This window comes from Camelus ferus, chromosome 15, assembly GCF_009834535.1.
Source record: "Camelus ferus isolate YT-003-E chromosome 15, BCGSAC_Cfer_1.0, whole genome shotgun sequence".
Classification (NCBI taxonomy): domain Eukaryota; kingdom Metazoa; phylum Chordata; class Mammalia; order Artiodactyla; family Camelidae; genus Camelus; species Camelus ferus.
The window spans coordinates 1,622,141-1,691,740 of NC_045710.1; the positions used below are offsets into that span (position 1 = coordinate 1,622,141).

General features: G+C 58.6%; 1 protein-coding gene and 2 long non-coding RNA genes across 4 annotated transcripts; all 3 read right to left on the reverse strand.

The window, feature by feature from the left end:
- Nucleotides 1–8,342: 8,342 nt before the first annotated feature.
- Nucleotides 8,343–38,215, reverse strand: LOC116668864. Its single transcript, XR_004326082.1, has 3 exons — nt 38,099–38,215; nt 9,527–9,879; nt 8,343–9,002 (listed from the first exon to the last, which is right to left on the reverse strand). It is a non-coding gene; the product is annotated as an uncharacterized LOC116668864 (long non-coding RNA).
- LOC116668863 lies at nt 25,525–38,141 on the reverse strand. 2 transcript variants are annotated; one of them, XR_004326081.1, is made up of 3 exons: nt 38,103–38,141; nt 28,800–32,063; nt 25,525–27,374 (listed from the first exon to the last, which is right to left on the reverse strand). XR_004326081.1 is itself a non-coding variant. In XM_032496948.1 (2 exons), the coding sequence occupies exon 2, from the start codon at nt 30,920–30,922 to the stop codon at nt 29,939–29,941; it is 984 nt and encodes a 327-aa protein (XP_032352839.1). In that variant the 5' UTR covers nt 30,923–32,063; nt 38,103–38,141; the 3' UTR covers nt 25,525–29,938. The 2 variants fall into 2 exon arrangements, 1 of the variants encoding a protein (XP_032352839.1); XM_032496948.1 differs by having other exon boundaries at nt 25,525–32,063.
- An 8,724-nt stretch (nt 38,216–46,939) lies between the features above and the next one.
- On the reverse strand, nt 46,940–55,541 carry LOC116668865. Its single transcript, XR_004326083.1, has 3 exons — nt 55,532–55,541; nt 55,010–55,020; nt 46,940–47,111 (listed from the first exon to the last, which is right to left on the reverse strand). It is a non-coding gene; the product is annotated as an uncharacterized LOC116668865 (long non-coding RNA).
- Between the last annotated feature and the right edge of the window lie 14,059 nt (nt 55,542–69,600).

The following is a 69,600-nucleotide window of genomic DNA, read 5'->3' on the forward strand; positions in this document are numbered from 1 at the left end:
GCTCCCTCCCGTGGTCCCTCCAGGCCTGACGGTGGTGACCAAGTGCCTTGACCAGCCCTGTGGTCAGTAAACCATTGTCGCTTGTATCCCTGCCCCTACCTTTCCAGATGGACCCTTGGTTAAACAGGCCTTAAGCTGTCTTAATATCTGTATGTCATCTGTTTGCCATGGGCCCCGAGGGACATAGAGAGGCAGCTGGGCCCTTGGCATCCAGGGACATGCTAAGGACTCCACCCCTCCAGGGACCTCCACGCCACCCAGAGGGCAACGGAGGGGTCGACCAGATGTCAGAGGAGAAGCAGCGCCTGGAGCCCCGCCTCCTGCATGGCCTAAGCAAACCCGTGAGCCTCTCACCTTCCTCTCTGCTTAGCCCCTTCCCAGGAGCATGTCCCATCTCATCCATCATTGCACCTCCTCGCAGGCATGTCTGCACCCCACCCCGGGCTTGCTCAGGCCAGGACAGCACGGTCAGCGCCCTGACTCCACCTCCCCCCTCCATCCGCTAACGGCTGGGCTCACAGCGGCTCTCGCAGCCCAGTCCCCTGCCACTCACTGAGCCGCAGCATCCAGCCTGCACCCCGCCGCTGCCTTCGTTAGAGGGGCTGGACGTCTCTTCCCTGAGCAGAGCCTCTGAGCCCTCCTGCCCGTCCCAGGGGGAGCAGGGCCCCGAGCCGGCAGAGAGATGCCCGCACGTGTCCGGGGGGCCCTGGTCCCTCCGCTCCATGGGGGACCTCGCTCGCTATGCTGGCGCTTCCAGTCAGGCTCAAAGCACAGAAAACGCGGTTTGCCATGGATTTCCTCTCTCTGCTGGAAGCGGCGTTTCGTTTCCCCAGAGTCTGTTTGACATATTTTAATAGAATTTGGGAGCAAGAAGAGGGAGGCTGTCGAGAGACGGTGCCTGTCCTGTGGTTTTAGTTAATGAAGACACGCTGACAGGGTCACTGAGAGAGGGAACTGGGGACGAGCTCACCCCGCCAACGTGAACGCCCAGGTCCCTAAGGCCCCACGGGCCTTGGACCCACAACAGGAGCCACATCAGAGCAGACTTCCTTTTCAGCAAATGGCCACCTGCTCCTCGGGGGAGATGGAGAGTCGGTGTCTCAGAACAATTGGGAAGAGCCACCTGGCTGCCTGCTGGAATCCCCTGAGGGGACCCCAGTCACAGACTCGGGGTGCAGGCAGCAGGAGGGTGGTGTGCGTGTGGGTGGGACCTTCCCCCGGACCGAGCTGTCCACACAGCTGAGTGACCTTGGGAGTCGCCCCAGGACTGTGCTTCTGACAGGGGACCTCGCGATGTACGAGGCCCCCGCACCATCAAACCATCCTCTCCATGAGCTCCTGACGGACATCCTGAAAGCGCGCGTCTGCCCGTCTCCTTGCACAGTCGCCATCACCTGACTTCCGAGAAACTGAGAGCATCGCCACCACCATCCTGCTGGGACGTCAGCCATCATTGTGGGCAGTCACGGTTCCTTCCTCGCCCCCGGGTGTCCGTGACTCCTCCCCAGACCAGGAGGGGAGCCCTGGGGCAGGGCCCGCACTCTGAGCCCGGCTCTGCTCACCCAGCAGACGCGGCTGCCGGCCCCTCTCAGGGTCGCACAGGAGTCAGCGCCCCGGTCTGGCTGGGCCCTGGGAGCTTCCTCACACAGCATCTCAAACACTCCAGGCCCCAAGTTTCCACAAGTGGACTCCACACTCCCCTTCCCCGATGGTGGCCTCTTCCCCGCTGCTCAGGAAGCCCCCGAGCCACATCCACATCACGGGGGGGTGGGCCACTAAAACACACCCGGCCAGCTCTCTGCTCACCGCCTGTGGGCCTCACCCCTTGTCCGAATCTCCTCACCTCGCACCTGGATGGCCACCCGGAGCTGCCGGCCGATGTCAGTCCGGCAGGCTCCGTCCTCCACGGACGGCTCCCCACGCAGTCAAGCCCCCAGAGAGCCCCATTCCCCTCTGAATGCAAGACCAAGGTTTTGCAACGGACACAGACTCCATCAGCTGCCCTGGACGGCCCTCTGACTTTGCCCTCTCCAGCCACAACGCCCCTCCTGGTCGATCTTCGACCACATGCCCCGTCCCTGCTAATGGTGTCTCCTCAACTCCTCCCCGGGGGCCCCCCTCATTTCCGAATCCCCTCTCGGGGCCCAGGTGAGGACATCACAGTGGTTCTCACTCTGACGGGCCAGCGTGTCACCGATCCAGCTGACCCCCCGCACTTCCAAACGCTGCCCCCCGCCCTCCCCCCCTCTATTTCCCTAAAGCAAAACCTCCGATGCCAGAGAACTGACTTGAGATCACGCTCACTGGCCCTCCTCTCCCTGCGCTGCGAGTGCGTGAAGAGCAGGGAGCCGTGTCCTCACCTTTGCAAACTTACGACTCCCGGCACCAGGAACCTCTCGTGAAACGCTCAGTAGCTGCTCGTTTGAACATCGAGGACACCTGGCCGGGCCCAGCCTCCCAGGAACATACGAGAACGTGAACCCTGAGTCTCTGCCTTTGGTCACTGAGTTTGGGGTGGCTCAGTGTGCAGCTGACCTCAGTGTCCAGCGTGAGGGCCCAGCGCCAGCCTGCCTCTGCGAGCACCAGGAGAAGGAGGAGCCCAGCGCAGGGAAGAGGGGGGCAGCCGGTGCGGGGGCCGGTGCGCTGCCAGAGGCCCTAGGAGGGGGGTCTGAGGACAGGTGCGCCAGCTCCTCCTGGGGGCCGGTGGCCGGGCGCAGTGGTCTCGGCACGCTGCGTGCCGGACACGCCTGCCCTCACACCGCACGTCTGTCACCACTGGACCTCTGAGGTCCTGCCATCTCAAGAACCTGGATTAAACCGAGTTACCGAACTCAGAAAAGAAAACAAATAAAAGGAGCTAGATGAACAAACCACTGCAGCCTGGTTGACCCCCTTGGCCGTAGGGGGCACCAGCAGCCCTGGCATGCTCGGGGCAGGGGGCGCAGCCTCATCCCGCAGCCTTGCAGGGAAGACGGTAACGGGGCCACGTTGCCCCTGGACCATTTCTTATTGCCCTAGAGACGGCCTGGAATTGGAGGGTTTAGAGAACGCGTCATGACGTCGTCTGTGGCTGTTGCTTGTGACCAAGGTGCTTCTCTCGGGCAGGAAACTGGACCCCAGGGGAAGGTCCGGGAAATGCCATCTGGGGGGAAACACTGACTTCCGGTTGTGCCACGCCTGAGCGGGAGGTCGGGGCGAGGCCAGCCCTGGGCCGGGGGCTGGGGAGTTACAGAGGATCTGGAAGTCACAGGGTGACGTGGGTGTCAGCACGAGGTCCCATCAGGGAGAGAGCCCGGTCTGGGTGGACTGGCCGTCGGCGGGGGCGGGCAGTGGCAGGCCGGCGTAGGCGCGGGCGCCCGCCAGAGCACACGTCCCTCGGGTGGAAACCCAGCACTTTGGGAACTTGACTATTTTTAACCTGTAATCCTTCCCTCCCAGTGTCCCTGCAGGACTTGTGAAGGGTTTTTTTTGAAGTCACTCTGTGACCTCTGTGATAAGGAGAAGCAAGAATATGGGATTTGAGGGGAGGGGGCCTCCCGGGGCACAAGCGGCGGAGCCGCTGGGGGGCCCGGCTGGGGACGGCAAGTCCACACGACAGGCCAGTAAGCTGGGAGACGAGATGGTGGGGAAGGAACAACTTCATTCAGAGAGCCGGCAGACTGAGCAGACGGGGGGCTGACGTCCTGGAGAACCGTCTTCCTCAAGTCAGAATTCAGCCTCCTTTTATACTAAAATGGGGAGGGGTGTGGTTGGTTGTTGCAAACTTCTCCGTGTCGGAATCCTTTGTTCTTGCAGCCGTCCACCTGGGGCAGGTCACGATTTCCTATAAACCTCCAGCGAGACAAATATTGTTTTCCGTTCTGCAACTTTTTATCTTTATGTGAGTGAGGAAGTGCTACACCGGTCAAGGTCAGAGCCTCGAGAAGGGGCTCTCCTGTACATTCCAGCTACGGGCGGCGTTCTTTCACAAAAGGTGCAGACCCAGCCTGACTCAGCGCAGGAAGCGGAGCACAGGGTCAGAGGTAAAGGAGCAGATCTAATGCGGAGTCGGGTCTGTCCCTCCCCGAGATGGGGGGAGGCGGGCACACAGCCCACACCCGGCTCCGTCCTTTCACTAGTTTCCTCGGCCTGCCAGCCTCCTCGTTTTGTTTTGTGCTTCAGTGCGAAAGGGGCGTCTCTCTCTGCCCTGTCACTCCGACCCTCTTCCGAGGTCAGGCCTCGCCCCACTGACACCAGCGTCCTTCCAACAGAAACGGCCCTGCCCTGAGGCGTCCCTGAGGTGCCGGACGCCAGCCCAGACCCTGCAGCTTCTCGAGGATCAGACCGTCTTCCTGGCGGGGGTGCAAGGAGCAGGAGACACACCAGACCCGAGTGACAGGGCTCAGGCCGCTGGTCACTGGTCCAGCCACCACCGCACTCCCACAGCATCTCCTTCTTCAGTGAAAACGCGGAGATGAAAGCCGAGAGGGGACGCCAGGCCCTTGGCTCTGCCGCGCTCGCTTGGGCCTCAGGAGACCCTGAGCTGAGGCAGTGTCCAGAGGCTCCCTGGAGCTCACAGTTCGCCTGAGCTGCAGGCAGAGCAGACTTGTCCTCTGAGAGGACCGGCCCGGGGACCACACGAGGCCTGGCCCCAGCGCCCTGGGCGGAGGGGGTCCACGCCGGAAGACGAGGGCGTGGGGAATTGGCTCAGCTCCCCGGGCGGGGGGCGGGGGGCTCACACCGTGATCGGTTTTGCGTCGCTGTGGTGTCACCAACAGTTGGAAGACGCTGCTTCGTCTGCAGTGACATGGGGTGTTAATCACACAGTAAACCAGCCTACAGACCAAACAAACCACAGCTCCCCGTGGCCCGCTGCCGGGATCCAGCCTCGGTCTCGGGTCTAATTCTGCGACCGCTAACGAGGAACGTGAAAACACCCGTCACACTGAGGTGGGAACCAGTGTGAGTGACTCGGACTGTCTGTGACCAGGGGTGCTCAAGGGTCAAAGGTGCTTCACTGTGGAAAGGTCAGCTCACAGAAGTACCCGTCTTCCCTGCTCCCCTACGTTTTCAACTGAGACCTGGAGACGCAGCCCCCGGGGGCCTGTCTGGAAGCCGCCCGGTGAACCGTCACTGCAGATCATCGCACTTGGGGACACCAAGTCTGTCTCTGCAGTGGGACAGGAGCCCCTGGAAGGCACACTCTGCCTCGTAGCTCATTTCCGGCCAGTCGCCCGGCTCAGGCAGAACTCAGGACGTGCTTACCCGGTGACCGAACGCAAGTCATGCCTCCCGGGTGGAGGCCAGCGGGCAGGCACCCTAAGGAGCTGGCAGGCCCGGGGGAGCCCTGGGCACCACAGAGGCTGTCCTTCCTGGCGTCTTGCTGCCTGAGGCACAGAGAAGCCTCCTGGGAAGAAGACAAGGGCGGAGGTGGGCAGGGTCGGGGCGGGCCTGGGTCTCAGGACAAGGGCTGTCTCTCAGCTGCCCTAGGGCCGTGCCCCTAGGACCCACACCTAAAAACTCGGGGGATGAAGTTAGAATTGAGTAAGAACAAAAGTGGGGAGAACCTTAAAGCGTGTCTGGGTGCCAGCAGCTGCTGCTCCAGGGCCTCCCTGGGGTCCGCATGGAGGGCGGCACCCTTGGCGGCGGCGGCAGGGAGGGGAGGCATCAGCACCCCGGGTCCCAGAGGGAGAGGAAGCCACAGGTGGCCAGGAGGGCGAACGGTGGACACGGTCCGGACACCCCGGACCTCGGGCGGAGGTGGGAGGGAGCCGTGTCTGGGAGCCGGGAGGAGAGGCGGCGGGAATCACCGGGCCTGACCACGGGGTGACTGCTTCGCCCCTGAGACGCTGGGCTCGGGCGGCCCCGTCTCCCCGCCCACCGTTGTGCGCTTCTGTCCCGTCTCCTAAAAGCCCTCACTCCATCTGACCACTCAGGGCACGGTCTGTGCAAGGTGCCTGCGGTCCACAATGCTACCTGTCCTTTGGGCTGAGAGATTAGACTCCTCTTGATAAAATAATAAAAAGAACATGCGTGTCGGATCCTGCACTTTGCACTGTTTTCGTGGGATTTAGCCTTTTTCACACTAAAAACAAAAAACGTGGGAAATAAAAATGGTTGCCTACATTTTTAAAATAAGAACATTGAAGCTAAGGGGAGGTGGGTGATTTCCTCAGTAACATATTTTGTAACTAGTGGATCCAAAGCGAATTAACCTGGTATTCCGTGAGCGCCGTGGTGCCAGCTAAATACGCTCTTAGAGAAGAAACCAGAATTAAACCGAGGGCGCGTGGAGCCCACGCACGGAGGGTGGGGTTAGAGCTACGGGGAACACTTACACATGAATCTATTTTACCTGAAGGAATTTGTAGATCCCGCTGGAAAGTTAGCGGGGCAGAAGGGCGCGGCCCCGTGACCTCAGGGTGTGTGCGACAGTGACGGTATTTCTCACCAACCCTACCTATGTTGTCATATTTCTCCTCCTCTTTGTCATTCCCTGGGGACGCGAGTCCTGTCCTGGCCAATCACCAAGCGACACACCACTTCTGGCCTGAAACAGAAATGTCAGCACAGAAGCCTCCTCGTCCGCCGCGGCCGTGACCTCAGAGGCTGTGTCCCAAGGTTCAGGGCGACCTAGTCCCGCTGGTCCAGGCCTCTGTCCTGAGCGCTACCACCCTCGGACGTGCTGGGGGCGGCCCGGGGAGCTCACCACTGTTCGCGGCACTCTTTCCTCCAAGAGGTGGGTCTGCTTCCCTCCCCTTGAACCCAGGCTGGGCGCGACCAGGGTGAGGGCAGCGGTGGTGTGTGTGGGCTCTGGATTCTGGGGCTTCTGCTCCCGATCTGCGGCCCTGGGTCTCCACGCCGCAGAGGAGCCCAGGCCAGAGGGACAGACGAGACGGAAGAGCAGCGGGTCACCCAGGCAACGCACACACAGGACCGACAGCCGGACACAGCAGTGAGGCCGCGACGTCTGCCCCAGCTCGGGGCATCCTTGAGATGAACGTCGACTCGCCACTCAGCCCAGGAGGACCCACGAGAAATCCCAGCCGTTTGAAGCCGCTGAACGTACGGAGCGGTTTGTTGAACGCGGTAGGAAAGCCGAAGAGTGCCCCATTTGGAAGGTGAGTGACCCCAAACGGCCCTTTAGCCTGCGACCCTGAGTAGCTGTGCAAAGCAGACCCTGTCCCCACCTCCACTGACCTGCAGTGGGCGTGAGTGTGCGTAAGACACACCCGCCTTTGGAAGCCACCGGCAGCGGGAGCCTGGCTCGCCCCGGACACGACACAGGGCAGTGAGACAGAGGTGTTTCCCACCAGCATCAGTGCCGGAGCTCTGAAACCCAGCTTCATGTGAAAACACTAACCTAAAGTTTGTTTCCAGTTGTTTTAAGTTATAAAAAAAAATGTTACTTGTTGATCCAAAACTCCTGATTGAGTTTCCAAAGCAAAACTAAAACACAGTAAAACTTTTCTATGTAACAGAAGGACATACCTGGACACAAAATGCTTACAGCGTCATTCCACTTCCCCGGTGACCGTGGCAGCAGGGGGCAGGGCCTCCTCCGTCGTGACACCAGCACAAGATGTCACACACTCTCCAGGGACCCTCCCAGGTGACAGAGGACCTGGTGGGCTAAGCTGTGAGGGGGGCCAGGGCCAGGAAGAAAGACCAGGACTGACCAGGAAGGGAAAGGGAGAAACAACGAGGTGTTCCAGTTCTGTTAGGAGCAGGGGAGCATCTTTAAACGAACTAAAACTGTACTTAAAATCACAAAGTATTGGATGAGATGACTGTGTATAACCCACCAAAAGCTGGAACGTACAGAAGTTATGCTGCTGAAGTCTTAAAGGCCAAGGGAAACAGCTAAAAGATTTCTCAGCTTTAGCACCGCGTGCGCCGGCCATGCTCCCGAGATTTACCACCATTACTTGAGCGCGTGGATAACGCCATCACACTCGCCGTCCTCACCGCCTTGGCGGGTCTGCAGTGGGCCTCATTGCCTGGAGCTCTGAGCCACCAGGCCCTCCCTGTCTGGCGCCCCCCCAGGGCAGGGCAGGGCAGAGCCCGCTGGCTTTGGTGGAGGAAGGTGCGACTTACCCAAGGTCAAGGGCCGAGTGGGGCGTCTGGATGGAGATTAACCTTCGAGGCTCTGAAACCCACTCTGAGCACGGCCCTGTGCCTCAATCGCATCCTCCTTCTAACAGGAATTCACCCCTGGATCCCGCACCTCTCAGCATCGCCGTCATCCTTCGAGGCCAGGACCACGCCACTCCCTCAGCCTCTGCTCCGCCACCACGTGTTTCCTGTTTCCCAGACGCCGCACTTACTTAATTTACGATATTTCCCACTAGAGAAATGCACATCACTACATATTTTTTATTTATAAAGAAAGTAAATCACGCGCACACCTACCACCCCAAACTGCCAACAGCTCGTTGTGAGGGCTGCGAGCGGGATCCCACTGCAAACTCGGAGGTCACGAGAGGTCTGGGCCGCTCCATGCGGGAGGCAGCCCGACGCAGCGCCACGGCCGCCGGCCAGAGCAGCTCGGCTCTACAGGGCGGAGTCAGCGCTGAACGGTCGAGTCACGTGCCTCCTGCTCTGGACACAAGAAAGTGCGTCATTCACCTTAGGAACGTTTTCATTTAAAATTCAAAACGGTGTGTGTGTGTGTCTAAGTTTTGCTGCTCAAATTGGTAAACTTCAGTTATCTGCAAAGTTCATTTAGTTACAGCATCTTGTTGCTCCGTGAGGCTGGACAAATGAAGCGTCCCCAGACAGCACTAAGCAGGGGACAAATAGTCATAAATAACACGTATTTAGATGCTAATGAAGTGTCAGTTTCGTCACCTTCCAGGGTTTCCATGCAGCTGACTGCAATGGTATCTAAAATAAATGCAACGCAGCGAGTGTGGACTGGCCTCGGTGGGCAAGGTGGTGACGCCTGCACGGCAAGGCTGTGAGGGGCCGGGAGGCAAACACGCTGCAGGACGTCAGGCTGGATTTGCCATCTTATTAATGATCTGGGAGGAAGAGCAAAGACGCAGTTAATGGAAAGCAGATTTCAAGATCACCCCAGACGCCAAATATTAGTGATGGACACTCATACGTGCAGAGGGTTCCCAGAGTTCCCAAGCGCATTCCCCCCTTACCTGTACCTCACTTCTGTGAAGGAGAGATACACAGGTGTTCCTGCGCCCCAGAAAGAACCCCGGGCAGGGGACTGCAGACACCTGCCAGACCTGGATCTCTGACCCTTAACCAGGGACCCCTCCCGCTCCACAGAGAGAACACCGCGGCGAGTGAGCGCCTCGGAGCCCCGGCGGGGGGTGAGGCGGGGACCACGACTTGCCACGGCGGGCGGGCACCACCCCAAGTAGCTTTACAAACGGGATTCGTTCCACATCTCACAACAGTGCTATGAATGGGTGTCACTACCTTGTTTTTAAGATGGAAAGAGGGGCTTAGAGACGTTAAACAAGTTTTCCAAGTAAAGAGCAAACGTGACGCAGTGTAACTAACCACCAACTCAGTGAAAGCCTCTTACTCTCCCGCGGGGGCTGGGCGGGCACGCTCTACGCCCTGGGCCGCAGGGAGCAGGGAGCAGGGAGAGCTGTCGGGTCGCCTCCGTCACAGGGGAGGGCCCCACACAGGCGCGGGGAGTGCAGAGTCGGGAGACCGCGCTCAGGAGGACGGACGGTGGCTGGCTCAGCGGGCTGAGAGCTCCTGGCCGCGGCTTCAGCCCAGGCTACGCGGGGCTGAGTGCAGAGCGTCCAGCCGGGCAGGCGCTGGAACCGTTTCGGTGCCTGAGCGAACCGTTCACAGTCTGATCCTCAGAGACTCGTAACCGTCCCCTCGGACTGAGCCCTCGGCTTGTGCTACAGTCGTGTGTTCATCAGCCTGTGGGAGAGAGCCTGTCATTCTAATTACATTATCAGAGAGACTCTGACCCCGTCCTGACCACGGGGGGAGAACCCAGAGAACAGGTATTAACTCCATTCCACAGCCAAAGCAACTGAGACCCATTAAGCTGTGACGACCTCCCCAAGATCACACAGCTGTTAAGGGGGAAGGTCCAGTTTCCAACACAGACACGTCAGACACGGAAATCAGTGTGGTTTCCATGAGCTCCATGCCCACACGGGGGTCCACGTGGGGCAGGTGATGAAGCAAGGGGAAGAAAGCAGAGTCCGGGGCCTGCCCTGGGTGGGGGAGTCCGGGCAGCGCAGGACGGAGGAGAAACTGTCCCGACACCTCGCCCGCCACGCCCAGTGGGAGTCGCATCTCCCCGTGGGCCAGGCTTGTCCTGCAGGGACGTGAAGCCGGCATCCTGCTTCACTGCTGGGTCCTCTGCCTGAGACCCGCGGCCTTGTTTCTTTGGGACACGATGCTCTGTCCTGCTCAGCATCTGTCTGCCCTGAGGGGAGCTGAGACTGGGCTTTGTGGGCAAGTCCCATTGTCTGCCTGCCGACGTGCCGACCGTGGACGCCCAGCAGCCCCACGCTCAGCGTCTCGTGGCCTTCCCACGCTAGGCTAGGCTCTTAATGATGCACGTAGAGGAAAAGCAGAGACCAGCACTTAGAGGAGGTCAGCGGCCACAGAAGGGAGTGTGTCTGTGTTACCCGCACTGCAGAGGACTCACCAAGCCCCTGGACGCAGAACAACTGCTCCCTGTTGGGGGAGAGGGTTGCCCGGCACTGGTGATGACGTGCAAACGTGCAGAAGGTGTCTGCACCAGCAACCAGCACGCTCCCGAGGAGCTCCTGCCACCGCAGGCCGCACGCTGGACCCTCCTGCCTGCGATGCAGGAGCCACTCATAGGGGGACACCACGCGACACCCATCCATCGCAGCGCCCGTTACCACCAAGTGGCTGCTGCTGTCCGCAGGTCACCGCGGTCTGGTGGTGAGGACACACAGAGTCCACACCCAGTAACCTCAGCTGTCCAGGACACAGCTGAGACCCAAAATGTGAGAAAGGGGGACTCAGCACTGAGGAGGGGAACGAGCTATGCAGCCTGTCGTGGGGAGGTGCCTAAGACGGCACTGAACCCCCGCTGACCCGTGGTTTCCAAGCAGCTGTCACACACTGCGCACCTGGTCCCCACGTAGACTGTACAAGACAACACACAACAATGGACAGACTGACATCAGCAAGACAGAGAACTGGCAGTGGAAGAAAAATGGGGCTGGAATGGCGGGGCGGGGACTCACCTGGATCCCGATGGTTTGGGAACAAGTTCTGAACAAGCGAATGCCCGGGGACCATCACAGATTCTCCCGACGACTAAGGCTCCCAGCGACGGCCTCGGACGGCAAAGCCGCTGAGCCCTGAGTCACGCGCCCCATCGGAGGCGCCGGGAAGGGGTGCCCACGCTTAGAAGTAACTTAGAACGGCTAAAGCAGGAAACAGTGAGGAACGGGCCACGCAGGCGGAGGAGCCGGGACCTGCGTGGTCCGGGGTGCACGACGTTCGACCTCTGTCCCCGTTTCACTTGAGAACTTCCCCCCAGGCCTCACGGTCCTGAGAAGAACCCAGGCTCCACCAGACAGTGGCTTCGTGACTGTGGGCAAACTGTGAACCTCAGTTTCCTCATTTGTAAAAAAACTAAAGCAGGAAAAAACCAGAAGCCGTCTTCCTTTGTCTGCTCAGTCCTAAGTTTGTTGGTGAATCAGGTGTATTTCATGTCGTATAAAGTGCTTTGCAAGGTAACGGCTTTTACGTCCTACACATAAACGCAGCTAAACCCCCTCTCAGGCCGTGGACGACAGCAACGTCACCTCAGTGCTGGGGGAGGAGCGCGCTGACCCCGCGGAGTCTCCCCGCCCCCGCCGCCCACCAGGATTCTATTAAGCGCATGCATAATTAACCTGGTCTGTCGCCAGCCGTTCTCCGTGAAATACAGAGGCATTATCATGATATATTGTGAGATTCTGCTGATTTGAGGTTACAAAGCACATAATTAGCTTATGTCACTCCGCGCCGTTACCTGAGAGTAAGTGGAGACATTCATCCCGTGGACAGCGAGACACCACAGAGATGCCGGGAAAGCCGGCCCCTTCCTTCATCACAGGGACAATAAGAAGCTAATTGCAAGACTCCATTTAATTCAGATCGTTGGGCAAATAAATTTTTTATGAAATAAAACCACGTGTCCTTACAGACCATCCCTTAGCCTGAGTTTCTAGACGGATGAAACTGAGATCCTGAGGGGCTAAGTCACGCGCCCAAGTCAGGTTGTAAGAGAAACCACACTACGTGGACGGGAGACACAAGGACTAGAGAGGGGCCGTGACTGGGACCCGCCACACACGTGTGCACATGCGTGGCATGAGTTCCGGGCACCGTGCTGGGCGCCGCTCACACACGACCTCACATGATTCTCGAGAGGCGCCTCCAGGCACGGCTGCGTCGTCTCCCTTCATGGATGTGTGAAGCCGTGTCCCTGCGCCAGGGCCACACAGCAGGTGCGTCTGGGGACCCCGCCGGGGGCCTTTCCCAGCACCTGCAGAGCAGAGTGGGCAGTGAGTGGCCCGCTCTGCAGCCAGGATCTCTTCTCTGCAAGAGCCCCGGTACGGCTTCCACCTTGGCCGCCACCTCCGCCCCCCGGACCCAGGAGAGAGCCGGGCTCCCTGAGGGCTGGTCTCTTTTCCAGGTCCTCCCGGAGTGCTGGCCGGCTCTGCGCGACGCGAACCCGCGGAGAGCCCACCCCCTCCTCTGAAAGCCCGGAACAGCTCTGGTCCACACACGCCGTGGACGGCACAGCCACCACGCGTCCATGTGTCCACACAGGCCTCGCAGTAACCCCGTCCAGATGGCGCCATCATGTCCGTCCTCCCCACCCCCCCGAGCGCGAGGGCTCGGCATCCCCGGGGCCAGCTCTCCGGGCTCAGCAAGCCCACGGCGTCTGGGGCAGCGGCTTGGCTGGACGGCAGGTTGCCGTTCCAGGGCTTTCTAAGCACACGCGGCGCATAATTACTGGAACGCGGTCTGCAGTCCACCCCGAGGGAGAAGCGGGTCTCTAGGTTTTGAAAGGCAGCCCCCCTGGAGGCACAAGTTCAAAGTCTCACGGTCACTACAGAGTCGCACAGAAGGGCAAGGCCTGGCGCTGGCTTGGTTTTCCTTTCCAGTCGCATTGAGCTGTTGCTGACGGGCGGCTCCACTGAAGGTTAAGGTGGCCAGCGTTGTGATTGGACTCATGTCGTGAAATGAGGGCCACGGTAAGCTGAGCGAACGCTCAGCATCTCACGCAGACACAGCAGCAAAGAAGTAGGAAAAAACGTGCTTTCCTTTGATGAGAACTTTTAGGGTTTACTCCTAACAACTGCCACATACACCGCACGGCAGCGGTGAGTGCACGTGTGGCGGTGCACGCCGCGGCCCCAGTGCTTGTCTATCTTACAGCTGCAACTTTGTGCCTCTTGCCCACGTCATCCAATTGCTGGCTATCTTCCCCACACTGCGTATGTCATCCCTGGGACTCCTTTATTTTGTAACCGGAAGTTTGTACCTTAACCTCCCTCACCTGTTTCACTCGTCCCCCGCCTCGCTCCCCTCTGGCAACCACCTGTCTGGGTCTCTGACTCTGTTTCTGTTTAGTTGCTTGTTTATTTGTTTTGTTTTTTAGATTCCACACATACGTGAAATCATATGGTATTTGTCTTTCTCTGTTGGACTTAATTCACTAAGTATAATATCATTTAGGTCCATCCGTTTGTCACAAAGGCCAAGATTTCAAAATTTTTATGGCCGAGTAATAGCCATTGCATGTGTGTGTGTGTGTTTCTATCTCACATCTTCTGTGTGCACTGATTGGTGGACACTTAGGCTGCTTCCATATCTCGGCTACTGTAAATAACGCTGCTATGAACACTGGAGGGCATATATCTCTTCTAACTAGTTTTATTTTCTTTGGATAAATACCCAGAAATAGAATTTCTGGATTGTATGAAGTTCTATTTTTAATTTTTTGAGGAATCTCCACACTGTCTCCCACAGCGGCTGCGCCAGGCTTCCTCCCGCCGACACTGTAGGACGGCTCCCTTCCCCTCACAGCCTCACCAGCGCCTGTTGTGTGTTGCATTTTGATGGCAGCCATGCTGACAGGTGTAGGTGGTACCTCGTCGTGGCTTTGATTTGCAATTCCCTGATGACCAGTGATGCTGAGTGTCTTTTCATGCACCTTTGGCCATCTGTGTGTCTTCTGCGAAGAAATGTCTGTTCAGATTCTCTGCCCGCCTTTTAATTGCATTCTTTGCTTTTTTGGTGTTGAGTTGAACGAGTTCTTTGTATATTTTGGATATTCACCCCTTATCACATAGATTGTTTGCAAATATCTTCTCCCATTCAGTAGGCTGCCTTTTTGTTTTGTTGACAGTTTCCTTCACTGTGCAAAAGCTATCTGGTTTGATTAGATCCCATTTGTTTATCTTTGCTTTTGTTTCCCTTGCCTGAGGAGATGTACCCCCTAAAATACTGCTAAGACTGATGTCAAAATCGTACTGCCTATGTCTTCTTCCAGAATTGTTATGGTTTCAGGTCTTACATTGAAGTCTTTGATTTACTTTGAGTTTATTTTTGTGCATGGTATGAGTTCTTTTGCATGAAGCTGTCCACTTTTTCCCAACACTATTTTTTGAAGACCCTGTCTTTTCCCCATTGTGTATTCTTTCCTCCTTTTCTGTAGATTAGTTGGTGATAGGCATGTGGATTCATTCCTGGGCTCTCTACTCTGTCTCTTTGATCTGTGTGTCTGCTTTTGTGCCAGTACCATACTGTTTTGATTACTGTAGCTTTGTAGTTTAGTTGTAAGTCTGGACACATGAGACTTCCAGCTTTGCTCTTTATCAAGATTGCTTTGGCAATTTGGGGGCTTTTGTGTTTCCATACAAATTTTAGGATTATTTGTTTAATTTCTGTGAAAAATCTCATTGATATTTTGATAGGAATTGTAACGAATATGTAGATTGCCTTGGGTGGTATGGACCTTTTAACCATATTACTCCTTCCAATCCACGAACATGGTATATCTTTCCATCTGTTTGTGCTGCTCCAACTTCTTTCATTGGTGTCATAGTTTTCCAAGTAGAGGTCTTACTCCTTAAGTAGGTTTATTCCTAGGTATTTTATTCTTTTTGACGTGATTGTAAATGGGATTGTTTCTTTAATTTCTCTTTCTGATAGTTCATTGTTAGTGTATAGAAATGAAACAGATTACTGTATACTAATTTTGAATCCTGCAACTTTACTAAATTCACTGATGACTTGGTGGGCAGGGCTGGGTCCTGGCATGTCTGGCAATGCCCAGGGTGTCCTAGCTGATGACAGCCCCATGTGGAGTGAGTCTAGATCCTGGGGCAGCTGGCTGAAAGGCCCAAGGTGTCCCGGAGCTTGTGTCAACTGCTCTTGGTCAGGGCTGGGTCCAGGGTGACTCAGGGTGTTGCTGGCCTGCTGGTGGGTGGGCCAGGTCTTGACATGGTTGGCTGGCAGCTGTGGTCATCCTGGGGCTGGTGTCAGCCCACTACTGAGTGAAGCTGGTTTTGGGGGCTAGTGATGGCCCACTGATGGGCAGAGCCAGGTCCTGGGGTCTCTGGCTACAGGGCCTCAGGTCCTGGTGTTGGTGTCAGTCCTCTGGTGGACAGGTCCAGAGCCTGTCACAGCTGGCTACAGGTCCTGCATGGTCCAGGGCTGATGCCCCTCTACAGGGAAACAGGGCCATGGCTCGTCAGGTCGCGGGGCTGGTGCCAGTCCCCTCGTGGATGGAGCTGGGTCATGGGTTCTCTAGCTGTAATGATGGTGGAAATATAAAATCATACAGTCACTGTGGAAAAGAGTATGAAAATTCATCAAAAAATTAAAAACAGAATTACTGGGATCCAGCCATTTCACTTCTGAATATGCATTCGAAAACCAAAAACAAGCTTTTGAATAGATATTTGCACACCCATGTATGTAGCAGCATTATTCGCAAGAGCCAAGATGTGGAAGCAACCCAAGTGTCCATGGTGGGTGAAGTGGCAAATGTGGTTTGTCCGTACAATGGAGTACGATTCAGCCACAAGAGGAAATCGGATCCTGACACACGCTCCGGCCTGAGCAAACCTCGAGGACGTTATGCCAAGTGGAATAAGTCGGTCACAGAAAGTCAACAGCAGTATGACCTCCTCACGTGACGTCCTTAGAAAAGTCAAGTCTGTGAAAAGCTGACGTAGACGAGTGGTTGCCCAGGGCTGGGAGGGGGGTGGGGAGACGTTGCTTGGTGGGGACAGAGTTCAGCGTTGCAGATGTGAAGGCTCTGGGGACCAGGTGCACAGCATCCCTGTACCTAACAGGACTCAGCTGTATGCTCGGAAATGCTTAAGGCAGTAAGCTGTGTGTTTGCATATTTTCCTGCAAGTTAAGAAAGAGACCCTAACACGGAAGGCTGGGGAGACAATTCCCTGCTAAGCTATTGTTTCAGGACGTTCCTACCACATAATACTTGCTGAAGAAATGGTCGCGTTGTGATTCGCAATAATCAGAGAGCCAGTCCGCTGGGCCGGGCCCTGCAGGGGTTAAAGGGAACGCGTGCAGACTGAGTGCTACGGACCCAACAAGGAGGAGGCTGCCAGGAGGCAGTCTGCCCTGATTTGGGAGGTGGGTACCCGGGAGGTTCCTGGCTGGAGAGAGAAACCCACAGCTGAAATGGGCAGCCTAGAGATAACCCATCATTGGGCTTTTTTTTTTTTTTTGAATATTCTGGCCCAACAATTGTGGAGAGCAGAGAATTTGTGCAGACATCTGATCTGCAGGGGCACAGGGAGCAGGGGGACCTGAGGGGTAGTGATTGGGAGAAGCTTAGAAAAAGCAGAGACCAAGACGATAGGTTCTCCTCTGCGAGGGCATTTAAAGCCCCGTGGCCCTAAAAGCACAGAGAACCGTTCATCCCTGTACGTGAAGCCCATTTTTAGAAATAAAACAGCGAAACAGCAGACCCCCAGTCAACAGGCATCAGAGCAGGACAGAATTCTGCCGCAGTGGACAGTTAGCGCTGGAGGCTCATGAGAAGAACTTCCAGGGGAGTCACGAGTGTCCTAGAGAAACAGAATTTGAGCCCTGAGGGAGAGGCGTGCAGTCAGAACCAGCTCGGACCTCACACCTCTTTGTGCTTCTGACTGGGGGGGTCGCTGCCCCCTTGCTGTGGCACCAGCACTAGAAGAGGCAGAAGACATTGGGGGGAACTCGGCTTGTCACAGAGCAACATGTCACCGCCTCTGAGCCTGACTTTCCCCAACGTGGCGCAGGTGGCCACTGGCCCCAGAGGTCCCTTTTTTCCTTTTGTTAACTATTCTTATTTTTACTTATTTTTCATTTATTTATTTTAATGGCGGCACTGGGGACTGAACCCAGGACCCCATGCACGCTGAGCACGCGCTCTACCTCTGAGCTCCACCACACCCCCATCCCCGCCACGGGTCCCTTTACATCAGGAAGAGGGAGTTGTCAGGTGGACTCGAACAACAATGACCGAAGAAGGATGATCTGAACCAAAACCAAGACGGGCAGTGGGCCGGGTCTCCAGGCCGAGGGACTCTTGCAACCAAAACACTCAGTGTATCCCCGAGAAGGGGTCTGTGCCTGAAGGAATTTATTCCTGTTCTTTTCCGCTGACCCCGGGCGTTAGTTCGGGGCCTTGGGGGCAGACTGCGGAGTCCGGCTCGGCCCAGGAGCAGCAGCCCGGGCTGCGGCCGCGTGGCTGCCCGTGCCAGGCGCCCCCTCCGCGGCCCTGCGTGGGAAACGCCGCAGGCAGCCGGCCGTGTCCTGCTGACTGACGGCTGGCCGAGCGGGCTGACCTTAAAGGTCTTTGCAGGGATCTAGCCATGCAGGACAGAGCCAGCCGACGCTAGGACGCAGACTCCCGGTTCTGACTTTACACCAAGGAGCCTGCTACGCCCGTCGGGGGTGCTTCTCTCGGCCCCGCCCAGGCTAGAGTGTGACTTTGACCCCTTCATGCTCGAAGTCTCACCCCTCGCCCCTCCCACCCTCATGGCCCGCCGTTTGCAAAGCCGACAGAAAGACGTGGGCACCGAGGGGCAGCAGAGCCTGGGCTGTGGCCATTTGTGCTGCCTGCGCTCGCGTCACAGCAGCGCCGTGGTCCCACCGCCTTTGGCACATCCGAGGGGAAGCCAAGCACACTGGGGAGGACCAGGCCAGGCGGTCCCTGACAAGGAGGCTGTCTCTCAAAGGGCAGGGGAACAAATCAGGGACAATTGTCAACAGCAGCAAATGGTGATTTGCTCCAATTTTCCCTGTAATAGTCAGTGTGCAGTGCACCGCTAACTCCAGCCATGAATATTTAACAAGCAAATGTGTCATCAGAACAAGCCCCCACAGCAAAGGAATTAATATTAATGGGACGAAAATTGAGCCTCCTTTTGAACCCTTGGAGAAGACGGTAGAGGCAGTGATTATGAAACAACTCCTCCAGTCTCAGAACTGACCTTGACCTGGGCAGGGCTCAGCAGGAGGCAGCAGAGAAGCAATTAAATATTCCGCGTGGTTCTCCCCTCAGCCCCACCGGGGGCCTGGGAGCTCCAGACATCCTGACATCCTGCAATTCAAGGCTGATCTGCATGGAGGCTGACAGGCTGGATGAGGAACGTGGAGGAGACTTGGGAAAGAGCGGGGAGCCAAGAGGCCAGTGGGGGACCCGAGTTGTCCTGGACCCTAAAGATGGATTAAGACCAGAAGGAGCTGGAGGTTCTTCCAACCCCCAGTTCTGCAGGTGGGATGTGAGGCTGGAGGAGTTACCTGGGTTCTCACGCTCTAAGGAGGAGCAGCATCCGCCTTTCTTAACAACAAGCCCAGATCTCTGTAAATGTCTAAGTCAGTCCCTGGCACAAAGCGGATGCTAAGTAAAGATGCAGTCACTTCCCCTGGACCTCTCAGCTCTTCGGCAAGAGGAGGGAAGCAGTGGAAGAGCCCTGAGCTCACACCCTGCGGTAGCATCCAGGCAGCCCCCTCCCCGGCATCGACAGTGTTCAGGGTTCTCCATCCCGCACGTGGCCATTCGGACGTTGCCCACTTACCGTTCGGGTGAAGGTATTCTCAGGCAAGGAGAATCTGACAAATTTGATTTCGAGCAGGTGCTCAGCAAATGTACATGTGGTCCTTCACTTATTTATTCATTCAATAAATAGCTGCTGAATACTTTTCAAATGTAACTACTGATCAAGAGCTCAAAATGGACCAAAAGCACTCTCCCTGTGGTGTGTGGGAGGGGAGCAAAGGGAGGCAACGAATGCAGACTTCCCTTCCTGGGGAACTGGGGAGATGGAGTGCTAGCTAGGGGGCAAAGGAAAGCAAGGGAGGTTCTTTAGAGGATAAAGAAACAAACCATGCTTATCACTCTATCGGAAATAAGCCAATGGAGGTGGGGAAATTGACAGCGCAGGAGTTAGAGTGGAGGAGGCATGGGAAATAACACCTCTGAGGAGTGAGGGATGAGGGGTCTAAAGAACAAGGGAGGAGCTGCACTTGGCTAGACGCGTACGTTCATCCTCAGTTGGCTGCATGAGTCGGTGGATGGATGGACGGGTGGATGGATGGATGAAAGAATGGATGGGTGGATGGGTGATTGGTTGGGGAAGGATGGATAGGTGGGTGGGTGGATGGTGTACTTTGATGGGTTAATAAATATTAATTCATTTTGGTGGGTTATGGGGCCTTATCTGTAGCCTCTAACTCAGAGGACCCTAGGAACTCAAGGATCTAAAATCTAGAAAGATTGATAAGATTTAGCTAACGAACATCTGAGCAGCTGACTGACACAAACGGGTCAGGCGTTGTCTCCTAGAGACACACTGGTGACGTCATGTGCTACTTAAAGAGTGAGACCCTCCTGCCACTGCTCTCTGACTGCTCAGAAATGACCCTTCTAAAACGCCAGTTCAATCATAACACTTCCCTGCTTAAAATCCTTCGCTGGCGTTCCTTTGGTCTTAGGATAAAAGGCACAGTTCTCACTGTCACCCCCAGTTCTCACTGTCCAGCTTCTCCCCGTGACGGAGCAGCCACTGCAGCCTCACAAACCATTCAAGGTTTACTAGAGTCAGAGAACAGCGCTCTCTCATCTCCACCTGAGGCTGAGAGTCGGCTGGGCCGCTCTGACGAGGGCCAGGCTCGGCTGGTCCCAGGGGGCTCAGGTGTGACTCTGTGCCAGTTGGTGGTCAGCTGGGGGCTGGCTGGTCCAGGATGGCTTTGGCTTGTATGCCTGGGCTTGTTCATGGGGCTGTGGGAGAACTAAGAGAGATGGAGAGAGATGGGAGAGACACAAAGGGACAGAGAGAGACAGAGACATAGAGAGGGAGGAGGAAACACTGCGGCCTCTTGAGTTGTGGTCACTGTCCCCACATTCGGAAGGTCAAGCAGCCCAGCCCAGATGCGGGGCAGGGGCAGGATGAAGGAGGTAGGCTCCGACTCTAGGAAGAGGTCAGAGTGAGGAGGCCATGCCTGCAGGGAGGGGTGGGAACTGGGGACGAGTCCACGATCAGCCTCCCCCCGCACTCGGCACCTGCACCAGCACGCCGGCCCCGCCGCCATCCAGCCACCTTCTCTCTGCCTCTCCTTCTGCCTGGGAACCTTGGTGCGTTGCTGCGTGTGCCTGTAAGACCCCTTCTACACCCGCCCCCGGCACACCCGCCCTTCTCACGGGGCTCGCTCCCATCGCCCCTCCCGCCGCTGAAGGACTGACTGCCTCAGGGAAGCTCCCAGGGCTGCCCTGGGTCTGGGTGGGCCCCTGCTCTTCTGCCCTGAAGAGCGAGATAGCTGGTTCCTTCCCAGAACTTCGCAGAACTCTCCTCGCTTACTTACTTGCAGAATCGCGCGTTCCCTGTCCGTCCACCAGGATGCAAGCTCCAGGGAGGGAGGGGCCCTGTGGGCCTGGGCCCCAACTCTTCAGACAATACCTGGCATATAAGAGCTCGATAAATACTTTTACTACAATTGCATGAATCCATAGAGCAAAGACACTGCTTAGCACAATAGATAATAAACTTTGTTCTTATTTTGGTTGGTGGTTCACCTGCTGTTTTTTATCTTTGCTCTTCTAAACCACTTCTCCTCAGAGCAAGTGAGACATTCCAGCATGATCTCTTTTTAAGGATTTTATTCAAAACAGCTCTATTGGTTGTTCACGATCTTACACCTGGCTGCACTGATGCCCAGGGATGTGGGCCAGGGGCGCCCGTTTAGAAGGAATGAAGGTCAGCTCAGCTTTGGGCGGCGGGTGGGAGGGCACAGACCCGGGCACATGGGCTATGATTCCAGGAGCAGGTCAGGGCCCCACGGACAGACCTCCGAGGAACCCACCCAGGTGACAGTCGGGTCAGGACTGACACCAAAGGTGGGACAAACACAGAATTTTCTGTGGCCTGATTTTCTTGGCCATAAAAGGGAGAGAAACAGGAGTGGGAAGCTCGCATGAATAAACGTCTTTGCCGTCCTCCGGGGCCAGTGTCTCTAAGGAAATTCTGGCACGTCAGGGGCTGGCTTTGAGGTCCCCTCTGTGGGCTCCGATCTCCAGGTGGGGAAGGAGTCCTGACTTTACAGACTTGGGGCTGCAGGGAGATTCCTTGACCCTGTCTGCTCTGGATGGGGGAGGGGGGCACTCCAACAGTATGGACCCAAAGGCAGCAGGGGCACACAGGGGTCGCCCAGCGAGGCCTGATGTCTGGGGAGGTCAGGCCTGTGCATGCCCGATGCTGAGAGCTGGACCAGTTGAAGAGTGAACACTCCTCCGAGGTCGGCATGGAAAGCAGGCGTCAGAACTATGACCTGTGAGCAAAGATGTACGTCCTGCATGTCGTCAGCTCCAGCATGTGACACTGATTTCTTAGAAGAATCAATGAATAAAGAAGCTGACCAGGAATTGCTACGATTTTTCAGTAAAACAGAATTTTCTGGAAATTATGACCCTGCTTTTGAGCAGCTTTGAGATTTGGTAAATCATCAGACTTCTCAAAACAATAACGCCCTCATCTTAAAACTGGGGCAGGTGTGCCTGGGTCCAAGGGGTCATGAGGAAGAAGGTGGTAGACGTGGTCCAAGCACCCAGGGTGGACTCCACATGTCGATGACACGCAATGAACGCCAGGCTGCTCCACACTTTAGATGAGCATTGAGTCAACACCACTTGCAGGAGCTAAACTCAGAGGAGTTGGAGGTGTCCGAAGAGAGCCTGGCTTTTCTTTCCATGGGTCCTGGCCTTCTGTGGGGGCCCCTGGGTTTGCCAGGGGCCCAGGCAGGCGTACTTCATCTCAGGAGGACGCAAGTCCCCATTAATTACCCCTAGGGTGGGACCTGGGGCAGTCAGCAAAGGCCCCTCTGCCCCTGGGGCCAGGCCGAGCTTCCCCCCCGACAAGCCAGGCCAGTGGGACGCCGCAGCCGGCAGCCCCGGCTCCACCTGCTCCGGCCGAGCAGCTCAGGGCAGCTTGCACAGTCTCTCTGAGCCTCCGTTTCCTCATTTGTAAAACGGAACATCAGTGGGCTTTCTGTGAAACCTGAATCCTCATGGGTCGGGCGCCTGGCAGAGAGGGGACCATGGCAACGGCAGGCCCTGTGCCTCCCTCGCCTGGGCAGGCCAGCTCCAGGGCCCTCCATCCCCTGCGGCTCAGAGACCTGTCCTGCCTCTGCCCACTGGAGGACAGTGCGAAGCTGTCACAGCGCAAGCCCCGCGTGAGGACAGAGTGGCCCCGCTGGCCGAGGTTCCTAACTGCCAGGTCTGCTTTGCCCCAGGTGGGTCCACGCTGCGATTTCTCCTTCAGGGGTGTTGTTCAAGGACACCCAGTGTCCTCAAAACTAGCCAGAGCCCGGCCATCCGGCGAGTGTCCAGGTGTTGGGAGAGACGGCCAAGCAGGGAGGACGCTCTGGCTGGAGCACGAGGCAAGGAGGACAGGAGCTGATGACCCAGCCGGCTGCTGGGCGCGTCAGGAAGGTAGGACCAGGGAGGCCCCACGTGGGCTCAGAGCCCACTCTCAGAAGTGGGGGGACGCCCCGGCAACTGAGGGGGCTAAGGGCCCGGCTCCGCAGTGAGGGGCCGAGCCCCAGCACTTACTGTGACATCCTGCCAGGCTGCCTGCGTTCACCTGCACGAGGTCCGGGGGCTCCGAGTCTGCGGGGAGGGAAGATGGGGCCCCCTGCATGGCACCCCCGCCAGCACAAGCTTCGCCCTCCTCGCTGTCTGTGGCCGGGCTAGGTGGTCACAGGGCCCAGGGCCTCTGGAACAGTTCAGCCACCTTGACCCTCGGCCACGGGAGGCCTCCGGGTCACCAGCTCACGGAGGTGGCAGTGAGGTTCTGACTGGCTCCCAGGAGGGCAGCCAGGGACTCCACAAGGCAGGGAGCCCAAGAGCCCCGTGCCTCTGGCCACGACCCCCCCTCCCCAGACCTCCCAGGGCTTGGGAGCGGCTGGAGCCTGTGGCCCCACCCCTGGGAAATCAGCCCAGATCCACACAGTGGGGCCTTTTCTCACTGAATCCGCGAGCATCACAGTGCCCTGTCCTGACGCTCTGCACGGCGGGCATGTGGATTCTGCCTGCTGGAGTCACGGCTGGCTTGGGTCTTCGTGGATCTTTACTGGCGAGTGTGTGTGTGCGTGCGTGTGTGTGCGCCTGTGAGCGTGTGTTTGTGTGTATATGTGTATGTGCTCGTGGAGGGTGGTGTCCAGGGCAGACAATGAACAGCTAGCCAAGCTTTATTGGGTGAACTGAGTTGCCCAAATTAAACTTAGGTGCCATTGTGCTCAGCTACAAGCTGACCTCGTGCAAGAAGGAAAGAGAGAGATAGGAACATGGTGGAACATTCCATACCAAACACTCTAGCCACATAATCTCCTATAACCTCCTGCGAACCTGGGAGACACACACCACGTGACCTGCTTCATATTCCACGTCGGAGATTCCAACTAACGAACTGGCAGGTCCCTGCATGCCTGTGACGGTGGCGGCGTCTGGGCTCAGGTCTCCAGGAGGCAGAGGATTAATTAGGTGACACAGCCAAGAAGATGAGTGTGAGGGGAAGACGAGGAAAGGGGGGGCAGCGCGGAGATGGGGAAGAAGCAAGATGCATCTGAGAAAACGCATCCCTCGATCCCGCCTGCTCACCTGGCTCTGTCACCATAGAAACAGACGAGCTTCTGGATGTTTCTCACATACAATGCCCACGACTGAGCAGTAGCAGGCACTGGAGGTCACGAGGTCAGGGCTGCAGGGGGCAGCCAGCTGCAACCTTTTGGGGAGCTGTGCACTGAGAGGGCTGCAGACAGGAGCACGGGGTCTCCCCAGGGGCAGACCCCCCCGGAGAGGCCGCCCAGAGCAGCCACTGACAGGACCCAGCACGGTGCAGAGAGCCAGCTGATTGAAACCAGCGGGGAGGTGGGCGTGGGGTGGGCCGGGGGGCTGCCTGGGATGGGAGACCACAGGCGGGCCTGGAGGGTCCAGGACCAGGGTGGAGCCCCATTCCTGGGAGTTCCAGGGGTTGGAGCTGCGGCTGCTGCTTGAACACAGTGATGTGGGTTGTCAGCGTCCAGAAAACAAGGACATCACCAAGTATTTACTAATAACGCCACAGAGAGCGAGGGAAAGGCGTGCAGGGACCTACACACACATCGTCAGCTCAAAGACGCCAGTGCGCAAAGGCTGCAGCCGCACGATTCCCGCCACGTGACGCCCTAGAAAAGGCAAACACGGAGACAGGGACAGGGCAGCGGTTGCCGGGGGCGGGGTGGGGGGGGTGGATGGTCCGAGCTGGGAGGAAACCTCTCTGCAGAAACTATAAACCTGACAACGGGCCTCCGTCAAAACCCAACCAGCAAAGAGTAAACCCCAACATAAACGCGCACACCGTGGACCCAGTGACTCTTAATGTATCGACGTCAGCTGGTCAGCTGTAGCAAACCCACCGGCCAAGGTGGGATGTTAGCAACGGGGGGAGGGTGGGTGCGGGTCACGTGAGAATTCTCTGTCCTTCAGACTCAGTTTCCCTGTAAACCTGACACTGCCCCAGAAAGTCTACTAATTAAAACACTACATGGAGCAGAATTTAATTTTGCTGATGATGAAAGAGATGTTCACATATTGAGACGCAGGAAAGTCGGTCCAGTTCATTCACTGGAATTTGATGCTAAGCAGCTTGTTTGTGGCCCCTCAAACATACACTGTCCACCTGCTTTGATTACTAAAGCAAAGGGCACATTGACCAGAAGTAAAGAAGGTCCATGTTAAAAATGAAGATGAAAGGCCCCTCCTCCGTGACTCCGGCGCTGGGCCTCCTCTGCAGGTGGGACCCCCTCCCGGGTGTCAGGGCCGCGCTGGCTCGCTGGGTGCTGCCTGTTCTTCTTTTGTTTTGTTTTGAAACCTTGAAGAAACGTAACCCTGACTTGTTAAGTGTTCTTTGTTCTGACAAGATAGAAAACTGCTGGGAGCCCTGCTTCTCCGGAGCGGCTTCTCAGAGTCACCTGGGAAGCGGGCTTCCAGGCTGGGCCTCAGTTTGGCTCAATGAAACTCTTTTCTATTCTTATCATTGTTTATTGATTTTCATTAACGCTGATAATTGAGTGTTTTGGGGGGAAATGCAGCCTTTTTCTTCCATCGCCCCGACCACCACCCACGGGAGCGAAGGAGGCAGTGACTTGGGGTTTGGGGGGCCTGGGGCTCTCTCCTCTCCACTTGGCTAAACCACTACGACCACCGCCCGCTGGTTTTCCGCCAGCACCTTAACTGCTAACTTCCTAAGTGCTCCTGTTACCCCAGCAGGCTGGTTCCGAGAATGTGGCAAAGGTGAGACCCCAACCCCAGGCCCCATCACGCGGAGCCCAGGTCTGCTCAGTGGACCCCCTCCCCAAGCCAGCCACTCCTCCCAAGTCCACGTCCAGGCTCCCTGGGGCAGGCGTGGCTCTGCCTGGCAGCCCTGCAGCCTTTCCACCACCCAGGCATCCTGGTTCTCTCAGAACTACCTTCCCCACAGCACTGCCTGCTCTCCATCTCCCACTGCTGGTTGCTGCGTCCACGTGAGCCCCCTGACCTCTCCCTCAGCTGCCCTGGCCCGATGCTGCCTTGGTGCCCATCCACCCCACCCGCCTCATCCCTGCCTCCCCATCCACTTCCCTCGGAACTCTCGGGTCCCCACACCAGGAAGCTCAGCACTCACTCCTGTGGGGCGCAGAACGCTGCTCCTTCCAGACAAGCAGACGTGGGTCCCCAGGCTCATCCTCTCCTCCTGCCACAGTCACTGGGCTCCTGCCATGGCAGAATCACAAGCCAGGAGCCGTGGAGTCTGAGGAGGAAGGCAATTCTGCCCAACTCCCCACTGCATCTAATCTATGTTCTAATCGTACTAATTAGACATAAACCATCAAATATTAAATCATCTCAACCTGTACAGTTTATAATATGTGGTTCAAAATTGTATTTGTAATATGTCCACGGGCTCATTCGCTGTAAAGTAAAGTATCAAATTTCATCATATAGAGAACGTAGACGTTTGACTGGAGAACAGAGAAAGCGTAGCTGACTTTGTTTTCTGTAAACTGAGGCACACGCACACCCTCATCGCCAGGAGCTGTTCCTGCTCCCGACGTCAGTTTCCCGACGTCAGTTTGTCTCTTCCAGTGGCCGCGTCATCACTTGTCATTGGAGCGTCACACAACCTGTCACGTGCCCTGGGTATTGTGACTGTGTGGTCCTTGTGGGTCTTTGCAGCCTCCCCTGTGGTGTTTGCTCGGCGTGGGGCCGGGAACTGGAGCCCTGGCTCAGTCTCTGCTTTTCCTCTTCTGTTCACAGTGCTCACTGCCTCCCTCACTGGCTGTGTGACCCTGAGCAAGCCTTTTCCCTCACCAGGAACCATGGGACACCTTGCGTGTGAATCAGGAAGGCACCCTCTGCTCCAAGACTGGGAGGAGGTGAGAAATACATCACAGCTGTTGCCACCACGACTAGAGGAGGAAAGGCCCCCGTGAGGAGCTGCCCTGTGTGCTCCAGGACAGCAGGTGGCCAACCTGGCTGCAGAGGGCGTCCAGAGGGAGAGGCGTGGATGGGTCTGAGACCAGAGGGCCGGACCGCGAGGGCTTGCAGCCTCGGGATTTGCTCTGCTGTCTGTGCGTGAGACAGGAGCCCTAGGGGGTGCCCTGCAGTGCAGTGACAGATGTACCGTGGGTTCTACAGTGTCCCTCTGAGAGCTGGCAGCGACGTCACCAGGTGGAAAGAGTTGAAGCAGGCAGACAAGCCTGGACAATTGCCGGCTGTCCTGGTGCTGATGGAGGCGCTGACCACGGTGCTGACTCACAGGAGGGGCAGATTTGCACATATGGCCTGATGTTGAAGATGGAGCCCAGAGGATTTCCAGATGAACTAGAAGTGGCTTCTGCAGCAGTCAAGGCCCTACAGTTACTCCAGGGCTCCTGCCTGAGCCTCACGCAGCCCCGTGATCCTGTCCCCACCATGTCCAGACAGCACCCCAGCCAGCGGGCGCCTGGTCCAGCCAGCACGGCAGTGCACAGCTCCCACTCTCAAGCTGTCCCGTTGAGAGCAGTCCTCCCCCTCCCCCCTTTCACCCCACCCCCTCAGGCCGGTTTCGGGCCCATGTCACTGCCAGGGGTGCTCTTCCCCAGGACCAAACATCCCCTCCCTGGGGCTCCTGTCGGCCCCTCTTGGCAGAAATGGCAGCCCCTGCTCTGTCCTCTCAGCGCGTGCCTGTGCATCACACTCTGGGGGCATTGTCATCCCTTGTCACGGCCTCCGGTGGGTGCCTGATACGAAGCAGACACTCGTTAAACAGAAGGACGGAGCTCCACAGCGGAAAGGCTACTGCCAGCCCTGAACAGGCCACCAGCTGACCTGGAGCTGGGTTTGGGGCTCCAGTTCCCGACCGGAGGCAGTGAGTCTCAAAACTAGACTTAAGTTTCCACCTGGAAGGCTAGCTTGGAGCCTGAGGCAGCCGGGGGGTTTGGTGACATGGAGCTGAGCCGCAGGCCAGGCAGGATGGATGGGCCCGAGGGGCTCTGTCCACGCCCTCAGTCTGAGTCCAGAGGACGGTGGGCGGGGAGTGTTCGTGGTGGGGTGAGAGCTGGATTGGGCGCACCCGGGCCACACTTGGCCCCCAGGGTTCCCCCCGCCAGGTGGTGTAGCCAGGCCTGGTTTGTGCTGAGCCCAGCAGCATGGAGGCGGGGGGGCCTGCTTCCCTGAGTGCTTCCTGCCTGGGCCTCGCTCTGGGACACTGGTCACCTCCACCCTCAGGACCCCGGCCCTGAAGGCTCTGCAGGCAGAACCCAGGGCCCCAGGGCCTCAGCACACCTCCCCAAGGTGGGGTGATCAGGAAAGGCCTTGCCAACCTGCAGTGAGTCACGGTAGCCCCTGGACACCATGGGCCTCTTAGAGGCTCACCTGAGACCCTCCTGGGAGGTGCACGGGCCACAGGCCTAAATCCTGGGCCTGAAAGCAGCTTCTGGGAAGGTGGGAGGCGGTCACCTCACAGGACGTGGGAAGGTCCTCCGACAAGCGGAGCCTAAAGGGTCCTGTGGGAGACTTCCTCCCTGTCCCCGCTGCTATCTGAGTGCCAATAGCCTGCGCGAGATGATGCATTAACCTATTTCTCACCGAGGCCAGGGCCATCCATCAGACCCACTTTCCTCCTGGCAGGGCGAGCCGGCCGCCAGGCACACGCTCCACAGAGGGGCCGGTCAGCTGTGACCCCTCCCTGAGCCCCAGGCCCATAAACGGGGGTGACCCCACGAGCGCCACGTCCTCCGCCTCCTATCAACGCTTCCATTTCAGAAAAGGGTTCACTCACATTTTCTGTCCTGAGATAAATCCCAGGTGCAGTTTTGGTTTTATGCAAAACGAACCCCAGACAGGAAGGTGCCGGCTGCTCTCTGGGGTCTGCACGGAGGTTTCGGGTCTGCACTCTGCCAATCCTTTCCTTTAAATCAGAATCATCAGTCTTGAGAAAATCGAATTAGCGGTGGCCGGCATTACCTGTGCATCAGCGGGGAGGTGACTGCCTTTCCATCAAGCTTTCACAGAGAAAGCGTACAAATGGGGGAGGTGAGGCCCCCAAGGAGACGAGTGTGGGGCTGCGGGCTGCATCCCCTCTGTCTCGGGGCTGCAGAAAAGAGCCATCCCCTGACCAGCAGTTGTGAAGGGTGGCCTGTGACACCCTCTGCCCAAAGACCTCTGAGTGCGTGTGACCCACAGCTGTCCCAGGGCGGCCGGGGGCCCGCGCTGCCGGGGGTGGGCGGGGAACTCCCGGGCGGACGCCCTCTCAGGAAGAAACACAGCAGGCGTGTCCCTGTGGGGGCGTCTCTGACGGGGTGGGGAGCACAGTTCTCCTGGAGGGGGACCCGGGGTCTCTGTGGTCACTCCTCCACCCTCGCCAGCCCCCCTGCCCACTGGGAGAGGCTGTGCCACTGGAGCGGTCTCTCACTATGGTCCGAATTCCCTAGAAAGCTCTAGAATGGCTCTCAACAGCGTCTGGGCACAGAGCGAGGTCCAGAGCCTAGTCCTCAGCAGCACTGGTGTCTGTCTGCTGAACACACCCAGGAATCAGCGTCTACTGCGTGCCCAGGGCCTGCCGGGGGTCAGACCTTCTCATGCAGTCCTCACATAACCCACAGAAGCTGCATTCGTTTGTTTGCCTTAATCTTCCCATTTTACAGATGGGAAACTGAGGCTTCAGACGGCCAGCTCCCCTCACCAGCACCTCTGTGCTCAGACAGTATGGGGCACCAGGGCTCCCCGTGTTCTGGCCCAGAGGCCCCTGGTAAGCAGCTGAAGCAACCTCTCCATTTGCTTCGGGCTCTTCCTGCACACACTGTGGAGGTCGTGGGGAGGACGCGTCGGCCTGTCCTCATTCTGACCCTGGAGGGCTCAGACACCAGGGCAGGCACGCAGGCACCCAGGCCCGTGGGGTCCGGGGCCCAGGGTACGTTGTCAAGGCTGGGGACTCCGACTGGAAACCCTGCCTGCATCAGCGGGGGACAACCTGACACCCCAAACACATAACACGTGCTGGGAAAGCGCAGATGCACCAGAAGGCAGGCCGCACCGGGGGTCTGTGCCTCTTCCAAGGGGAGCCCGCCGTTCCCAGCAGACACCTTTCCAACAGGCCGCGTGCCGCTGTGACAGGCAGGGGCGGGGCACTGAGCCGCTCCAGCCTCCTTCCCTGTCAGCCGAGCCAGGCCACCCCAGTGCATGAGGGCCCGCGAGCCCCTCCCCAGCCTGACAGGCTCCTCCGTTGCCTCTGGCCCAGGGACCAGACAGAAATGAGAAGGTTTCTGCCCATCTCTGCCTGTGGAAAGGATCTCTCGCATGAAAGGGCTTGAAATGATCTTTGGAGCCCATTTCTTCTATAAAAAGCAACAGAGAAAGTGAGACGGGGTGGGGGAGGGGGGAGGGGGAAGGAAGGGAGAGGGGGCGGGGGAGGGAGAGGGAGGGGCGAGGATTCCTCATACTCTGACTCCGAGCACATTTTTTGGAAATAAGTGCCAGGTAAGGTATGAAGTGTAACCAGCCTACAGGGACTTGCTGGTAACAAGCAAATGAAGACCCCTCCCCAGTCGGTACAGCCAAGGAGACGCGGGAGGGGGAGTCGTCCACCACAGCCCCACGCGGAACACGAGGCGCCTCTGTGTGGAGCAGACAGGCTGGTGGAGCTGAGCGCCAGGCACACCCTCCCAGGTGCCCTCCCAGCCCCCACCACACACAAGAACCCGGCCCGGCCGCTCCCCGGGGATGCCACGTCCCACTCAAAGGCCTTCCACACTTGCCAAGGCTGTCAAGGCCCAGCCACGGCCACACCAGCCCTGGGGCCCACGTGGTCCTTCCCCAGGAGACCACCCTAGCCCTCGGTGCGTCAGGAGCTGCTGTATTACCCAAGGGCCCTCTCCATCCCACCTGACACAGAGGTGGCCGCATTTCCCGCCGATTCCTCAGCCGAGCGCTGCCCCTCGGGGCTCCGAGGGTGTGTGTTTTCTCAGCGCACAGACCCCCGCACGCAGAGCCCAGAGTGCAAAGCCGGATGACTTGGGGGCTTGGTCAGTTTTGCTCCTGAGTTTACCAGAAGCACCTGGGACAGCTCCTGGTGGCAGTGAGTCCTTGAGGAACATTTGCTGGATTGATTTAAGTTGGGTGCAGACTGGGGGTCCATCCAGGTGTGGTGGGTGCGGACTAGGGGGTCTGGGTATCCAGGGATGCTGACTGAGAGTCTAGAGTGTCTAAAGCATGAGGGAAATGGTTTCTGCTGGAGGTCTGAGTGCCCCTGGTGGAGAGTTTAGCCTCAAAGTGCGTGAACTGGTGAAAATGGAAGTCCTGATCAGCTTCTCTCCGAAGTCGGGAAATGCCATCTGCTGCCACAAATGCCACCCCCAGTGCATAAGGACTGAGGCGGGCAGATGTGTGATTCTCCACACCTGGTGGGAGGCTGGTGCCCTGAGCTTCAGTCACAATCCTCCAGCCTGGTTTCTCCGCCCTGGGTTTCCTCCGTCTTAAACCCATGACTTCACGATCGCCGGGCGCATTGGCACGCAGGGTGCACTGACAGGAGAAAAGAGCACAGAGGACCCCACCACCGGGGTTTTACATGCACCGGGCCCCGGAGGAGAACCACTTGCCCCACAAGGGCCACACTTCACTCATGTGGTCACACCGTCCCACGAAGGGTGACCGGGATGCTAGCCTGGCTGGTGCCCACCGCTGGTCCGACCAGAACGGGTAGAGTCAGGGCAAGATGCAACTGCAGGGGGGCAATTGCCACTTCAGATGCACCGTGGCCGGGCTGGGGTCTCCTCGGGGTCTCTGGAGATCTCCGTCTGCCCATGAGGGGCTACGCTAGCAGAACAAAAGGCACGGACACCCTGCTGTGTCCTCGGTGAAGCAGACCTATTGATGTTCTGGGCATTTTGCTTTGATGATCATCAAAACAGGCAGAGGCAGGTGATCTGTGCAAGCCTGGGGCGGAGTGGAGCCGGCACGCAGGGGGAAAGAGAGGGAACCAGCCGGAGGCTCCGAGGGGAGGGAGAGATAAAGGGCCTTTGGTGACAGCATGACAGAGAGGCACCTGGAAGGGAAGAAATGAGGAGGAAGTTCTAGTCGTTTCTGCAGTGTTCTGGGACCCCTCCAAATTCTTCCTTAAATCTACGTGCCCAGGCATGAGTGCTTCATGAGGGTAACAGGGCATCCACGTTACACGGATGGCCTATTGGTCACTTTTTGGACTGACAGCATGACATGATGTCAGCCAGAAGCTTGAGGCAGCCCCGCCGGGGATGGGGGTGCAGCCGGGGCGTCCACTTGCTGTGTTGAAGGTAGACTTCAGTCCAGTGGTGTAATCGAGCACTGAGCCCATGGCCACTGGCTCCCCCAGGCTTTATCACCGTGAGTCTGGCCCAGTGTCACCAGGAAGTGCTATCTGATGGCTCAGTGATTTCCAGGGTATCTTTGATCAAACTCCAGCCCTGGCAGAAGTGTCGCTGGCACTGCTGATGGGAAGCAAACATAGCCGCTTTGTAAAGTCTGAAAGTGGCTTGAGTTCCCGTTTATCAAGCTCCTGGAGTGGCCACCACCAAGCCCTTTCAGAGCCCCCACGCCCACCCCAAAGGGACAGGTGCTTCTCAGCTCCATGGGGACTTCCAATGAGGGATCGTCACCAAACCCAAGTTCTTCTGGAGGGAAAAGAAAATAGGAAGATGACTGTTTCTTCTTAAGCTACTGGGTTTTGTTGCATCCAACCCACCTCTGATTACCAAGTGGCGCTGTTGTCTCCCACCCAGTACACGGCACAACTGCAGGTCTTCTGTGACGCTCTGGACAAATGCCTTGAACACCTGCGGGGACCGGCTGCCTTTGCAGCAGGCTGGCGCTGTGCAGGCAGGCGAGGCAGTGCTGTATGCAGGTTCACGTCGCCTCCCTACTGTGGACCGACGCTCACGGCAGGGCCCAGGGAATGCCCCAGGGTTGCAGGTATGCCCCAGTCCTGCCGGGACTCCTGAGCTCCCGTGCCCAGGTGCCTGACCGAGCCCCGCAGTTTCCCGCTCTCCACAGTCCTGCTGGGAACACACTGCCTGCTCCCTGCTCCAAGCCCAGGTCTGTCCTGGGACAGGCTCTCCCTCCTCCTGCTCCTGACCTGGCCCACGGCCGGGCCCTGCTTCCCGGGGAGATGGTCCAGGTCACAGTTCTCTCTGGACAAGGGGTTTCTCTCTGCCTGGGGTCTGGGGCATTAGTTCTTGGCCCCTCAGGCAAATAGCTGATTCTGGACTCTGGCTTGGCTGCAACTGTGTTCGGAGACAAGTCATTAGCTCTTTCGAACCTTCGTGTCCCCATCTGGGAAAACGCTGCTACCTCAGAGGTTGTGTGGAGACTTGGTGAGTTGTTAGAAACACGTGACATGGCTCCTGGTTTTCTCCCCACTGCCCCCAGCTGCCCTCCTAGGGGAGATGCCAGCACCCAGGCCTGCATGCGGGACCTGGGCCTGCGAAGCGAGGCTGTGCCACGGGCCTGGGACCCTCACCTGCACACCGCCAGCTTGGCACACACCGCGGCCCAGCCGGGCTCCAGCCTCCCCCGTCTACACCAGCCCACCAGCCCACCAGCCCACCAAGCGGTTTCCTGCTCGCCGCCCCGCACGTCCACCCGCAGGTCGTGCTTGTCTCGGGCGGGGCTGGAGGTCTGGCTCCCGGCGCAGCTGCAGCCGGTGCAGACACCCTCTCTCCTGGAGGCCTCGTCTTCCCTGCCCCCACCAGGCACCCCACTCCCTCGCCACTCGCCCCACCCTTTGCCACACACTCCCTCCACTCAGGCCACCTGTGCTCTGAGACTACAGCCCTGCATCTGTGCCCTCCTTGAGAGCGTTGTCTCCAGGGCTGGTCTCATCCATTTTGGGGCTCAGACCCCTTCCCAGCCCATGGCAGGTGGTCTGCACTAAACGGGCGTTTGGGAAAGAATGGATGGATGAGCACAATTATTGTGCTGGTGGAGATTCCAGTCTCCAGGAGGGCGATGGGGTAAGACCCGGGAAACCTCAGCTCGCAGGCAGGGACTCTGGGGCGACAGGCAGGCCAGGCTGGCGTGGAGTGGTCCCTGGGTCGCTTCCATCCACACGTCGTGGCATCGACACAGACCCGCTGGCCTCGGGGAGGGGTCTCACGCTCGGCTACGCTGTGACCTCCGTTCCTGGAGCCAGGCTGGCCCCGCAATCCTGATCAGCCTGGTCTCAGTGCAGCCTGGACAGCGGGGAAGTGGGAGCTCTCTGGCTGGCTCTGACAAGCAGCTGCGGTTGAGAACCACCGTCCAAGGTGACCTCACTCAGGGCCCGGGGCTGTCAGGGGCTGTGACGGCCGTCCCTGTGTCCCTCCCACAGGTCCCCGCTTCCCGCAGGGCCCCTCCCCCGTCCTCGTCGCTGTGCCAAGAAGCCCTCTGTCCTCGCCACCGTGGGAACGATGCACGAAAAGGAGGAACCCCCAGACCTGGGCAGAGTGGGGGCCCCGCGGCTGATGGCAGACAGTGTCCTCTGCACACCAGCCTCCAGGGCTCCCCCTTATCCGTCTGACAGTGAATCCGCATCTCCCGAGCTTGGCTTCCAGCCACGTCCAGGACTCTGGGAGTACGCGGTTCTAATTAGCCGCGCTCATTAATCAGAGCCCCAACCAGGCTGAACTGGAGGCCCGGGACCGACTGGGAGGGGAGCGCTGGCTGCAGTGACACTGGGTTCCACCCCCCACCAGCTGAGCCCACCCCACCGTGAGCACAGCTACGCCAGGCCCGGGCCGCGGTCAGGACAGAGCGGAGACGCGGCGGCCCGGGGAGGAGCACGGGCAGCCCCGCGGGGAGGCTGGCGGCCGCAGAGCGGGGCCACGTTCTGTCGGCTTCATTGCCCCAAGCCCACAGCCCGCGGAGTAAAACCCTCACGCACAATTTAATACGGGCACCCCGCCATCCGACCCTCAGTGACCCCGGTTCTCTTCCCAGCTCTCTGAACCCACCAGTGTCCCCCAAAAAGCACAAATGGACACCCTCCCAGCTCTGCACACAGACTGCCCCTCAACCCTCCCCACCCTGCCCAGATGGGGCATCAATCTTAGGGACTCAACTGTGTCTCCTGGAATTGGACTTGTGTCAGGTCCTGGGGCTCCAAGAGGTCCTTCCCACCACGTCCCACGTGGGCACACACACGTACACGGGCACGCGCACGGGCGGGCACAGGCACGCGCACGGGCGGGCACAGGCACGCACAGGCACACACGTGCGCACACACGAGCAGGCGCACAATCACACACGCGCACCTGCGCTGCGGGGCCTCTGCACTTGCCTCTTCCGTCCCCTCACCCTGAAATGCCCGTTGCCCCCAGGGCTGTGTGCCGCCCCTGCGCCCCCAGGGTCTGCTGGACTGCGCGGCCTGGCGCCCCTCCAGCAGCCTAGCACCACCCCCAGCTGACCGCCATGTCCCAGCGCCACCCGTGCACGTCCCACAGTCTGCCACCACTGTTAAAACAATCTCTTCCCCCTCAGATTTAAGGACCCTGGAGGCAGGGGCTACATCCGGCCAGTCCCCCCTTCCCAGGGTCCAGCACAACTTCCCTAGAGAACAGGTATCAATAACTATGTATTTAAAAGTCTCTATTTTTAAATAACCATAATTCAAGGATTTCCATGCAGGCCTATGTTATCCCAAAGTCTATCTTATTTTCCAATAATAGAGGAGAGGAAACACTTTCAGGAAAACTTGCTTATCTTGAAGCCTGAATGAGTCCATACAGGTCAGTGTTAGAGGCACTAGGCAGGGCAGAATTATCATTTTGACTTTGTTAACTTAAAAGCCATCATCTCTGGACGGCGTGCTAAGAGCTCTAAGCCGGTGTGGCTGTGAGTCGACTGACAGGGCAGCCACTGCAGGTTTGAGCCCTGCTCTGCGCATCACGGCTCCCAGGACCCCGAGAGGTGGAGTGTGGGCTCGCTCAGCCCAGAAGCCGTCGCTGGAATGGAATTCATGCGGGGCTCAACATGAACTCCCACAAGGAGGGGGAAGCCGCAAACACAGGTTGATGGAAACAGCTCTTTTAGACAGTGGGAGTTTGGGGTGCACTTGTGGCCGGTCTGCGTTCACTCCACGACAGCGGCTGGATCTGAGTTACTGCACGGAAATGCCAGCCGGCACGTGGCTCTTCGCGGAGGTGCTCCGGTGAGGAATCACGGACAACACGGAGGGAGACATAGATGCCGGTCTGAGTCCTGGCCCTGCTGTGTTGGCCTTCGGGGGAGACTCAGTCGCTGCAACTCTCGCTTTCTCCGTGAAACCCATCCCATGTGCTCCACAGGCTGCATCAGGTACAAGATCACGTGCGTATCCTCTGCAGCAAGAAGGAGCACTCTCTGACCGACAGGACCCGCAGCACCGAGCGGCGCTCCAGCCTTGCACACGAGGCCTTTCTCCCGGGCCTGGCACGGAGGACGTAAACGCTCGGAATCTCCAGAGAGAAGGGTGTCCTTTATTCCTAGCGAGCTCCTTCCCGCCACAGCACACCTGAGCTTATGCTCACGGGGTGGTCACAAGTGGGGCCCGGGGAGCTTCAGGGCGGGGCTGGTCCCCAGGACGCCAAACCTGTGATCAGAGGGCTGGGACGTTCAGCCCACCCCGCCCTCCAGGGGGCTGAGTTCAAGCAGTGACAACCAATGACACACCCAGTTGTGCCCACCGACGATGAAACCTGGTAAACAGAGTTCCTGGAGCGATGGAGTGACACGTGGTGACACGTGGGGTGCGGGGAGGGGGTGCGCCCGGAGAGGGCAGGGAGCTCTGGTCCCCACAGACCTCACCTTAATCGCCTTCATCCAGCCTTCCTTCCCCTGCTCCGCTCTGACTAACTGGGGTCACAAGTGCAGCCCTGTCTTGGGTTCTGCAAGTCCTTCTAGCAAATGACCCAACCTGCCGCAAGAACTTCTGAATTTATAGCCAGAGGGGCAGAGGTTCTGTGGCCGTGGCTTGTGACTGGCGTCTGGAGTGAGGGAGTCGTGTGGGCCTGAGCCCCCACGGAGGCCAGGCAGTCAGGTCAGAACTGAACTGACACCCAGTTGAAGTTGCAGAATCATTGGAAAATCACGCCTGCACCTTCAGCCCAGAGCTGAGCCCAGGATCCCAGCTGTTGGCGCTGGACTCTGCCGTCACCCACTCTGGCTGCAGCGGGCGCCCGCGGGGCCCCCACCACACGGCCGCCCCTGTGGCTGCCCCTGCTGGTCCTTACAGCAGTTCAGCAGTGCTCCAGCCCCTGCAGGACAAGGGCCAGGCCTGCAAAGCAGTAGAAGTCCCCATAACACAGGCCCCCGTCTTGGCTTTGGGTCTCGTCCTCAGCTCTCTTCGGGGACACAGCAGGCTCCTGGTCACCTGCACCAGGTGTGTCCACCTCCCCCGGGCACGGTATCTTCAGGCCAACTTTCATCAAACTATGGGCATGTATCTCTGTGACTCTCTTCTCCTTGGCAGTTTACAGAACCCAGACCTAGGGCGTCCTGGTGGGCCGTGTGACCCTCCCGAGGTCAGGAAGGGCTGCCTCTCCTCAGGAGCTGCTTGCTGGGAGGGCCTGGGAGAAGTGCTCCTGGCGGCTGGGCGGCTGCTTCTGCGGTGCCGGGGCTCGGTGGATGCCTGACGCAGAGACACAGTGCAGTTGGCAGGGGGAGGCCAAAGGGCCGGGAAGAACTTTTTATGTGTAAATTTTTACTTGTCTTGTCATAAAATATAAATTTTGTTTCTCAGAAGTTGGCATCTGCTGTGAACATCGCAGTGCAGTCCACCCACAGCCAGAAGCCAGCAGATCACGAGGGGTCCTGCCTTCCGCCCCGCCCTTAGCTGAGAAGCCCCCGCTGAGAGAGACCACCCAGGCTCAGGGTCAGAGCGCCAGTTCGGGGCCCCAGCCGGGCACTTCCCGCCCCGGCAAGCCTCCATGCGGGGCCGGCAGAGCCGGCGGGGCCGAGCTCAGGGCTCTGCAGACCGGGCGCGGCGAGGGCCTTCACTGCTGCGTGGATCGAGCCCTTGCAATCGCCCAGAGAAGCAAAGCCAGTGCTTCCCAGCCCCAAATTCACGTCCTCCCTCGTGCGCAGACTCACCCACCTCGTCGTCCCGTGTTCCCCGGTACGGCGGGGTCCTGACGGCGACGTTCGGCACGCAGCACCGCCCAGGGCTGCAGCTGGAAGAGCGCGGCGCCAGGACTGCTGGCTCGGAGGGGAACAGGCCCGGGCTGAGCCCCACCTCTCACTGTGGGATGGCTTCTACAAGGGGGAGTCACACCCAAAATGCTGTGCGCAGAATGCTTAGCCCAGGGCCTGGCGCTGAGGAGACACTGGACACACGTCGGTTTGTTCCCCCGTCATGGCTTCTCTAAGTCATCTCAGCTGAAGGTGGCTGGAGGGGCCGCTGCTTGCAGGCTCCGGGGAAAAGCTATCAACGGACGGACGGGGCAACCTGGGCCGAGAATAAGTCTCGATGACAGACACCCGTGAGAAACAGGGAGGTGTGTTTGTACTGTGGCCATGAGCAGAGACCCGCTCCCACAGCCCGGGTCTCACGGGGCCACAGTGACATCCGGGGCCAGAGCCCACCATCCCGCTGGCCCCTCCGTCGAGCTCCTTCACCCCTCCAAGCCCAGCTCCTTCGCTTCTTGGCACGACCTCTCCTTCTGGGCCCTCTGGGTCCCTGCGGCGGACTGTTCTCCGCACCAGCTCGGCCCCAGTGCCGTGTCCTCCCACCAGCACGCTCACCGGAAGAACTTCCCTGCTGGGCTGACGGTCCCGGGGCAGAGATGGGAGCTGAACGCTCCCGAATACTGGAGGCAGCCTGTCCACGACCTATCAGACAGGTCCAGTCAGACAGCCCCTGGGCCTGCAATCCACTTCCAAACGGGCCCATCACCGTCCCCACGTCAGTCACCCAAGCCCCGCCTGGCTCCCGCACCCTTGACACACACCCAGGGAGTCTCAGGCCAGCTGGCTGTACTTCCCGAGTTTGTCTGGACTCTATCCTTCCCCCACCCCGGCCCTGGTTCAGAAGCTCATTGCCGTCACCCAGACCTTTCTGAGGGGCACCCGTGGGCTCCCAGCCCCCAGTCCCGCCCCCGCAGCTGCATTCTCAGCATTGCAGCCAGGACTTAATCTCCCCAGATTTCTTCTTCTCAGCCAACACTGACACCCTTCACATCGCCTGCAGAATAAACTGTGAACGTCTTTTCATGGCTTACACCCCCTCCAGGCACTGCTCCTCTTGACAGCATCTCACAGCACCCCCACCCCCGTGGTCACACTCCAGGAGTGACAAACGTGGTGTCCCCAGCCACTCCTGCCAGCACGTGCGTCCCCCACGGGGACAGTCCTTTCTCTCAGCCTCTCTCCTCCCTCCCTCTGACCCTCACCTGGCCAGTTCTTCCTAGACGTCATCCCTGCCAGGTCGCTGTCCTCAGGACGATTTCCCTGAATGCCCCAGGGGGGGCTGGGGCCCCATGTCACAGTCACACGCCCTGTGCCCACGTCCAGCACAGGACTAACCCCACTCACCTCTCTGTTAAGAAGCGTGTGGCTCTCCAAGGACCGGCGCCCCTCGGGAAAGGTGCTACCCCACCCCTCACAGCCCCCTTGCACCCTCGTGCCCTGCACACCAGAGCACTAACGGCGGGGGTCCAGCGACGGTTTGCTGAGCTTAGCCAGGAGTGGACGGGCGGGACCCAGAGCTTCGGCCAAACCCAGGTGACTGCAGCAGCCTCCCAGCGCCCAGCCATCAGCTCCACAGTCTCTCTCCCTGCCCCCATGCACCACTGCCAAGTGTCACGGAACTACTGCCCAGGGCCAGGGCCACCCTCACCCCTCTGTGTCCCCTGGACTAGGAGGGCTCCAGGCTGAAAGCCTGTCTCAGTCACCCCTGCTTCTTCCCGGAGGGTGGCTGGGGATCTGGAAGCGTCCCCGCACGGGGATGCCGGCCGAGTCGGGTACTGCTTACCCCCAAACCTCCTCTCCCCTCCCCATGGAGACAAGAGGGAGCCAGCGGCTTTGACCCCGGCGTGGCCTTGGTCCCCTGGGGGGCTCTGTGTGCTCAGCATGCGTGTGGCCGTGCACAGGCCGACCACAGTGACGTCACGTGGTCACAGAGGCCTGGTCGTCTTTGCACCACATCCCACCCTGTGGTCACATAATTAAGGTCCTAACACCACGCACTCGCTGACACACAGTACGCACAACTCTGGTCACTGCCACTCACGGCTCGGTCCCTGCGGGATACGCTAGGTTTGGTTGTTCATAGACTCTGCTTAATTCCAAGCTACGCCCTATCCTGTTGGAAAAAAAAAGATCATCTGCAGCAATTACACAGTTCGCTTGTTTAATGAAAAGTAGGTTCGTCATCATTGTCTTCCTAAAAATGGCTTTATCTCCAGAGAGGACGTCCATGCATGTCCCTGCAGTGGCCCTGGGGCGGAGTTCGCGGTCCACCCCAGCCACTCATCAAACCCAGTCTCCCTCCTCCACCCTCGGAGTCCGGCTCCAAGCAAGCTCTGTGGGCGTTTTACGGGGAGAGTCACTCCCTGCACACGTTAATCAGTATTAAGTGACGAAAGTGTCCCCTGGCCAAATACGTGTGAGAGGATTGAGTTAAAAGTTACGTGTGTGGCTGCCAGGGTGTTCGGGAGTGAAGAGGGGTAAAATGGGAGCTCAGGATTTGCAGATACTAACCACTACATATAAAATAGATAAACAACAAGGTCCTACTGAGCAGCACAGGGAGCTACATTCAATGGCTTGTAATGACCTATAATGGAAAAGAACATGAAAAGGATTATATGTGTGTAGCTGAATCACTCTGCTGTCCACCAGAAACTAACACAACATTGTAAATCAACTCTACTTCAATAAAAACAAACAAAATTTTAAAAATTGAAAAAGTTAAATGTAAATATGGAATGCAGTACTGATCCAACATTTATACTCAGTCTTAATATTCAGGGCTTTCTGAGAGGGGAGCACCGGCTGCCGTGCTCCCCAAATGCGTCTGCCTCCGGCAGCCCCACCACCCAGCCATATCTGGGGCCAGCTGGTGGGCGATGGTCTGGAGAGCAGCCTTGTAGGATCAGGGCACTCACCTCTCCAGCTCACGCTCAGAAGGTTTCACGTGAACGTCCCCCGCCCCACCCCGTCCCCCGTCCTGTAGCTCTTCATCTGATGGTCCAGTATCTCCTGAGCCACTTCTGTGCCCAGATGGCCTTAGGTGGGACCATCCAGCAGCTGACCCTGGAGAGCAGGTCCGTGTGCCCCCAGAGGTCTGCAAGGGGCAGGACAAGGGAGTCCCAGGGGCCTTGAGAAGACAGAAGGAGAAGTGTCGCACACAGGAACTCAGGATGGAGACAAGCAGGCTGCCCTTCCTCCACAGCCACTCCCAGCCATGCCCCCAGAGGGCCTCAGGGTGGGAAGCATGGGACTCGGGCCCCAGGCAGCTCAGGTGCCGATCAGAGGAGGGGCGGCGGTGAGCCAGACTCTCGCGTCTTCCCCTCCTTAGAGAAGCACTGAACTCCTTGACTTGAGCTCTCTGGCTTTAATTAGCAGCCGTCTTTTGCTGTTCTCACTACCTGGTCTTTGCGGCAAAAACGCCTGTGTATCCTGGCTCCTCCCCTGCCTCTTCAGAGCTGTCCCTCGGAGCTACCCGAGAGCCTGTCTCCCGGGCCTAAGTCCCCAGAAAGTCTGCCCAGTGAAACCAACGCTCAGCTTTTAGGTTGTGCGTGGTTTTAGTGAATGAGACTGTGGGGCTGCGGCTGCCCCGTCACCGAGCAGCCAGCACACTGGCCTGTGGCCCTGGACCCCTCCTCCTCACCAGCCCTCAGGCTCAAGAGCTTTGGGGGAAAATGTGAGAAAACACAAACAAAGAAAGGAAATGAAACCAGGGACCTCTCGTGTCACCAAGACCGCCCAGACCTTGTGGGAGACCCCCCTCCGATGCGTGTATCACCTCGATGAAGATGTGGAGAGGGAGGTGGCCCCGGGGAAGGGGGAGGCAGTCCAGGGGAGTGATGGCGTTTCAGGAACAGAGAACGAAAACCCAGGTTCTGATGGAACTAAGAACTTAATGATAAAAAATGAAGAATCATGAAACAGTGGGAAAAGGGCGGACTAACTCCACCAACAGCACCAAGAGAATCATCTAAACGGGAAAAACTCAAAGTACAGTTTGTCTCATCTTGTGAGAAAAAAGTAAGCAGAACAAGGTAAAATCAAAATGAAACGCTGAGGCGTGCAAGCAGTGCCACGGGCGCCCTAAGCAGCCTGTGGCCCGGAGAGCGAGGTGAGGGGTGGGGCCCTGGGGTCGGACGGACGGGGTCAGTCCCAGGACCTGTCATACGTGACACTTAACTGCCTCATACTTGGGTTTTCTTACACATAAAAAGAAGAGGAGAGGCATCCTGAAGACAAGATAGAACACTGCGTGTGAATCACGCAGCGTGCAGCCGGCGGGTGCTGAGCACCCGCTTAACGCCAGCTATTTTTACTGCTGTAATTGTACGCATTGTATAAAAATTTCAGCAGCCATGAGGAGAGGCTTCCCCTCTCCCAGACAGCGCTCAGGCCTTCAGAACATTCCGTTTCTCCGTGGCCGTTGTGTTACACGGTCGAGTGAGCTTCTCCGAACCCGGCACCCCCGACCCCCACTGCAGGGCCACTGACTCCAAAGGCAGCCTTGACAAACGGTCCCACCGGGGGTCCTCGTGGTGAAATGTCAGGTCCTGAGCTCTGAGTCCCAGCCCGGGATCTGGTGTGGACGTAGGTCGTCCTCAGACACGGCTCGGGTAAGAGGGACCAGGAGGACGGGAAGGGGATTCGGGAGCCCATGGTCGGCCCTGCTCTGTGATCCACAGACAAGATGCTGCTTCATCTCCATGACGACGCAGCCAGGAAGGCATTGTGATGGCCACGTGACAGACGAGGAGCCCAAGGGTGAGGAGGTAAGCCACGCTGGGTCAGAGCTGAGGGTCGATGCAGAGGGTCTGCCTGGCCCCGCCCAGCCTGTTCACCTCCGCTGGAGTGCGCGGAGCCACTGGTCCCGCCGCGCCCAGAGCCGGGGAGCGGCCGGCGGCTCGCAGGGCCTGGGGCCCCGGGCAGACCCCATGCTGCTGTTTCACGAGTTCTGGGAGAAGCTCAGGTGCCAGGGAGACGGCAGTGAAAAAACTCAGCGTGGCCAGGGTCATGGAGACTCCCTTTTTAAGGAGATTTTTAGAAAAAAGAAAAACTACGTTTCTTTTAAGAAAAAAAAAACCTGTATAGTGCATGCAATCCGCGTTAGAAAACATAAATGCTGTTCTGATGCGAGGCTAGGGAGCCTGATGTTAAGCCGTCCCGAACCCCAGCTCTCTTGTGGGCAGAAAACGAAGACGCGGCTGAGATGGTCCCCAGGCTCTGCATCTCGATTCTCAGATGAATTTGAAAATGAAATAAGTTGAAGCCACCCGTGGTGAGGGTGAGCTCGCTAACCGCCACCCCCGCCCCGCGCCTTATCAGCCGGTGTCGGGGTCCCTCCTGTCAGAGGCCAGAGCCTGCGGGGGGTGAGTGAGCAGGAGGCCCCGGCCTGGCCCACTATCCCGACACTCCGAGAGGAGACAGCCCGCGTCCCAGGACGAAAGGCGGCTGCCTGGGGAGGGGCAGCTGCGAGACCAGCGTCTAAGCCCCCGACAGAAGGACCGCAGCTCCCACAGGCTGGAACGCCCGCCAGAGGGGCCGGCAGGGCTCTGGCGGAGCAGGGGGTGGCTCCTGCCTCGGCCCCAAAGCGTGACCGGGCCCTGGGCTGCTTCTCCAGTTCCATCTGCTGGAGCTCCGCTGAGCAGCTCCGTGTCCTGCTGGGGCCACTTATCAGCCTCCCCGCCGGGATGATCGCACCCCGGGCGCCTGAGCCCCCCGGCTGGCCCGCCCCGCCGGCACAGTCGTCCCGCGGGGATGACCTTATTTAGGTGATAGGATCTTGTGACTTAAACGGCTGCAGGATGGCCCATCTGAACAGCACAGATAACATGCTTCCCGTCACCTACACCGTGGACCAGCTTTCCACCTCACGTGTTTTCAGATCAGAAGTAAATGAAAAAGGGGAAGACGGTATGAGAGCTCGGTGTAAGCGGCGGGGGAGGGTCTGCCAACTAGGGGGCAGTGCTGGCTCGCGGCGGGCACGACGACGACGTGCAGGAGGGGCCGGCCCGGCCCCCAGGAGGGCATGGCCTGGGGAACAGAGCGAAGCTCAGGGCACAACCAGCAGGATCAGGGCGGGAGAGAGGCAAGGAGCAACACAGAATCTGGGGGAAGGTGAGAAAAACCAGTGCAGCCAGAGAGTAAGACCCTCACTGGCTGAGAACCGGCTAAGGAGTCACACAGCCACCACTGAACTTCCCCCCGAGGTTTACCCCCGGGAGCTCACACCCGTCCACCACCAGTGAGTGAGAAACACGCCCCATGTTTGCAGACGTCTGAGGAAAGTCTGCTTGAGAGAGACGCTGGGCAAACCACGCCCAGATCCAGTGACCCCCTCCCAGGCTGCTCACCTGCGGTCCTGCGACTAACGGCTCGGACAGCGTCCTGCAGGCCGACAGCGTGGAATCACTAGTCAGCACTTGGACTGACGGCCGTGGAAGCAATGAGCAACTTCACCTTCTGACTGTAGACCCGGCGCTGTTGAAATTGCAAGAATTCCTTGTGGTCTCTGTGCTGACACCTGCTCACCAGCAAGGACTTGGGCGGGGGGGGGGGGTGTTGAAGGGACTTGGGCAGTGCCGTGAAAGAACCCATGGAGGGGGCATGGGGGTGAGGGGACGAGGGGCACCAGGGGGCCGGGGGACCAGGGGAATAGCACGTTTCCACCCAGGAGCACAGCTGGCTGAAGCCCCCCTGCCCCACTTGGCCTCCAAGATGCTCCTCCTCACACTGGGGACCCCCTTCCATCTTTCCAGGCCACCCCAATTCTACAGGGAGGCTGAGCTCAGCGAGGCCCGTGTCCCCCGCCGGGCGGCCCTGAGAGAACACAGACCACAGCAGGTAGAGCGCGGGGCCCGTCTTCACGCCCAGAAACCCCCCTGGTCTCCCAGCAGTAGCCGCAGAAAGCCTGCCGTCTCCTTAGCCCACATTAGAACAGGTCGTAGGCGCGTGGTTTGCTGGGGCCGTGACCGGCAGGGACAGGCTCACCTCTCATCTGTCATTAGTGCTTCTCCAGACACACAGACACTTAGCGTCCCAGGGCCTCCCCGCGTGACCATGATCACACTTAAATTCCTTACCTTTTTCACAACCAAGAAGAGTGAAGGTAAACTACACTGTTGTGTAGCCAGCATTCACTCTCCGTCCCCCCTCCCTGCATGCTGCGCCCAAGCAGGGGTCTGAGCCCTCCTGTGCAACCTCCACCGCGGGGAGAGCACGCGGCGCCGACCCACGGAGCCTGGAACCTTCCACAGACCCCACGTGGCGGTGGGCCCCACGCTGCAGCCTCTCAGGTCTGAGCCTTGCTCCACAGCGGAAGCTGGTGGATCAGACGGGGGAGAGGGCATCGTGCGCAGGGGTGTCCCCACAGTCTCTCCCTGACCAACCATAACACCGGCACACCCGAGGGCCCTCCCGAGAGAGGACCCAGTGGGCAGGTGCAAACCGCGTGCACATCACAGGCTTTGAAACAATTAGAAAAAACGGTGACAATAATGCCTGCATTTTGCTAAATGGGATGGGGAGAAGAAACTCTGAGGCCAAAGCCGAGGACATTGACACCTCAGTGTCCTCTTTACGTCTGGACCTACCGCACGGGCAGTTCCCAACGGAAAATAGAAAACCCGCGTCTGCACCTGCGGTGACCGCCCGGCCCCCTCACCCCCGCTGGGCCCGCCCTCCCGAGCTCTGCTCTGCATCCGCTCCGTCCAGCTGCGGCCATCGGCCTGGTGCTTGGGCCTGACCCTGTCCCGAGGGCCTGAGGGGGACCAGCGTCCCTGAAACTCTCCGCTGCCCAGAGCTCCACAGCTGTAATCCACGGGGGGACCTCAAACCAGAGAAGGGCCCACAGCAGACTCAGAAATTACCACAGAAACTGCAAGGAAAAGGCAGACAAACATCAGATTCTCCACTTTGGGGAACAAACTACTGCGTACAGAACAGAGTAAACCAGGCCCCGCTGTTTAGCACGGAGAGCTACACTCAGTGGCTCGGGAACCTGTGATGAAAAAGAACATGTATGTGTGTGCAGGACTGAGTCCCTGTGTTGTGCGCCAGGACCTAACGCAGCATTGCAAATCAAAAAAATGCAAAACTCTCAAAAAAAATGCTGAAAAAAGAATTTCCACTTTTGGGGGCGAGGGAGGGAGTAATGTTTAGAGCAAGTTTAGTGCGCGGAGGGCACCACGTGCAAAACGGGATAAATCGATGGTGTGAAGACCTTACGGACAGCAGACTGTGGTTCACAGTCTAACTCTGAAGACAGAGAAAGGGTACGATTATGCTAGATTGTTGTTAATAAAAACGCAGTGCTTAAAGTAGTTCACGTGTTTAGCTGGGGGAGTGTATTTGCCCAAAGTATGTTCTTCCTCGGTGACACTTGGTAAGGACGGTGTCCCCGCCACAAGAAGGCTCTTCGAAGGGAGCCTCTGGTCTGGGGGAAGGGCGGTGGGAGGGCTCCCATCCAGGCATTTAATGGACTACAAACGTTTCCAGTCTCACCAAGACTTCCCTCCTCTCACTTCCTTCCTCCTTTTCTGCTCCTTGAGGCATCCCCGCTTCCCAGAAGGACCTCACCACTCCTCCAGGCTGTCAGCCTAGGCTCCTCCCCGCCCCACCCCCGGCTGACACACTGGGGCAGGGAGGGACCTGTCTTGTGCATCACGAGGTGTTAAACAGCGTCCCGAGCCCCGCCCCACTACATGACAGTAGCGTCCCCCAAGCCTGACCACCAAACACCCCTTTAGACGTAACCAAGCATCCCCAGCTGCCCACAGTCACTCCTGGCTGAGAACCAAACGCATTCCAAGCCTAGAAGCAGCTTATCGAGCTGGCTTACGGCCGGTTCCATGCACCTTGGCGGGTCAGGAGCCTGGATGGAAGCTCTCAGGGCAGGCTGCCAACAGCGCAGTTTTCTAGACTCTTCCCCAGACCCAGTTTGCTGATCCCTGGAAGCAGGTTTGTGAGCAGCTCAACAGCGTCCTGTCAAATCCAGGGCCCTTCAGCCCCCCAGGGGTGCGGCCTGTCCCCAGGACGCTCTCCTGGCCGTGGCAGGAAGCCCACAACAGTCTAGGTGCCTCTGTCAGTGAAGCATCCAGAAAGTGAAAGGGGTACTAGGACCCAGCATCTCCTCTGACCTCCAGGGAAAGTCCTCCCCACGGCTCGCAGCCCCCACCCCTTGGGCCGGACTTGGCTGCAAACCTGGGTCTAAAACCCCCTCTGGCAAAGGGAAGGAACCCCCTGGGCTGCATTAGGCCACCAATGTTCACCCCTGGGGCTGGGGAGGGAGGGAGCCCTTACCAGAGGGCGGTGCCAACCCGGACTTGCATTAAGTCAGAACGAGGGTAGACAGACTTGACTTAAGATTTTTTTCAAAAACAAAAAAATCTCACTAGCAGATCAAACCCCCATAGACAGTATTGCTCTGGACAAGGATTTGCTTTTAAAAACAATAGGCAAAAAACAGAACTGGCGAGACGTGGGTGTAAACACAAGAAACAGGGAGACGGAGCAGAAACACCAGGAGCTTCGCTCTGCCTCCAGAAGACGTGGCGGCCAGAGTCCCAGCACGGGAGACGCGCTGACTCCAGTTCACAGACAGATGTGATGAAAACGAGTCATTTTATGAGTCAATTTTAATTAGGAGAGGAAGAGGAAAGCTTGAGTCTGCTGGTACGTCGTACGTGGGCCGGGGTCCCCAGCACACAGTCTGCGCCCAGGGCGCCCAGGGCGTTGGATGCTGAGGGCCTGGGGGACGCCAGGGAGAAGAGAAATCGGTGCCCTTTGAGAGCACGAGCTCCTTGACCTGGTGCTCAAAGCTGACCTCACACGCGGGTTGCTGCCTGTCTAGACGCACAGCCTGTGAGGTCATACCGCCCTGTCTGCCAAGGACCACGTCCGGTTGCACACACCCACCCTGACCTAGAAGCCAGACCCACTGGCCCACTTCACCGTCAAACCTCAGAAGCGTCCCAGACAGCAAGAGGACTCTGAGTTTCCCCTCCCTGCTCTTTGCTCCTTCTGGGGAGCAGTTGACTGAGGATTGTAATGAAAACATCCTAACAATGATGGACCTGGAGGAGGCCCAGGCCCTTGGCTGGAGTGGGGAGCCCAGCAAGGGAAGGGCCACAGGGCAGGGGCTCTGCTTAGACCAGGCACGAGGGATGGAGAGGCTGGGCAGGTGTCGCTGGACTCCCAGATAAGCTCCGTGCATGTGGCGTGGATTGTGGATTCTCACCTGGGAGCTGCCCTCCCCAAAACTGACCAGCCACATCATGTGTCACCACCTGTCCCCATCCTCTGTCGTGTTTTGTCACATAATGTGCTGATTGGACTCAACAACAGCTGATTTAGGATGAAAACAGGCTTGTATTTTCCGATGAAATAATATGAGTTTGGACACTGAGCATCTGATCAGAATTCCTTGTAAATATTTAGGTCGAGTGCCTGGGGACCAAGGAGACCCGGCTCGTTGTAATCGGTCAAGGAAAATGCGTGACTTAACAAAGTACATCTCGGCTGGAGCTCCACGGGCCTCAGAGTCTTAAAAGGCCTCACGATGAACCTGACTTAGAGCAGGTAGTGTCCGCGGGTGCTGCCTGACGGCCAGAGACAGAAGTGCCAGCCGGCGGAGGGCGAGTGCGAACCCGGCCCGTCATGGCTGGGTGGTAATTTCCAGACGCAGTGCAGCTCAGGACGTGGAGGTGAACAAAGTCGCCGGCAAGGCCCCTGTCCGATCACTCCCCCTTTGCTGAGTGTCAGGAGGGCGGCTCGCCGTGGACCTCGCCATCCCGCCTCGCGAGGAAGCTCGGGGCAGCGACAGGATGCAGCGGCCCCATCCGTGGTGCAGAGGGGTCCAAGTCACTACGTGCAAGAGCGACAGGCCTGACCGGGACTGCCCCGAGCAGCTGAAGGAGGAAGGCGCCGTGGCGCCGCCATCCCGCGTGAGGACGGCTGAGGGGTCCGCAGCCCCCTAGCTGAGGTGCGTGTGCAGACCGCAGGGCCCGGGAGGAGCGCGGGGGCTGGGGGGAGAGGTCTGAGAGGGGAGGGGAGTGTGGCTGCTGTCTCAGCTGTAAAGGGGACCCGGGGAGGGGCTCTGGGGGCTCTGGGGGCTGTGGCTGCAGGGCTGGGGGTGGACTTTGTCCCTGCGGTGCAACCTTGAACCTGGAGACAACAGAACCCTCTCCTCGGCCTCACCCTCCCGCTGGGCCGTGTTCTCTCTCCTCTGGCGTTTCTCCCAGCTCCGCTCCCCCCCCCCCCACCATAAAGCATCCGTCACCTTCTCTCCATGGGGCTCCAGAAACAGCCCTTGCCAGCGTCCCCAGGTCCCAGCGTCTCCCCTTTTCATCCGTGCGATAGAACTGCCACTCACTTAAAGTGCAAATCACCACTCACTTTCCCAAACTCTGCAATCACTTCCAGCGGCCTAAAATAAAAGTCGGCCCCCAGTCCAGGCTCACAGGAAAGTCCTCCGACACCGTGCGACCCCCGGCCCCGCCCACTCGTGAGTCACCACCAGGCAGGCCCACAGCTGCGCCTCTCTGGGCTCTGGGTCCTCGTCAGTAAGTCTGCAGTCCATGTTTACGCCTTTGCCTGCTTGGTGACCTCGCACTCGGTCCTTGTGGCGCCAACGTGGTCCCTCCCGGACAGCGCAGAGCAGCGGAAAACACGCGTGCCCCCACGCACACATCCCAGTTCGGCTGGAGCAGAACCACGTTCCGCCTCCTCCGTCCAGCTCACACGCAGGCAGGAGTCCTCTCCATGGTCTGTTCAGTGCTGCGGTCTTCACAGCTTTGTGATTCTGCTGGTGATGGTGCTTCTAAAACAAGTGTCACGCCGCAGGGCAGTCTGGTGACCTAAGCACAAGAAGGCTGCGACTTGGAGCAGCTCAGGGAAGCTTCAGTCAGGTACGACCCCGTGCTGTCGGCCCTGAGCCCAGTGTTCACTCACCGACTGGACAGGCTGGGAGAGGATATGATGCTTCAAAGCCATGTCCTTGGTGAGTGGTGCAGGTGGGTTTGGCCTAAAGCACGTGTGTCTGCAGGACACGTGCTCTTCCCAGGCCCCGTCCACAGACCTACAAACCTAGAATATTTACTGTCTGGCCCTTTATTGAAAAAGTTTGCAGATTCCTTGAGGTGATTAATTTCTGTGGCAACCTGACTGGGCCAAAGGTATCCAGATCTTTGGTCAAGCAGTATTCTGGCTGTTTCTCCAAGGGTGTTTTTGGATGACGTGAACATTTAAATGAATAGACTGAATAAGACAGATTGCTCTCCCCGGTGTGGGTGGGCCTCGTCCAATCAGGAGAAGACCCCAATAGAAGGGAGATCTGACCTTCCCCTGAAGAAGAGAGACTTCTCCAGCAGAGGCGCCTGGACCCCGTCTGCAGCATCAGCTCCCCGGGGCCTTCAGCCCCCGGCCCGCCCTGCAGCCTGGATGCACCAGCCGCTACGATTGTCTGAGCCAGCTCCTTAGACACATATTTTATCGGTTCAGCTCCTCCAGAGGACTCTGTTCTCAATTTATCACCCGCAGGGATAGTTCAAGACGTCTGAGCGCAGCCCTGAGCTCGTCATGAAGAACTTCTTTCCAGGCGGCTTGAGGAGACACCGGCTGGGCCAGGGCTGTCTCGGAGGGCAGGACCCCCACAGGCTGCACGCACGGGCCATGGGGGGGGCTCCTGGCGGCCCCTCCTGACCTACGTAACAAGGACAACGGGCCCCTTCAGACCCCCCCAAACATTCTTAATTAGTGTGCTTAATTATCACGCTAACACTTACCACTTCTTATAAAACTATTTTCGTTTTCATCATCTTTTACGATGTCATTCCAATTAATTGTGTTGGAAAGAGCTGAGCCTGAGCTTCAAAGAACAAGGTGCTAGTTTTTGAAGTGCGCGCACTTGATGGCAGGTCTCCTCCGGGCTCAGCACCGCGAAGGGCGGGCACGCGCCGCCGGCGCACACACTCCGCATGCTTCACACTGCGGCGCCACGTGGCACAGGCCGAGGACCGGATGCAGCGTGGACCTTCCTCCCGCCACCAGCCCACACCTGGGGGCGGCCGTGGACGCGCGTGTCTGTATTTCTGTTCGTTCAGTTAGTGTCTAGACACTGTTCTTTATCGCGTCTCTTCAGCAAAAATCGTAAGACTGAGATTTCACTGGAGTCTCCTTCAGAGATCACTTGGCCCCACGGCGGGAAGCTAGGGACGACTTAATGAAACAAACAAGCCACCAGAAGCACGACGGCTCAAACACAGCGGACGCTCATTTCTCACCACGGAGACGAACATGGAAGGCCCACGGGCCGGCAGAGCAGGGCCGGCAGGGGCCCCAGGCGGGGGTGGCCCTGCCGTCCTCCGCAGGCGGCCCTCCAGGTTGTCCAGACCTGTCTCCACGTCGGCGGAAGTGCGGGGGGCGTGCGTGGACCTCTCCCCGGGCCAGGCCCAGGAGGGCCCGAGCACCTGTGCCCACACCTCATGAAGCAGCCTAGGTCAGGTCTCCGCACCTCCTCGCCAGGGGCGCTGGGACACACCGCCCAGCTGTGCGCCCCGAAGAAGAAAACATGAATTTTGTGACCAGCCAGAAATCTCTGCTCAGCCAGACTGGGGAGACAAAAGTTTTCCTTTAATCTAATCACAGGTAGAAATGAATGTTTTCACGATGCAGAGAAGAGCTTAATGAATATTCAAACAGCCTTATGAGACAGGTAAATCAATATTAGTATTTTTGCCGCGGGTAAAGTGGGGGCTGTGAGTACATAAATTAAGGGGCTCCACGGTGCTTTGAGGTGTCACTGCAGAAAATAATGAGACAGAAGCTCCTGGACTGAAGCCACCTGTTTATTCATTCAGACGCAGGTGAGTGTCGCCTGCACCTGACACTGACCTACTGAGGTGAGGACAGAGAAGCAGCCCACCTTACACAGGGGACCTCTGGGGTGGAGCCGACCCGCAGACCAGCGGCGAGCCCCGCGCCCTCGGCAACGCCAGGACATGCAGGCACCTGGGCGGCACCTGGGAGCGCAGAGCAGGCATCTGATGGGTGAGTCTGAGAACCGAGACGCAGACGCAGTGGACAAAGGAAGAGACACTCAAGCCCGCATCCCAGTTCTGCTGCTGCGTTTCTTCCATCATTCATTCATTCAACAAACATTGATTGTCAGCCTGCAGGTCTTCAGAAGCAAAATCAAGACCTCCATTCTGTTGTGCTTATGTTCTGATGGGGAGATACGCAGTAATAACTAAAACAAATAAAGGGGAAGCGGCAGACCACGGTGTCTCTCGGAGAAGAGAAACAGGCGTGGACACAGAGCCTGGTGCCGGGAGGTCCACGGTCGTCCCGGCCCAGCTCCCGTTGTCGGTCCTGACACCTTCCCTTTAGAGACCCATCCCCCCACACTCCTCGTCCCAGCAGATAGGGGGGTGGGGGGCTGCCCGCGCTCAGCTCGGGGCGGGGGGGCACAAACGCCCTGGTGCTGACCGGTCACAGCTCAGCTTTGCTCCCTGCAGAAGCCCCACTCCAGGAGGCCCGGCCCACCGGCCAGGCAAGGTGGCTCCTTCTGGGACCTTCCCTCCGGAGACGAGGGAAAGAGCCACTTTCTACCCCAGCTGCTAATCAGGGGCCACGCCGGCCTGAAGCGGCGCCAGCACCTGGAGGAAGCACGGCACCCCCAGCCCACCGCCCAGCAGGAGGAAGGCAGGCCAGCGTCCCTGCATCCCGGTGGCCGAGAGGCGGAGAGGACGCGTTCCTGCGAGTCCCTGCGTGCAGCCATGTTTGAACCAGTCCTCCTCGGACTCCCCAGTGAATTCCCATTTTCCTTAAGCCACTTTAGGTTGTGGTTTTATAATTTGCAAGGAAGTAGCTTCTAATATCCCAGCAAAGGAGGGTGGGGCAGGCAGTGGAGACGGCGCAGAGAAATGCGGTAGGGAAGGCCTCTAAGAGGGACAGTTATTTGGGCACACACATAATAATGCACAGCCACGTGGTAAGCTGGGAAAAGCAAATTCCAGGAAGGAGCGGCAGAGGCAGACGCCCGGAACTGGAAAAGGCGTGGGCTGTTTGGGGCTCAGAACAGAGTCCCCAGTGGCCAAGCACAGGAGCCGGGAGCAGCCGGGAGCCCACACTTCCTCCGGGGGTGGTGGCAGTCCCCGGGGGGGTTGGGGCAGGGAAGAAACAGGGTCTCATTTATGTTATTAAAGCACTGCTCCAAAGAACAGAAACAGACAAAATGGCTTCAAAGACTAGACAGAGCTGAGGAGGGCTGACCCCGACTTGGGTTAGGGGAAGGCAGAGAGGTGGGCAGGCTTGAGTGAACCGAAGCATCCTTGGCAGGCAGAGCCAATGGGACCTGCGGGTGGCTGTGATGAGCGGGGGCTGGAAGGGGATGGCCCCAAGGTGACCCCAAGTCTCTGGCTGGCAGATGTGGTGGCTGGTGGTGCCACCTCCTGGGAACGGGTGTGATGGAGAGAAAGGGCAGTGGAGGTCCAGGGTGGCCGCGTGATTGGGATTCTGATCCTCAGTCCGCGCTGCGGCATCCACGTGACTCAGGCCACAAGCTGGGTAACTCATCCATCACTCCAAATTTTGGTTCTCCAAGAACAGAAACAGGGCCCTGCTGTGAGGATAAGGTGGCGGCAGAAAGTGTAAAAGTGACAGCCAGTGCCCGGCAGCAGCGGGTCTCAGGGGAGAGGCGGCTGACGGAGGCGGGGGCTGCACTGGGCTCGGGGGCATCCCTGTCCGAGCCACAGACGCCCAGCACGGTGCTGGGGGCTGAGAGGCGCTGGCCCGGGTGTCGACACACCTGGGGCGCTGGGCTGCGCAGCCTGCCGGGTCCGACCTGCAGGCAGGAACTGCGCTGCCTCCAGGGAGAGGACCCGTGCTGAGAAGGGGGGTCCAAGCAGACAGTCAGGTGAGGTCCTGTGAGCGTATCTCCAGGTACCGTCTCACAGGCCGAAACAGGAGTTCTTGGATGGGGGAGAAGCCAGAAGGGAAAACAGAAACACTGCTCCCCCACATCTCTGTGAGCAGACCGCCCCCTCCCGCACTTCCCCGCCAGCACCCCGGGTTCTCACAGCCCCGGGCTGGGGAGCATCCCCAGGGCACCCGCCAGGTGGGCCCAGCAGACTCAGGCGCCAGCGGGGGTGGCAGCGCCCCGCCTCTCAGGCAGAATCCAGGCCGATTCCAGAAAAGTAGCGGCCCCCAGCCCAGGCCGGGAGAGTCCGGGAGGGGGAGGGGCAAGAGGGGAGGGAGGAAGCAGCTGCCAACCGGGCCCCTAGAAGACCTGTCACTTCAGGTGAGACCCCTCTGGGAACCCAGAAGGAAAGGCAAGGCCGGGAAGTCGTGCGGGGAGCAGAGTTCCCACAGGGGCCCGGGGGCTGGGCCGGGACTGCCTCCCCCCAGCATCCCCCAGGAGGTGCCCACGCACACCTGTCCCAGGACCCCCTCCTTCCGCAGGAGCCCGTTTTACAGGCGGTCGTCCCTGGAAGTGTGCTGGCGCGCTCCTGGTGCTTTTGTGAGGTGCCCTTGTTCTCGCTCAAGAACGTCACATCAAGTCCCCAAAAACAGCATAATGAGCGTGCCCCAGCAGCTCTGCAGAAGAGCGGGGTTCACTGCTTCCGCAGCCTTTCCTGCGCAGATTTCTGACACTTTCAGGGATTTTTTCTAAGTTCCTTTGTAATGAAGACTATTTTTAACCAAGTGTAAATACTGGTCATTTTATTGGCTCCAGTAGAGTTCTGTGTTTTTTTAAATTGAGTTATAGTCATTTTACAATGTTGTGTCAAATTCCAGCGTGGAGCACAATTTTTCAGTTACTCGGACAGAGACTATTTCAACAAGCCGCCACTATGTGCCCATAGCAGTGCCCCAGCTGAGTGCTGGGCCGGCTCAGGGCCCGCCTGGGCTGGACACGCTTCCCCCTTAAGCAGGGCCTCGGGCCTGGCCCACGGCTGCCTCCCTCCCGCACAGCTCTCCCCGAAGTGCCGGCGCCGAGTTCGTGCTCCTGAAGGACCGGCTCCCTCCCAAGGCCCCTAAAGGAGCCCTGATGGAGGAAGAAGCAGCTTGATGAAGGTTCGTTTTACAAAAGCTGCATTTGCTCGTGGCAGAAAATTTAAGGAACATAGGGGAAAAACCATGAAGAATAAACACAAATTACCCCACAGCCCAAAACCCCAAAAGAACATTAAGCCTTTCTGAGCCTCCGTTTCCCTAACAAAAAGGAGAACAAAGGTGTTGTGATAAATCGCGGTACGTGGGGTGCTGTCCGAGAGTGTGGCCCCACTCACAGCGGCGCCCTTTTCTGAGATTCATCTTCACCCCCAGAGCTGAATCTCAGACACACTTCTGAGCCAGTGACGCGTGGCCCCGGCCCTGCCGGGTGCACAGGGAGGCGTGGCCGGACCTGAGTGACGGCAGGAGCCGTGGGGCAGCCCCCCTCCAGCACATCCACAGAGCGCCGGCGGAGGCCTGTCCTTCGGGAGAGACAGACACGCAGACAGAACAGGGAACAAGAGACGTGAGACGGGGCAGCTGGGAGGCCGTCTGTCCAGGCCCGTCCTGTCGCTTTCCCGGGTCTGGCCCTGCCTGCGTTTGCTGCCCGGGGACCCCGTCTGTGCTTAAGTCAGCTCCGGTCGGCTTCTGCTCGGACTCCGCGCAGCCAGGATGAGGACCAGCCGTGCACTGGGTGGCGCCCCGGGCAGTCACGAAGCTCAGCCCCTCCCGAGCACTTCCTGTGCGGTGCTCACCCAGGCCCCTCCCACAGACCCAGCGGTTCCTTCACATCTCGTCCCCGCAGAGGAGGGGTCCGAGTCCAAGGTCACAAAGCCAGGGGGTGACGGTCTGGGACTCGTCAGGGCGATGACTGGGCAGCGGGTCCAGAGCCTGTCCTCAGAGCGCTGCCCACAGCAGCAAGTCCAGGGGCAGTAGAAGGTAGAGTCTGCATTCTGAAACGTTCTCTCTCCCCTCTCCTAGGTGGGCTGCTGATCACCTGTCTCAACAAAAGCTTTCCATGAATTCTGATGCGTAACCACTCTGTTCCAGGCCCCACCCCAGACCCAGAAAATCAGAGGTGAGATGGTGCTGCCTTGGCCCCGGGGAGGGGGGGGCCGGCTGGTGAACCCCAGTGGAGGGCTGGGGGTGGGGGCTGGCGGGCAGCCCAGGGACCAAGGCTCAGGAGGGGCGGCTTCCCCACACATGCGCGTGAGCCCGCCACCCGCTCCTGCAGGGGGAGCTGAGCGGCCCCTCCCTCTCGGCCGCTCACTGCTCACCCCCGGGGGGGTTCCCTCTGAGTCTGCCCACTGAGTCCCACCCCTGCCCCTCTCGTCCCCACCCAGCCCCAGGCTGCCGACCCCCGTCAGCCCGCCCCAGCCTCGGGAGGCCTCTGCAAAGCCTCTCGGGGGCACCCAAGGCCCGAAGGGGTGCTCACTCCAACGGGGCTTCTCCTCACGTCAACATTTTCAAGAAACAGCCCTTTGGTTTGAGTGCTCTTAGGAATATGATTAACATAATTTCCTTCACTTTCTCAAAATTTGATGCTTACAAGGCTATTCTGGCAAGAGCACAAAGCAGGCTGACAGGACCTGCGGCCGAACGCTGCCCTTGCGTGCTTTTAATATCGACATGGCCACAGAGCAACGTGGGGCTGCGCTGTGCTGGTCCTCAGCCATCTCAGCGTTTCCAAGAGGAGTGCAGACATTTCCGGGGAGGAAAGAGCCCCATGAACTTTGGGGCTGCTACCTGGGCTGGTTCTGTGCATACTTGGGCTATGGTGCCCTCTGTCCAGGACTGAGGAGGGTATTTGCTTTTCAAATGTCAGTTCATGCTTCACCTCCTCCAGGAAGCCCCCCTTGCTTTCTCTCTCTCTCTCTGCCTTCTCTCAACAGAGTTGACCCATTCTTTCACTGAGCTACCATTCATTATGCCTCTCCAATATTTGTGTTATTTTGCATATAATACTATCCCAATGACTCTGTTTGTGTATCTGCTTCTCATACTAAATTACAATGTCCTTGAGGCCAGAATCGAATCTTACTCATCCTTGCAACCCCCGCTGCTAGAAGGGCACCTGGCACCGAGTAAGTTCACTGACCATCCGTCCCTAAACTGGCCCTCACACCTGCTGGCACCCACACTCCTATGGAGCCCCTCGCCTGGCCTGTGGCCTGGACCAAGGGGTGCTTCTCCAACCAAGAGAGCAGAGCAAGCAGTGACTGGATGTCACTTCTGAGATTCGGTGACAAAAGACGATGACTGTCTTCCTTGTTCGCTCGCTGTGGTCCTCAGAGCCTGGCCCGGGGCAGGTGGCCAGCTGCTGTCTTGGGAGACCACGGGGAGGCTCAGACGGCAGTGGACCCCAGGCAGCAGCCAGCAGGGCCGGAGCCCTGCCCCGAGCCACATGAGGGAGCCTGGATGGGGGCCACCCCCAAGCTGTGCCCAGGATGACCGCAGAGACCCTGAGAGAGGCCCCCTGAAACAGAGAAACAGGCGGACATGGCCCGCTTTTTCTTCTAAGCCACCAAGTTCTGGACTGACTTATTACACACCAATAGTGACTATTACAGTGCCGCTGTGAATTCAAACTGAATTACATCGAACACAATCCCTTCCCCACGTGAGGACACGAAGGCACTACAGACAGAGGGTAGGAGGGTAGGATGCAAATGGACTGAATTCCCAAGGCGCTGGGGACACTGGCCACGAACGCATTCCTGGAACCCAAATGAAGCTGTTTTTGGACAAATAAAATCAAATTCTCATGACACACAGACACCACCTGTGACGTAGGCATTGCTGGATTCAAACCCACATTCTGCCGGTATGGACCCGATGACTCAGAAGCGCGTCGGCCTCGGTTGCCCGCAGAAGTGCCTGCAAAGCCCCAAGCTGCCATTTGTAGTAAGAATCGCTCCAGTCAACAGTGAAGAAATATTCAAGAGTGAACGCTGATTTCCAGGCCCTCCGTTCGGAGCTGGGGACAGAAACACACACACACAGCTTCCCCGGTGCTCAGGTCTCACATGAACCCAGGACAAAGGCACTGCAGGGTCTCCAAGACCCAGCGACAGTCAGCGCATCCTGGCCCTCTTTGCGTTCCCTCCTTGGCCCATAGGAGGCTGTACGTAACAAAATTTTTTTAAATAAAATAGATTTGTGTTTGCCTCGTGAGGGTGGGAGACCTGGACCACACTGCTAACCACCGCGCCCTTTGAGGGGGCGCCAGTGAGGCCCCACGGTCTCGGAGCTGAGAGGAGGCCGGGTACCACGCATCTGAAGTGCAGCAGAGTCCGGGAGGGATCTGTTCTTATGACTCCCAGGACTGGGAGGGGTGCTAGAGCCATCTACTCAAGCCTCCCCTCTGAGACCTGGCTGCCCGTGGCCACAGCCACAAGGAGCAGCCCCGCCATCCACGGCGCCTCTTCCTGCGGCTCTGGCCCTGAAAGGCCCTTCCCCCCAGGCCTCCCTGCCCTGGGGCTGCCGGCTCTCCTGCCTCTTCCAGGGCACACGGTACCTGTGACCCCCGCACACGTCCCGTCTCCAGGCGAAACGCCCTTCTTTCAAGGATTTTGACTATTAAAGCTCAGAGGCAGAACCGCGCTCTCCCAGAGGAGCAGCCGAGTCTGTGTCAGTGAGACTGCGCGCCGCCCGGGTCTGGTGGGCCCTGGGGGGCCGGGCCTTCTCAGGGGGCGGGGTCCCCTCCGCAGGGCCTCCGTGTCTTCCCTCACATTTGATTTCACTTCTGTATCGATCTCACACCAGAAGACTTCGGATGACTTCATCTACAATAATGACCAATATGACAAACTAAGAGAATGACCTTCTCTTCCACATCCAAGTAAGAGCTGAGGGCCCACGACCCCCAGGCCTCGGCCAGGTGAGCGGGCTCCGAGGGCGCAGACGCCCTTCCTGTCCTGCGGAAGCGATTACCCACCGAGCAGAACTGCCCGGGGCTGCCGGAGTGCCTCTCGGCCCCTCCCGAGGCGGGGCCAGGCTCCGAGGCAGGGGCCTGCAGGACAGCCCCGGGCGCGTGGGGAGGGCCGGGCCTGGGCTGGCTGTGCACATCCCTCTATGGGCCAGCGCCTGGTTGGAAACAGAGAACACAGCCTCGGGCTTCCTCTAAGACACAGCTGAAGGCCAGCGGCACAGGAGCGGGGACCTGGGAGAGAGCACTCCTCCCGGGGGTCCCAGGGAAGCCCCCGCCCCTCAGATCCCACAGTGAGGCCACTGGGGAGCACCAGGGAAGCAGCCCCGCCACGCGGGCTGGCCCCGGGGGGCTTCCCCCCAACCCAGGCGGGCACACAGGCCGACACTGGTTTCCAAGGCAGATTCTTTGGCTGTGATGCTCACCCTCCGTCACCTCCCTTCGCCCAGCACACGAGTTTATCTCCAGATAGTGACAATGACGCTGCGTATCTTCCCAGCGTCTCGGCCTCAGCTGTCTGTCGGTGCGGCCAGTGTGCGGGAGGCCGGGACTTCACAGCGCATGAGAAGAGCGGCTCCTGCCAGATGCCCTCACCCCTACCCGGGCCCCCCACGGTGCACAGAGCCCTGGCACCAGTGGTGTCACCTGGACGGGGAGCTCACAGGCTGCCCTGGAACGAGCCCCCTGGCCGTGCGCATGGAGCAGGCAACTCCAGAACTTGGTCTGAACTGAGGGGGGGTGTGGGGCCGAGGACTCTGGGGACCTGAGACCCAGGCCTGCTCTGGCCTTGTGAGCGGGGCCTTCGCCCTGCCTGTGAGCCTCTGTCCCCGCTCCCAAAACAAGGTCCGCAGGGCTCCAGGCGACAAGAAAGAAGGCCACATGCATCGATCTCCTCTCTTTCTCAGAACCCCACTGCCACCACAAGGACGTTTAAAAAGCAGAAAGTATAACACAAAGAGAAGGCAGGAAGAGAGACACCAGCCAGCGAGAGATTTCAAGGAATTTCTGGAAGATGCAGCCCAGTACAGGCTGATGGAAGGTAGCAGGAGGGATGCTAAGCACTCGGGCCAGAGAGATGCAGAGGGGACCCGGTCCACCCTGAGGAGATGCCCCCACTGCCCCGAGGAGGGGGCCCCCCGTCTGCCCCGAGGAGGGGGCCCAGCCACAGAGGCAGCAGCTGGAGCCGGTGGAGGGGCGGGCCGGGGGATTCTTGCAGAAGCCACTCCTGCTGTCTTCCGGGGGCACACTCAGGTGCCAGTCTTGTGGGGGGACCATGCCTGGGGACCAAAGGCAGGCCCTCGTTACCACCAGACCTGGTGGTGATTCCCAGCCTGTCAGGGAGCCTGGGTCCTCACCTCTGGTCTCCGTGTGGTCTCCGGAGCACGTCTGCTGCAGCTCTGTCTACACCTGCAGCCCTGGGGCAGTCAATCCAGGACATCTGGGAGGAACAGTCAGGCACTGGGGGACTGAGGTTTGCAAGACCTGGGCCACCAGGACGGGCAGAGAAGGTGGCCGGTCATGGCCCCCACCAGAAGCCCTTGGCAAACAGACCTAATGCCAAGTCCCCCAGTTTAGCTGCTACCAGGAATCAAGGTGAGTTTTGCCTCCACAATTATTTGTTTATCTATTTTTTCATTGTGTTTAGAATCAGATGGAGAAGAAAAGTACTGTTTGTCGGACACTCCCTCAAAAGCACCAATAGAAACAAAAGCACCACAATATTACAAGGATATACCCGACCATAGACGCTCATTGAGTGAGTCAGTGATGTGCAAAGTTCTCACTGTAGTTGTTTTGACCAAGAATTGGAAATAAACCAAATGTCCCTCAATCAAAGAGAAATGGGGAAAACACAGTTCATCTGCACCATCAGCCATTACGCAGTCATTAAAGTAATTAGCTGCACTGGATAATTTAGGGTGCTGTCCGCAAGGTATTTCTGAGTGATTTTTGAGTGACTTTTAGTGATATGATTTTCATAAATAAATCATGAAAATTCATTGCATGACTATCGTACAGGAGAAAATATGAAAAGATGAATCAGGTCATCTAAACGTGGCTCCCAGCTGGGGAACCAGGTACGCTGATTTCCTCCCTTTTTTGTGATAAATGGAGAGTCAGATGTTATCATTTAGAATAGACAAATCAAGTAACAGACAAAAGTCCATTTAAAGATATAAGAGTAAACAGAAAAACAAGCAAATAAAAATGTGATAATGATAAGAAGCAGAAACAAGAAGAGAAGTATTTTGAAGATACCCTGTCATCACTGCGTTGGTCCCAGTAGGAATCAACAGACTCCCAGAGCAGAGGTGAGGACCTTCTGCTAAGGTACACCGAAGAGTAGCTGCGAGGACAGAAACACACACCTTGAAAACATCAGAATGAAATAAGCAGTAAAATGACAGACAGCCCAATTACAAAGTGAGCAAAGAATTTGAACAAACGTTTTTCCAGAGAAGATATATGAACGGCAAGCAAGCAGAGCAAAGCTGCTCAAAATTCTAGTCATTAGGGAAAGGCAAATCAAACCACCACGCAACGCCACGTCCCTCCACTAGGGTGGCCAAAATCAAAGAGACAGATAAGACCAAGTGTTGGCAAAGATGTGAAGACACGGGAACCCTCACACTCTGCTGGTGAAAATGCAAAATTGTGCAGCGGCTTTGAAAAAAAAAGTCCAGTGGTTCCTTTAATGATTACACCAGAGTTACCAGAGAGAAGGTAGAGGGACCGTGGGATGAAGACGACAGGACGGACGCTCCACCCCGGGGACCTGCATCCAGCCCCACCCGGCACTGCTGCTCCCGCGCCTCCCTGGCCTGCCCACACGCTGGCTTCCAGGAGATGCTCTAAGGAACTGGCCTCAGGAACACCAGGGGGAGGAGGGCAGGAGCGAGCCTCAGGGCTGGGAGGGGCAGTGCCCTGAACAGCCCCCTACTCTGTTAACCCTGCTGGGTGCCATCCACAGCCAGCCCCCAAAGAAATCACATATTCCCTGAAAGACCCCTAGATCCTGGCATTCGGGGTGGGCCCCAGACGGCTGAGTCACTAGCTGACCCACCTCACAAACTCAGCCAGTGGACGTGCTGCATGGACACATGAAGCCTGCACAGGGCGGAGCGCCCACGGCACGCTGCGCTCAGGGTGACAGCCACACGGGCCCCGACAGACGCTGGGCCCTGTGCGCATCACCATGGACGGGGTGGCCAGCGAGGGGCCTGGGGAGTGAGCCCTCCTCTGCCATGGGGTGAGTCCATGCCTCACTCCATCGTGTCTAATGACTAGGTCCCTGTTACTAGGAACATAAAGACCAAAAAAAAAAAAAAAAAAAAAATGCCCGGAAGAGGTGGGAAACGGCGGCACATGGAAACTGCTGTTTTTGTAAGAAGCTGACTGACACTGTTGGGGCTCCTTGAGGAAACTACCCTCCCACCAGAGCTCTGAGCCGACAGGGAGCTGGACAGATGCTGGACAGACACTGGACAGACTATGGACAGACATCCAGACCTCAGTCTTCATGGCCAGGCAGCTCTGACGGCTCTGCTGGTGGTGGGGCTGCGTTGTGGGGAAGCTGGACTAGGAGCTCAGTGAGCTTGGTCCTTGTCGATGCCACATCGTGAGCTGAGCCCCCTCGTAGGGGCTGCTGGGCCATCAGAGACCCACAAGGACTCCCCAGCCCTGCCACCACCACCCCCACCCAGCTGGCGGGCCCACACGTGCTTGGGAACAGACAGACATTCACGGCACCAAAACCTGAGAGTGATGATCAATTAATGTGAAAATCTTGGAGGAATCTTTGCTAATTAAAAAGCAGATGGAGTTCGAAGAAAAACCTACTCAGTCTCCAGGCTTCAGATTATTGCAAACGCGGGTGCACTTTCGTGGAGCAGAGACAGCCCGAGATGTGAAGGAGAAGGACGCGTCTTCAGCATCAGGGCTGCGAGTGCTTCCCGCCAGGCCGGCCAGCCAGCAGCCCCTCCTGCACCTGGACAGGACCCCGGACCCCACAGGGGAGCAGCAGCTCCCAGGACGGCCCTGTCAGCAGTGCCGGCGAGGCAAGGGCGATGCCAGGGCAGCCCTCCCCAGGGGCGGCTCCCCCAGGACCCAGAATCCAGCTGCAGGTTAAACAGAACTTTCTAAAAAGAAAGCTGCCACCAGTGAAGGCACCACCTCACAGTCAATCCACCACCAGCCCTTGGAGACATTCAAGCAGAAGTGGGGCTCCCCGAGATGAGTCCTGAGCTGGCTGGGGGGTGGGGGAGGTGGGGCGCCCTGTCTTTCCTGCAGCGGGACCTGGGGGTCCCTGTGTCTCCAGATCACAGAATTTCTCCTCTGGACATAATATCTCACATCTGGGCTTTCCTTTCCCTCAGTAAACATCTCTTTTCTCCTTAGAAGCCACATCCTGTGTAGGGGACACGCAGCTGACCTCCAGTGACAACTTGCTGTGTTACCGTGAGCGCAGGGTTGCAGGGGACACCCAGGAGAGCACCCAGACCTTGGGCTCAGCTGCAGCACCCAGGCCCCAGGGGAGAGCGGTGCACAGCCGTCCCCCGTCCTGACACCCTGGCAGGGAGGTTCACAGGTAACACACGAGGCATCTCCAAATATCCCAGGTGCCCTCACAGGAGAGAGCGAGAACCATCAGAGCCCCAGCGAGGAGAGCCAGGGATCCGGGTGGGAAGCGCAGGAACAGTTATTTGGGAAACAACGAAGGAAACGTTTCTCGTGTGGAAGCTGCTGGGTCTCGGGCTGGGTCCATCCATCAGGAGTGACCGGTCAGGAGGGACCTGGACCTGAAAGCTGCCCCCAGCGCCCAGGCTGTGGGACCTGCATCTCCCATGACTTCCCTCTGTCCGCCCGCCTTTCAGCAGCGACTCGCCGCACCACATCCTTAGGGCCTCTCAGCAGGCCATGTGCGCAGGCTCACAGCTCCCCAGTGAAAGGTGCCCTGGCAGACCCCGAAGTGAACTCAGGATGAGCAGGTGTCCTCAGCACTCCTGGGTTTCCTAAAATCGTGTGCAGCCAGTGCCCCTTTCTAGCAGCAGACCGATGCCCGGCTCTGCCCCTTCAGGGCCCTGGAAGGACCTGTGGGGTCCCCCGGGGGCCAGGTCGCCCAGCAGTCAGAAGCCGTCTACTTCAGTGCCTAGTCTCCTATTTTACTAGCTGTGTGCCTGTGGGCAAGTTACCCGGCCTCTCTGTTCCAGTTTCCTCTCCGGCGACACAGGTCAGCCCGCCGACCCAGGGGGAGCAGAGCACAGGAGCCTCCCTGTGAAGCCACGGTGGGCACGTGTCGAGCACTGAGCTGGAACCAGGGCTGCCGCTCCTGGGTTTTTCCTTCCAGCCGCGCCGCCTGCAGACAGCGGCGCCCACGCTTCCCCGCGAGACTGCACATCCTGCCCCCTCCTCGTTGCCATGGAAAGAAAGATGAGAGCAGAAAGCCAGGCTCAGCACCACAGCTCCGCAGCTCTCCTCCCCCAGGAGGGCTCCCTGTCAGCTCCGGGCAGCGAAGGCTCATTAGCACAGGGAGCCCGCAGGCCGTCCTCCCCCACAGCTTCTCAGGGCTCAGCCTGGCCCCAAATCCAGCCCCCGCCCTCCCTGGAGCACAGCCCTGGTACCGAGCTGGAGGTCACCCGGACACCCCCGGGGGGCTCACGGCCATCCTGCTTCCCATTTCTCTGTGCAAGTCTCTCCCAGAAAAGACCCAGCCGAGTCTGAATTTGGCCTGAGATACGGCTAAAGCAGCCAGGTCACCTCTAAGGAGAGACCTGAGGGGCTGGGGCTCAGATCTGTCCAGACACGTGTGTCCGGCTCTCTACCAAACCCCTCACGTGCATGCTTTCCTGAAACCCAGACAGCAAGCCACAAGCAAGGGACAGGGCCGTCCCCCTGTAAGGATGAGCGAACCGGGGCTCCGGTAGCCAGGGAGCAGTCCCGTTCCCCCAGCTATGATCCCAAGGCCACCAGCCACCCAGGAACACAACCCCAGCCAGAGGTCTGACCCCGAACTCAAGCTTTTTGTCTGAAAGCATTGTCTCCCCAGGCCTCTGTTTTTGGAGTGAGCTGAGTAATGGCCCCCAAAGGGAGCAGGTCCTAATCCCGGAAGCTGTGGATGTGACCATATAAGGAGAAGGGGTCTTTTCGGATGGAATGAAGGACCCTGACGTGGAGAGATTACCCTGGATTCTCAGGGTGGGGCTGAAATCCGGTCCCAAACTGCTTGGAACAGGGAAGCAGAAGATTGGACACAGAGAAGGCGGCGATGTGAAAATGGAGGCAGAGGTGGGAGATGCAGCCACCAGCCAAGGACCCCTGGGCCCTGGACGCTGGAAGAGGCAGGAAGGACCTTCCCACAGAGTTTCCCAGGAAACATGCTCTGCTGACGCCTTGTCTGTGGGCTCCGGCCTCCAGAGCCCTAGGAGAAGACGCTGTTGTTGTTGAGAGCCTCCCGCTTTGGAACCACTTGTTTCAGCAGCCACAGGGCAACGGTGCAGAGAACAAAGACAGAGACTCTGAGAAGCAGCCTGGGCAACCAGCCCTCTCGCCTCTCCCCTCGGGACCCTCAGCGGCCAGCATGCACCCTAACAGGAGAGTCCCCACCTTTCTCCAGTTTACAACATCCCTCTGAGGTCCAGGTGCAAATACCCCACAACCAGCTCATTGATCCCACTGAAATGCGTCAGGGACACCCCGTGCACATGCCCAGAGGGCACCCTCGGCCCCCACACCCACACCTCAAGCCCACGCTTTCTCCATTTTCCAGGTGGGGTCACTGTGCTTCTCCGCACCCAGGAGTCATCCTGGGAACGCATTACGGGGATTCCAGCTCCACAGCAGGCCTTACGTCCACCCCGCCTCCGTCCAGCACGGCCTCTCTGGGCCGCCCCGAGGCGCCCTCAAACGCGCCCCACGCCCCGTAGGCTGCTTCCCGACCTGGCCGCTGGGAGGCCACCCTGAAGCAGGGACCTGGGCAGAGACCCCCCTGCACCGCTCGTAACAGTCTTGCCGACACCCTCCCTGCTTCTCCCCCACATCCCTCAGGGAGGTGACAGCCACCTCCTCACAGTCAGAGCCCCAGACGCCCTCCCCTCACGGCTCTGCTCACTGCGTGGGGGAGACTCTCGCCTGGGGCGGAAGTAAACCCCGCGCTGGCTTGTGCGTGCCCATGGGTTAGCACTGATCCCCAAGACCTGGGAGACCCCTGGAGGGGGTGGCAGTGCGGGGAGGGCGACCAGAGGTCTGAGGCAGCACCGTCAGAAAGGCCACACCCCATCTGTGCTGGAGGGTGGGGTTCGGGGCAGAGAGGCCCCATCTGCCCCCCTGCTCAGACCCGGGTTACGGGAGCAGAGCTCGGGGACCCCAGAAGGGAGACGGCTCCACCTGCACCCACCAGTGGCCTGGGAAGTGGGGGGCTGGCTGATCAGAGACGTCAGGGCTGATGGCCCGACCCCCCACCCACTCAGCTTCGCAAAGCCAGCCCCTGTGCCACTTCTGGCAGATACTACCTGCTCAACAAGACCGCTGAAGGGGAGGAATGGGAAGGGCCCTCCTGCTCCCCAACAAGCCGCCCGAAACCAGCGGGGAGAGCACCCCCATTTACTAAGCTCACAGTTGTTCCTGCAGGGCAGGCACTTGGGCCGGGCGCAGCAGGGGGCCAGCCGCTGCTCCCTGACACCCGGGGCCTCTCGTCTGCTCAGGACTCATGGCTGGAAGGGATGGGCTCGGCTGGGAGCTGCACTTTTCTGGAGGGTTCTGCTCTCACACCTGGACCCTGAGCTGGGATGACTAAAGGTGGGACTCAGCCTGCCTGTCCACTGAGTGTCCACAGATGGCCTTTCTCTGAGGCCCAGGTCCCCGCAGCATGTGGCCATGTCCCGGGCGGGGGGGCGTGTCTGAGCACCCAAACCCAGCAGAGCACCAGCTTGGAAGGTCCCTTTGCTCCCCTTCCTCTGCCAGTCAAAGCGGTGGTCCCACGCCCACCTGGTGACAGCCAGAACTTTTAAACAGCCAGCACCAGGGAACCGCAGAGGTGGGGGCATGGGTGCCTGGGCTGGGGCAGCCGTGACAAAGCACCCATGGTCCCTGTCCTCTGCCTCCCACAGCTCAGACAGGCAGGGAGATGCCCAGGGGCCAGACCCACGTAAAAGCAAGCCGTTCCCTCCTCCCTCGTGTAAGCTGAGCATTTCCCAGGGCTGGGCAGGCTCTTGCTGACAGCTTAGCACGTGGGATCAGAAGCAGCAATCCAGCCGGTGCCTCCCCGGCGTCCGGGGCTGAAGTCCAGGTTCTGAGCCGCACTAAATCCGTCCCTCAGGGTCTCTCCCATTCCCCCGCGAAGCGGATACAACAGTTACGACAGATTCCACCCCCATACATGGAGCTCTTCGGGACGGGAATACGGAAGTGGGTCCCACGTCCCCTGGAACCATCAGAGAGCGAACAGGATTCAGCTTGTTTTCCTGACCTAGTCCTCTGCTTGCTTTGATCAACTGTCAGCTGAAACTGCTTTATGCTTGTCTGGTCTCTAAAAGCTACACATGAAAAGATGGACCACAAGTCAGCAGTCCGCCCTGGAAAGGCCCCGGGCCTGAGAGCAGTGAATTTGTTAAAATTCTCATCCCCCACAATCTTAAATGCAGGCTCCTTCTGAAAGACAAAAACGCAGCCTGGTCGTCTCTTTTTAGATCTGTGAGCACGTGGCTGATGCACATGCCTGCGTCTGAGAACAGGCACTCTGGGCAGCTGGTCTCCACGGCGTGCGGGCTGGCGGGGCTGGACAGGAGACAGCTGTGTGCCAGGCCCTGCACAGGGTGCCTGTCAAACTGTCCGCTGAGCTCAGATGCGTGGAAGGGCGATTTCCGCTCCGTGGCAGGGAGCCGCACGTGGCACGCCATCCTCCATCCTGTGAAAGGGATTGGAACCTTCTGGAAGGCCTGGGCACTCACCCCTGCAGCCACCCACTGCCAAAGGGCCGGATTCACCCTGGTTTGCTGAAATCAACCGTGTTCCTTAACATCACCATTGAATCCATTACTGCTTGCCAAAATTATAGCGGTCATTCTTGAAACGTTAATGTCTAAAATTATCTGCTAAATTTAGGCACAGTTCTGATGAGCATCTAATTTCTCTCTTAGAACGTTATCGGCTCTAGTTGGGGGTGAGGTGGGGGGGAGGAGCAGAGAGCTGGTGGTTTGCAGCCGGGAGCATCCAGGATGCACTCACAGCGCTCGGGGTGCAGCGGGAGCTCATCCGCTCACCTGCACCTGTCTCTGTCTGGAACGGCGCTCCATCTCAGCTTAGAACGTGCTCCGGCAGGTGAGAATTAGAGGTCAGTAACTTGGCGACTTAACACTTTAGACATATTGAAAAGAAGACTGGATAGTTCTGCTTGACGGGGAAGGGCAAGTGTTTTCCTGGCTTTGGGAGAGTGCCTCGGGGGCACCTGCCTAGTGGTAGGGCACAGGCTCGCGTGGTCGGTGGGTCATGGCCGGCTGGCCTCTCTAGACGGGCTCTGGGTACCACCTCCCCTCCCTCTTCCTCCCCCTCCTCCCAGGAAGGACACCAGAGGACACCCTCTGCAAACTAGTCTCTGGAGGAGACTTATGAGGGAAGCGAGGCACAGAGACAGTGAGGAGAGACATGAGGGGCCGGGGGCTGGCTGGACAGAATGACCCGGGGTATCTTCCAGGCAGCTGAAAGCCGAGGTCCTCATGCCCCTGGCAGCAGCCTGGGTGTTGGAGGCAGCCCAGAGATGACGGGCAAAGCCCAGCATCCTGTCACCGTGCTTTAGGGAGGGAGAAGTGGGACGCAGGTCTCAGTCAGTCTGTGAACGCCGACATTCACAAGATTCAAGTCAGCCAGCGGAGACGAGACAGGGACTAGAGGTCTGACGCACATGCCAAGGTCAGTACCCAGGCCTGCATCAGGAAAATCTTACCAGGTGAGCGCATGTGAGAGTCTTTTCAGAAGAGGCCCCGGAAGTCAGGGAGCAGAGGCTGGCAACGTCTGCCGTGCCTGGGCAGAGAACCCGGTAAGATTCTCCTAATGGGATGGGTTGGCAAAGAGGCAGAGGTGGGGAAGAGGGAGGAGGAGGGGAGAGGGAGAGAAGAGGAGGGGAGAGGGAGGAAGGAATGGGAGGAGGGGGAGGGAGAGAAGAGCAGGGGGGAGGGGGAGAGTGACACACCACTGACAGAGGCAGAGGGGCCTCCACACCATGACTGAGACGCTCTTCGAAGGCGGTGCACTGAGGGAGACCCCAGAGACGGCCCAGCGCCCAGCCACCAGGGGTGCCTGCTAGAAACAGGCTCCCAGGCTCCGCCCAAGCCGGCCTTTGGGCAGGTTGCCCAGCGGGTTACGTGTACTTCCAGGTGTGAGAAGCGCAGACCCTGGTCACACTGTGGGTCAGCGGTCGGGCCCCATGCCCGAGGCACAGAGGTGAGGGGAGGACTTGCCCACATCTCCCTGGTGACGGGGACTCCGGATGCGAGAA

What these genes read in the sequence shown, in the direction of transcription:
- LOC116668863 (XM_032496948.1), bottom strand. Translation starts at nt 30,922, where the DNA reads ATGCGGCCACCTCTGTGTCAGGTGGGATGGAGAGGGCCCTTGGGTAAT.